Raw genomic sequence first — 63129 nt, 5'->3', positions numbered from 1 at the left:
CCTATGTGGGAAACCCTGCTGTTTTTTTTTTTTTAAGAATCTTCTATTTTATTTCTGTTTGATTAACAGTGCCGCATGGACTCCTAGGTCCTGGTCCAGTAGCCAATGGCTTCCCACCAGGAGGCCCCGGGGGCCCCAAGGGCATGCAGCACTTCCCCCCTGGGCCTGGAGGACCCATGCCAGGTAAGTGAGAGGGATTTGGTGGACTTACTCCATTTCAGCCTGGCAGCATCTGGGAGGAACAGAAAGTGGGCCGGGGTCAGGTTGGGAGGTGGCTGTGCTAGACTCTAGACAGGCAACTGATGCTGTTACTGTTTTCTTCTAATAGGTCCCCATGGAGGCCCTGGTGGACCAGTAGGTCCACGTCTCCTGGGTCCCCCACCCCCTCCTCGAGGGGGTGGTGATCCCTTCTGGGATGGCCCAGGTGACCCCATGAGGAGTGGCCCAATGCGAGGGGGTCCGGGCCCTGGACCTGGACCATATCACAGAGGCCGAGGTGGTCGGGGAGGAAATGAGCCACCACCCCCTCCATTCCGAGGAGCCAGAGGAGGTCGCTCTGGAGGAGGGCCCCCAAATGGACGAGGGGGCCCTGGTGGAGGCATGGTTGGAGGTGGTGGGCATCGCCCTCATGATGGACCTGGTGGAGGCATGGGCAGCGGCAGTGGACATCGCCCCCACGAAGGTCCTGGTGGAGGGATGGGCAGTGGACATCGCCCTCATGAAGGCCCAGGAGGAGGAATGGGCTCTGGTGGTGGACATCGTCCCCATGAAGGTCCCGGTGGGGGAATGGGCAGTGGACATCGCCCCCATGAAGGCCCTGGTGGAAGTGGTGGACATCGTTCCCATGAAGGCCCTGGACATGGGGGACCCCATGGCCACCGACCACATGATGGCCCCAGTCATCGAGGCCATGATCACCGCGGACCGCCACCTCACGAGCACCGTGGCCATGATGGCCATGGGGGAGGGGGCCACCGAGGGCACGATGGAGGCCATAGTCATGGAGGAGGTGAGGACGCCCCCTGCCCCACACCAGCTTTTGGGGAGCGGAGCAGAGGAGGAGAGAGGGAGCGCTGAGGCTCACGTCTCCTTGGCTTCTCTGGCAGTTACTGCCCTCCTGTCTTTACCACAAACCCAAGACACTGTCTCTGAGAATACTCAGATGCCCCAGGGTGGTGGGGGCCAGTGCTCTCAGCCCCCCTCTCACCATTCTGCCTTCCTCCCACAGACATGTCAAAACGCCCTGTCTGCCGACATTTCATGATGAAGGGCAACTGCCGCTATGAGAACAACTGTGCCTTCTACCACCCGGGGGTCAACGGGCCTCCGCTGCCCTAGGGACCGCCCGCCTGCTCGCCTGCACCCTTGGGCTTGCAGCCTTCCTCCTTCCACTTATGGCTTCTGTGAGGCCCGTTTCCCCTTTTCCCCAGCTGATGAGGAGTTCGGCCCCCTTAGACCCACCTGGTTGGGTCCCTGGGGGTTTCTGATCACTGGTGCGCATTGATGTACATACTTCCCTCCAGTCTGGGGAGGAGACTGGACACACTCTACAGTGCTGGACTGCTGAGGAGATGCTGGCTTCACTTTGTGAGGAGATTTGCCCTGTGCCCCCAACCCCTTCAGTATTAGCCCTGGTGCCTGAGAACCTAAAGCTGTCACCTGGGGACCTTGCTCTCCATATGCACAGGGGTCAGACTGGGTCAGCTGCACTTTGGAAACCGTCCAAGCCAAGTTCCTTAACCCCACGGGGTAAGGGGTGGTGAGGGATACTGCATATCCCACTGCACTGAGAGGGCTCAAGCTGGCTGGAATTGAGTTCTGGAACACACCACCCCCGCTCCTACCCCACTCAAGAAGACTGAAGCTGTTAGCACCCAGTCACTGTGGGCCTGCTAGGTTCAGTGACAGTACATTGTGTCTGTAACCAGAGGAAGTTTAGCTGGCAGACATGAGGCCTGTAGTGTTAGTCCACCGTGGTCTACAGCCATTCTAGACACTTCATTAAACACTTCAGTGAGACCAGCTTTTCATCAACTTAAGCCCAGTGCACAGGGCCCAACATCACACTACATGCACTGCCTTTGGGAGTTGGCTTGCCCCTTCCCGCACATGGAACCCTGTCAGTGTGAGGCTTCCGGCCACTCACCCTGTCAGCCTCTTGGACCCACCTCCCTGCTTCCTGGGCAGACTGAGCAGGATGCCCTTTCCCAGTCTGCTCCCTCACCTGTCTTGGCATCAGTTGTTTTCTATGAAAACAGTGGGTTGGTTTTGTGCAGGGTCTTGGGTTAGAACCACAATGGATTTGAGGATGAGTTTTTTTCTTTTGGTTTTGTATATTTTGTACATTAATAATAAACAGTGGAGAGAGAAGCAGCTTATTTAAGCCCCTTGTGTTTTGACTTTTTTTTTCCTTTTTTTGTGAATTTCATACAATATATTTTTATCATATTGAGAGCCTTTCCTTGTCTATCCTCAATGTGTGTGTGTGTGTATATATATGTATAAATCATATAGGCCTGTAGGGTCAGATTTATCTTCCCAAATGCCTTTGGCTTTGGTGTGGTTCTTCCCCTGGAGCCTGGTCAACCTACCAAGAATCTTGAGTTTGTGGTGTCTTAGACCACTGGGCCATCTTAACACCCTCTACTCTTGCTTTTAAAGAAAGAAAAGCTAGCCCGGTGTGATGGCGCATGCCTTTAATCCCAGCACTCTGGAGGCAGAGACAGGTGGATCTCTTGAATTCGAGGCCAGCCTGGTCTACAGAGTGAGTTCCAGGTCAGCTGAGGCTACAGGGAGACCCTGTCTCAAAAAGACCAAAAGAAAAAAAAAAAAGAAAAGGTGGGGATCTAGAGAGATGGCTCCGTGGTCAAGAACACTGCTCTAGCAGAAGAACTGGGTTCAGTTCCCAGGACCCACATAGCAGCTGACAACTGAAACTCCAGTCCCAGGGGATCCAATGCACACTTCTGACCTCTGCAAACATTGCATGTATATGGTGCATACATACAAGCAAAACACATTAAAAATAGATAAAAATGGGGGCTGGAGAGATGGCTCAGTGGTAAAGAGCATTGGCTGCTCTTGCAGAGGACCCAGGGTCAGTTCCCAGCACCCACATGGCAGCACTCCAGTTCCAGGGGATCTGATGCCCTCTTCTGACCTCCTCAGGCATTTCGTAACACGGATACACTTACACACATGTAGGCAATACACTCTACAGCACAAAGGGCACCGTGTTGGGAAGGAGGGTGCTGGGGTTCCCTGAAGCGTGGGAATGATGATCCTGTCCACTGCCATGAGAATCATCTGAGGCCCACAGAAACCCTAGGCCTGCATTCCCAGCAGGTTTGCAGGCACCGCAGCTGCTGCTCTGCATGCAAGCACTCTATTATTTATTTATTTACACTCTATTATTTATTCATTCATTCATTCATTCATTCATTTTGGTCTTTTTGAGACAGGGTCTCCCTGTAGCCCCAGGTTCCTGGAACTCACTCTGTAGACCAGGCTGGCCTTGAACTCACAGAGATCCACCTGCCTCTGCCTCCCGAGTGCTGGGATTAAAGGCGTGCACCACCATGCCTGGCTTTTTTTTTTTTTTTATGTGTATGAGTGTATTGCCTGCATGTATGTGAGTGCACCCGTGTTGTACAATGCCTGCAGAGGTCAGAGAAGGGCTTCGGATTCCCCTAGAACTGTAGTTATGGACAGTTGTTAACTGTCATGTTATGTGGGTTCTTGGATTCAAACCCAGGTCTTCTGCAAGAACCAGTGTTCTTAACCACTGAGCCATCTCTCCAGCCCCAGCAACACGCCTTTAATCCCAGCTGGGGCTACAGCAGGGAGACCCTGTCTTAAAAAGACCCCCCACCCCAAAAAAAAGCTGCATGTGGCCAGGTGAGCACTTGTGCAGTTTAGTGCTGGAGCTCGGGAGGTGGTACATGCTGCTTCCAGCCTAGCTCCAGTTTCAGTGAGAGACTGTCTAAAGGGATGAAGGCAGACAGTGACAAAACAGTACACCTGTGTTCTTCTCAGACTGACGCATGCACAGAGGACCACTGATGTCCACCTTCCCCGACACAAAGGAGTACATTAATATTTTTTCTTTTTACCTCTCAAGAATGGGCTACACACATGTAGGAGCCCCCCCCACACCCACCGACACCAGGGTGGTTTCTCCACAAAGCCCTGCAAGCATCTCTCTGCTCGTCTGTTTTTTCCTCATAGCTGCTTCTACCGGACCCCAGGCCCTGGAACACACCCTTTTCATGTGTGATGGTTAGTGTGGTCAACTAGACAAAAGTTACAGTCACCTGGGAGAGCACCTGCCTACCTGTGGTCTGTGGGGGATTATCTTGATTATGCTGACATAGGAACAGCTGAGCCTTGCAGGTGGGAGCATCCTCTAGGCCGGGGACTCTGCACCATGTAGGCGCTGAAAGCCAGCTGAGCACTGGTGTGTGTGCCCCTTTCCACCTTGTTCTGTGTAGTTAATATGACCAACTGCCCCAAGCTCCTGAAACTTTGATTCCCCTACCGGGATGGACTGTAACCTGGAACTGTGACCTAAGATAAATCCCCATTCTCCTCGTTTCTGTCGGGGTATTTTACCACAGGAACAGGAAAGAAACTAGACCCTGCTTTCTTCTGAACTATCCCCCAGGTGCCCAGGGCACAGATCCAGTTCTGAGTCTCCATCATTCTACACCTCCCCTTCCTGCTCCTAGCCAGAGGATCTAAGGCCAGAAAATCAAGTCCTACCATCTTGGCCCAGTACAACTAGCATTAGCTCGACACTTACAAAAGCTCAGCAAACAGCTATTTTCAGGTATCAAAGCTTCCAGGAGAGAGACAATGAATCCTACCCCCTGCCCCCAATTTATTTTCACTTGAAAACCAAATCAACACTGTTATATTGTTGTTTTTGAAACAGGGTCTCCCTGTAGCCCCAGCTGACCTTGAATTGAGTATGTAGACCAGGCTGGCCTTGAACTCACAGAGATCCACCCTGTCTCTGCCTCCAGAGTGCTGGGATTAAAGGTGTGCGCCACCACGTCTGGCTACCCCTTAAATTAAAAAAAAAAAAGACAAAAACTAAAAACCTGAAATCACTGGGCTGGTGGCAAAAGCCATAACTCCAGGAGTTGGGAGATGGAGGCAGGAGGTTCAGGAATTCAAGGTCATACCTGTCCCCCTCCAAGCCACATGGTGAGTTCCAGCTCTGCCCAGGCTTTGTGAGACTGTTCAAAAAGCGAAACACACCTTCAAATATAAATTTCTGGTATTCACTAAATAATGATCATATACATATGATCAATACATATGCATGTACTGCCTGCACATAGGTAAGTGCACCCATGTCGTGCAATGCCCATGGAGGACAGAAGAGGCTATTGGATCCCCTGGAACTAGTTACGGACAGTTGTCAGCTGCCATGTGATGTGGGTGCTAGGATTTGAACCCGGGTCTTCTGCAAGAAGAGTCATGTTCTTAACTGCTGAGCCATCTCTCTAGCCCCAATCCTGTGTGTGTGTATTTTTTTTTTAGTATTTTAATTTTATGTGTATGAGTATATTGCCTGCATGTATGTGAGTGCAATGCCTCAGACGTCAGAAGAGGGCTTTGGATTCCCCTGGAACTGGAGTTAAGGACAGTTTGTAGCCGCCATGTGGGTGCTGGGAATCGAACCTGGGTCCTCTGCAAGAGCAGTCAGTGCTCTTAACCACTAAGCCATCTCTCCAGCCCTCAGATCGATCCCGTATATTTTATGCACTGTTTCACTAAACTAATGAAGTGAAAATTTAAAATGTGAAGTGTAACGTGAAATACATACTACACTGGCCAGTTGTGTAACGATCCTGAGGTGGACACCTGATGGCCACCAAGGAGCTGGCAGTAAATGGACTTGACACCAGTTCTCAGTCCCTGATGTATGTACTTAAGGAGTGCAGCACCAATCTTGACATCCCTCTCAGATTCCTTCAGAGGGATGCACCTCAAGTCCCTAACTGAAACTGTCTCCACACTGAACCCTTGGACTTGTACCCAAGGCCCAGTTACTTAGTTCATTTGATTGGAAAAATAATTTCTCCAAACTGGATGTCGAATTCTTTAAGACTCAATGGAACTGGATGCACGTTACCACCAGCCTCTGCCCAGCACCCTCATCTAGCCCACCTATATTTTTGTTTCTGTCCGAACAGCTGAAGACCCAGTTACCTCAACCCCAGGACAAAACAGGGTCCCCCTGCCCACCAGGCCTGGTCCACCTTCCACTCAAGACTCCACACTGCAACTAAGAAAAGTGTCCCAACAGCCGCTCATGCTCACGGGCTCCCAGTTCCTCCCAGGCATGGGGCTCTTCCTGCTGAAACATCCTCACTGTGAAGGCTCTCACTGCCAAACAACATAGCTCTGGACGATTGTCCTCTTTCAGCATGTGGCAATATTTTTACCCAAAAATATTTTGTATCTGGCAATTGATGGTATTATTTTGTAAAAGTTTGTGCCTTATTTTTCAAGTTCCCTCTGACCATTCGTGAAAATCAATCTTGTCTTTTCCCTATGTCCTCCACAGCCCTGTGGTTGGTTTTATTTTTAGGCAGGGGCTCGTGCAGCCCAGCCTTGGCTACTCACCAAGTAACCAACAATAACCTTGAACTCCTGACCCTTCCTCTGCCTCCTGAGTTCTGGGATTACAGGTGTACCCCAGTACCCCCATCACAGCTTGGCTGGATGATCTGTAGAGGGTTGGTGTTCTGGGTCCCTAACCGCCTCACTGACGGCCATGGTTGGTTGGTGTCCAAGATGAAAGGACCAATCCCTTGTCCTTGTCTGAGGCCTAGGGGAGGGCAAGCACCAGTCAACTGCAGAAGCCAGGGAGCTGGACCATCTGTGCTAGGGGAGGAGGGAACACACCAAAAGGCGAGGAAACCATAAAACCATCTAAACTGACAGCAGCTCCAATTCCCAGGACTCTGGACAGGTACAGGGTGGCAACAACTCTTTTATTTCCTCCCTCGTGAAGGAGATTCAAGTTCAGCAGCTTCCCTTTCCTGTCCTCAAGTCCCTGCCAGACAAGTGACCATGGATACCAGCCATTGGGCTGTTAACAGCACGGGCCTCAGACACTGGCCTTCAGCTCTGAGGTCAGTGTAGGTTTGTGTCAGTAACTCAGCACTTAGTCCACCAGGAATAGCACCCCTCCAAGAGAGAGCAGGGAGAGGGGCCTGAAGCCTTAGGGCAGACCACATCAGTTCTAAGTGATGAGTCTCGAGACAAGAGGTCCCCTTAACTTGGCTGGAGAGGATCCCACCACAGCAAGGGTCAGCTTAGTCAGGTGAAAAGAGAACACAGTCCTTCAGGGGAAGGACACAATCCACACAGGTCCTGTCACACACACGAAGGCAATGCTCCTTCTCCGAGGCCATGTGGCTGGTCAGCGGCAGACACAGGCAGGCTTCCAGATGGAGATGGGGACGGCAGGACGGCTGGCAGCAGGACTCTCACTCTCGAGGTCGGTTGACCATGACTTCACCCAGGGCCTCCAATACTTCCCGCTTGTAGTCCTCAAAGTCACCATCGATTTGGCTGATACTCTGCTCCTCCACCACCCACAGCTGGCAGTTGGTTTCTGTGATGAGTCGGGCATCGTGGCTGACAACGATCACAGCTTTGGAGAAAGATGGTGAAAATCAGGCAGGACAAAGAGGAACTGGAGCAGGAAAGAGCAGCCCAGGGAACTGTGGCTGTGCCGTGTCTGAGCTGACTTACCTCCCTTGTACTCATTGACAGCCTCCCCCAGGGCATCGATAGACTCTATGTCCAAGTTATTGGTTGGCTCATCCTATGCGGGAGAAAGAGTTCTAGGCAGAGCAGGACGACCCCATTCCCAGCTCTTACCTTGCGCCCTCTGCATGTTCAGCACACTCACCAAGATGAGGACATCAGGCTCCCGACAGGCCAGCTCTGCAAACACGACTCGGGCTTTCTGCCCACCTGCAGCAAAAGGAAAAGGTTCGCTATTACCTGGTCCTCCTGTGAAAAGCAGAGCCCACAGATGTGCCCAGGCACAGGAAGGCTGCCCATGCCTGCTTCCTCCTCCTTCCAGTCTCTAGAAAAGCATACAGGAATGACGATGGGGGGTCAGCCCCTTATACCGGAGAGTTTGCAGATCTGGATGGTGTGGGCGTGACTCTCCAGGCCGAAGCGGCCCAGGCACTTTCGGGCATCCTGGTAAGGCAGGTTGAAGCCGCGCTGCAGGTACTCGGTGGGCGTCTCCTCCATGTGCAGCTGCTCGGCATACTGCTGGTTGAAGAAGCCAATTTTCTGCCCAAGAGAGGAAGGTTGGGTCAGTCCAGATCTCACTTCCTGTCAGATTCCCACCCTTCAATCTGCAACTCACCAGCCGGTGGTTCTTCCTCATTTCCCCACTGGTCTGCAAGGAATGAGCACACATGATTAAGAGGATGGGTGGGCACCACCACCCGGCTTCTCACTTTTCTTCTGAGAGGGGTCTCACTATTAGCCTTGGTTGAACAGGATCTCACTATATAGACCAGGATGATCTTGAGATCTGCCTGCCTCTGCCTCCCAAGTGCTGGCATTAAAGTTGTGCATTACCATGCCCGGTCCTCTATAAAGTTTTCTTAAGGGAAACAAATACCAGAATTGGGCTGGAACAAGTCAGCATATGAAGGAGAGTATGGACATTCTCTAACTGGACCGAGGTACACCCAGGAGGAAGAGGGAAGGGGATGAGAGAGGAGACTAAGGGGGGTGGGGAGGCTGACATCTAACTTCTCATACAGCACCACGTGCAGTTCCACACCAGATGGGGGCCAAGCTGTGCTGTGGAGCTGGGTCTGGTGACACAGGCCTGTAACCCCAGCTACTTAAGAGGCCGAGGATGGCAAGTTCAATGGCCACCTGGGCAGTTTAGCAAGGTCCTGTCTCAAAATAAGAAGTAAAACATGGCAGGGGACAGGGCATAACAGGGCCCTGGTCTAGTCCCCGCAGTACAAACAACAAATCTATTGTGGTGTGAGGACAAGCTCTCTCTGCTCCACAGGAGGACAGTGGCTAAAGAGCAGCTCCTGATGGTCCACGCTGTAGGAAAACAATGTGCACCTGCAGGTACGAGCTGAAAGCCACCCACAAACACTGGGTGTGATCTCTGCATTTTCTGCAAGAGGCCTATCTCTTGTGTAAAGAAAACGTGTGTGTGTGTGTGTGTGTGTGCGCGCGCGTGCGCGCGCGTGCGTGCGTGCAGGTGGTTAGCCCAAATGCCTGTCATCGTCACCCCTCCCTCAACCGCCTCGGAATGCTGGGCCTCTCCCTTCTGGTAGACTCACTGGTGTCAGCTTGCCGGTCAGCAGCAGGAGAAGTGTGCTCTTCCCTACACCATTGGGGCCCACAATGCAGACTGCAAGAAGACAGACAGGTGATCAGACAAGTAGCCACAATTATGTGACTCCTGTCCATGACCCTAGTCACCCAGAACCAACTCACTCCGTGAGTCCATGTCGATGCCAAAATCCAGGTTCCTAAAGAGTGGCTTCTGTCCCTCGTAGCCAAAGGTCACACCTGAGAAAAATCAGCAGCTTACAGTTTTCCCAGTCACCCGAGATGCCTGGCCCTGGGCTCCCGCTGAGCCCTCGGCGGTGCACAGGGCTCTGCGTCCCTTACCATGCAGCCCCAGCACAGGCGGGCTGAGGGGTGGTGGGTCTGGGAAGGTGAAGCGCACAGTGTATTCCCTGGGCCGCTTCAGGAGCTCGGGGGCCTCCTGTGACTCCTCGTCCTGGTTCTTCCGCCGGCATTTCTGCTGCTTTCGAGTCAGGGCTTCCTTCGTTTGCTTTTCCTGGAAACGAAGACGGGCACAATCTGCACGCTGCTGGGAAAGCCCTTGGAGATGGACAGGCGCTCAGCCCCTCCTTGGGAGATGCCCTTGGTGCCCCTGGCCTCACCGCCTGCTTGGTGGACTTGCCCCCAGCCTTCAGCCCCTTCAGCCTCTTCTCCTGCTTCTCGTACTGCTTCAGCAGCTCCTTCTGCTTCTGCTGGTACATCTTCTTGAAGGTCACTGGGTGCAACAGTGGACAGGCTTCAAGGTTGCCCCTCTCTCCCGGAGGGACAACCAGGGGCAGGGGGCATGGGGGAGGGCAGCCAGGTATGAAATCCAGGAGACACAGCTTATCAGTGTGTCAGCGCCTGTGTTTGGGCTCCTCTGGGGTCTGCCTGCTCCCATCCCCGCAGTCTTACTGTAATTGCCCCTGTAGTAATGGAGCCTCTGGGCGTCCAGGTGGATGATATCGGTGCAGACATCGTCCAAGAAGCCCTGGTCGTGAGAGACGATCAGCAGTGTCTTCCGCCAGCCCTGAAGGTAGCTGAGGTTAGAGAAGAATGCGGAGCGTCAGGATGGTGAAAGCTGAGTCGGGGGACGTAGACCAGGGGTGGGGAGGGCAGGGAAGGAGACTAGGAGCCAATGACAGAAAGGCCGAGGCTACAGGCCGCACTTGTTGAGCCAGATGACAGCGTTGAGGTCCAGGTGGTTGGTGGGCTCATCCAGCATCAACAGTGTGGGCTCCATGAACAGTGCCCTAGCGGGGGGGGGAGAGTGCAAGTCAGACAGGAGGAGCCTGCTCGGCAGAGCCGCAGCCTCTGGGGGACAGAGCTCAACGGACTCATTCTATTAGATGGAAGAAAGATGGAGAGAGAGCCACCCGAGTTCTCCCCAAGCACACAGTGAGGAAGAGGAAAGTCAGCTTGGAAAGGTGGAAGACAGAAAGGACGCTGCCGGCCAGGAGGAGTGAGGTAGGGCCCACCTGGCCAAGGAGACTCGCATGCGCCAGCCCCCTGAGAACTTCTGTGTGGGCCGATTCTGCATCTCGGGGTCAAAGCCCAACCCAGCCAGGATTCGCCGGGCCTTGGCCTCTGCAGCTGCCGCACCAGTTGCTCGTAATTCCTCATATACCTGGGAGGGGGGAGAAGAGGACACATGTCTGAGGGCCCAGGGATCCCCAGGTCATAGCCTATGTCCCCTGCATCATCTCCTCTACCTTTTCTAGTCTCTCAGCAGCCGTGTCATCCCCCTGCTCCAGCTGTCCCTGAAGCCGCCGCTCCTCCTCCAGCAGCTTTAGGCGCTTAGTGTCAGCACGAAGCACAGCCTGCACAGCTGGGGTCTCATCGGCCACCACCTCTGGGGGAGGGTCAGGATGCTGAGGGCCCAGAGACCGACCGAGTCCCTTTCCACATCAGAACCAGACATGCTTGCCTGGCCTCCCGGCGCTTTGCGGTCAGCTCATTTATCCCCTGCTCCCCAAGCTCTGCCCCCGCCTCACCCTGCTCGCACAGCAGCACATCAATGTTGGGGGGGATGCTCAGGGCACGGATGGCAATGTGCTTCAGAAGTGTGGTCTTGCCCTTGCTGGAGAAGAGAGCTGTGAGGACCTGGCCACCCAGGGCCATCCTTCTTTCCCATCCTGCCCATCTCCTCACCCGTTGGGCCCCACCAGCCCGTAGCGGCGGCCGGCTACGATGTATAGGTCAGCATTGACAAACAGCTCCTTGCCGTGGGCAGAGATGCTGAACTTTTCCAGCTGCAGCCAAGAGGGCACATGGACACAGAGAGACACACAGACACGTGTGAGAAGTCTCTCTCTAGGACAGGAGCTGTGACTAAGCCCATTGCATCCCCACCAGGGCCAGACTGTCTGTCCTGCTTCCCGTTTCTACTGCTCTTTCTGTCTCCTTGCTCAAGCTAGTAGAACTTTCTTCCTAGTGAACTTGCCCCTTTATCTGCCTTCCTGGGTTGGCACTCAGGGAGGATGTGGGGATCTCAGACTTAACCTTGATATCAGATGCATTTTCTAACATGGCCTGGCGGGAGGACACCTCTGCCTGGGACACGGAGAAGTCATTTTCCGCAGCATTAGCTGCTTTCAGTGAAGCCACCTGGCGCTCATAGTCCATCTGAGAAGGAAGAGGTTTGATGTTAGGACACAGCTCTGTGTTGTCAGTAGCCTCCGTCTTCTAGGTGCTCTACTTCAAGTGTCCCCCAAAGCTCTCCTGTTCCCAATTCTCAAGGCCAGTACTGGAACATGAAACCAAATCTCCGACCCGAGCCACCGAGACTAAGGCTAACCTGCTTCTTCAGCTTTTTCTTCTCCTTTTTGCTCAGGTTAGCATAGGGGTCATCTGCCTTCGACTCTCCCTCCTCCTCCTCTTCCTCTGAACCCTATAAGAACCAGGGATGATGAAAAAGCACACGGCAACACCAAAGACTCCTGGAGACGCACTTCAGTGCCCCAGGCACCCACTTCTCCACCCAGTCTGGAGAGGGCTTGTGTTCTTCTCACACTCAGCCCAGGGTCTCCACGAAGCCCTTTAGCAGTCAGTCTCTGCCACCTGGATCCGAGAATATGAACGTGTGGTATGAAAGCACCCATGTACCTAACCTAAAGACACAACTTCAAGACCGAGGTTGAGTGCACAAGACTCTCAGGAGCCTTGTCGACTCAAGTGGGCTCTGTGGTTGACGTACTAACAGCAAAGCAAAGATCGGGCAGCCCTCACGTGCAGCCACTGAGGAACCCAGTAAGAGCTGCGAATACAAAGGACTTAAGTACAGCATCCAGGGGCTCATCAGGGCCCCTGCACTGCATAGGTGGGGTAGGTGTTCACCACCACACTGGTAGAGAATGGCAGAGCAAAACCACGGTCAGCCATGCCCTTCAGGGCCCTTTCCTCTCCCATCAGGCTAGGATTCCAGCCTGTGGGTCAAACCTGATTGATGTCTGATTTCACATGGCCCATGAGATAAAAATGTTTTTACATTTTCCAAGAATTACAAAACTATGAAACAGATTGTACATAGACTGCAAAGGCAAAACCACCTGGCAAGCCGGGCATGGTGGAGCATGCCTTTAATCCCAGGACTCAGAAGGCAGAGGCAGGCGGATCAGCCTAGTCCATGAGTTCCAGGTCAGCTAGGACTATAGGGGGACCCTGACTCAAAAAGACCAAAAAAAAACCCCACTTGGCAGCACCCTTTGTGGAAAGTCTGTGGGCTCCTGTTGTAAACAGAAACAGCCATCACCCAGCCCCAGCCCAGGCAATCCCTCCCCTATGCAAAGCACACACCTGCCCGGCCTTCTTGTCCTTCTCCTTCCCTGGTCTGGGAGCCCCCTTTTCTTTAGTAATTTCTTCTTCCTTCTCTTCATCGTCCAGAGCAGCAAATTTATTTTGAGGCTAACAAAGAAAAGATGGGCCTGATGATGCACCCGAATGTCTGAGAGCAACCCTTCCCTGCCCCACTCCCCGCCACTCCCCACAGCCTTTCCTCTGGGCTTCTCCTCCTTTCCCTTTTTGCTCCTGAGCCTGGGCTGCTGTTCCTCAGACCCAGCCTGCAGGAAACACACACAGATGACCTGGCTACTCCGCCGCTTCCAGGTATGTGTGGAGTGTCTGCCATGGGCCAGGAGGCTGTTGGGAAGACACGAGAACCAGAAACCCACAGCCAAGCCAGGGGACTCAGCCAGACAAATGGACAGTGCGGTGGAGGCCAGTGCCGCAGGCCTGCCTGCAGAAGGCAGTCTGCAGATGAGGCACTGGATCTGGGCTCAGAAGGCCTCCAGGGAAGGGGTGCAGCAGCACGGCCCACAGAGGACGTGGCCACACTCTACACCGAGATGTGCTGGTACAGTGTCCCAGGAAGAGCAGCCAGATCGTCGGCTTAGATCTGAGTTTACCTCTCTGAAGAGTATAATCAGCAGTGTTTTGGATGACTTCTGACAGCATGAGAGGCAAATCCGGGATCAAGTTTACACACTGAGCCTGGCATGCCTGCCACGAAGCTCACCTTATTGACATGGTTCTTCTCGGGCCTGGCGGGCCTAGGAGCAGGTTTCTGTTCCTCCTCCTCCTCTTCACTCTGGTCCTGAATCAGGGCTGCGAAAGCATTTCCACCCTAGAAAAGGCCATAGACGTCAGTGGATAGTCACAGCTGCCCTTAGGGGTCTCTGCTTACCAACAGACAGCTCACCTTTGTTTTCCTCCCTCCTCGGGGTATGGGGGCGGGTGCTGAAACAAGAGGACAGGAGGAGATGACCAACAGAATGCCAGCGTCTGCCTCCTCCACATCACCAACTTAAAGACCTGCAAGGTATGAGGCCTGACTGCCCCGACCCCAGGACTGTGGTCACTCACCCTCACCCTCCTCGTCACTGGCCGGCACAGACAACTTCTTGAGCCGCTCCATGAGCTCTCTCTCCTCACCATCATCGTCCACATCCTTCTTCCGCCGGCCCTTTTTCGGATCTCGCTTCTTTTTCTGTTGCTGAAAGCAAGTGTGAGCATGAAGCTGAGGCTCCCCGGAGACCTGCCCCATGCAGAGCCCCGCCCCCGCATCAGGCGAGGAGGCGCCCAGGACTCCAGGCTCCCCGGAGACCTGCCCCATGCAGAGCTCCGCCCCCGCATCAGGCGAGGAGGCGCCCAGGACTCCAGGCTCCCCGGAGACCTGCCCCATGCAGAGCTCCGCCCCCGCATCAGGCGAGGAGGCGCCCAGGACTCCAGGCTCCCCGGAGACCTGCCCCATGCAGAGCTCCGCCCCCGCATCAGGCGAGGAGGCGCCCAGGACTCCAGGCTCCCCGGAGACCTGCCCCATGCAGAGCTCCGCCCCCGCATCAGGCGAGGAGGCGCCCAGGACTCCAGGCTCCCCGGAGACCTGCCCCATGCAGAGCTCCGCCCCCGCATCAGGCGAGGAGGCGCCCAGGACTCCAGGCTCCCCGGAGACCTGCCCCATGCAGAGCTCCGCCCCCGCATCAGGCGAGGAGGCGCCCAGGACTCCAGGCTCCCCGGAGACCTGCCCCATGCAGAGCTCCGCCCCCGCATCAGGCGAGGAGGCGCCCAGGACTCCAGGCTCCCCGGAGACCTGCCCCATGCAGAGCTCCGCCCCCGCATCAGGCGAGGAGGCGCCCAGGACTCCAGGCTCCCCGGAGACCTGCCCCATGCAGAGCTCCGCCCCCGCATCAGGCGAGGAGGCGCCCAGGACTCCAGGCTCCCCGGAGACCTGCCCCATGCAGAGCTCCGCCCCCGCATCAGGCGAGGAGGCGCCCAGGACTCCAGGCTCCCCGGAGACCTGCCCCATGCAGAGCTCCGCCCCCGCATCAGGCGAGGAGGCGCCCAGGACTCCAGGCTCCCCGGAGACCTGCCCCATGCAGAGCCCCGGCCCCCATCAGCCGAGGAGGCGCCCAGGACTCCAGGCTCCATACCTGCTGCTGCTGCTGCTGCTGCTGCTGCTCCCCCCTCAGGGCTTTCTCCTTCTCCCCAGCCTGCTTATCCTCCACTGCCAGCTCCTCAAAGAACTGTGATGGGTGACACAGCAAGAAAGGCTCTGACGCCTGCACACCGGCCTCCTCACCCCGCCCCTCCTTTCACACCTATAGGCAGACATTTTGTCCCCTCAAGCCTATCAATAGATGTTTTGTGCCCCCTCTCTCAAACCTATTGGGTGACATTCTGGTTCCACTTTCATTCACCAGGCCTGGCTTTTACTCATTTCCTGCCTCCTGGAACCTTTGGTTTCCTTCCACTTGCCTCTAAAGGATGGCACAGTAGTCAGCCAACAGGGCACGTCCCAACTCTACAACTATTTAAAAACTTAGATTTAAAAAAAATTTTTTGGGTTTTCTCAGACAGGGTCTCCCTGCAGCTCCAGCCAGCCTGAACTTACTATGTAGTGCTAGCCTCAAACCCACAGAGATCTTCCTACCTCTGCCTCCTGAGTACATACACCACCAAGCCTGGTTTCTTCTTTTTTTCAATCTTAAAAATGTTTTGGGGCTGGAGAGACGGCTCAGTGGTTAAGAGCACTGACTGCTCTTGCAGAGGACCTGGGTTCAATCCCCAGCACCCACATGGAGGCTATGAATCGTCCTCAACTCCAGTTCCAGGGGAATCCGAAGCCCTCTTTGACCGCTGCGGCATTGCACGACATGGGTGCACTCACATACATATAGCCGATACACTCATACACACAAAATAAAAACAATAGAAATATATATATATATATATATATAAAATATTTTTATAGAGCTGGGTGTGGTGGTGCACCCCTCCCCCTCCTTCCCAGGTCCACTCCATCTCCCCTAGCCCACTTCAAGTATTTGTTGTTTATAAACAGCAATCTTGGGGTTTCTGTCAGAGTAGCAGAATATAGGCTAAGACAAAGGTGGCCTCAAGATCATGACCTCCCCCAAACGTTCCTGGGTGATAGGAGCACCCCCACACAGCCCCGCTTCTCCCAGCACGGCCCTCCACCCCACTCTCACAAGGCCAATTATTCGCCTGGTGACACCCAGTCGTTCCTAGGCCTCATTTCCTCACCGTCTTCTTCGTCTTTCTGTCCTTCTTTCCTTTCTTCAGCACCTTGTCTGGAAGGTTAAACAGACGTGAACAGTGACTACCAATGCCCAGCAGCCTGAACTGTTCTTAGTAATCACTTACAGAAACAATCACTTCCCCACCCGTCCGTCCATCCATCCACAAATACCTATTCACTGCATACCCACTAGATGTCAGAAACTGCTAGCATTCGAAATACGAACAGCAAGTGAGACAACCATGGTTTCCTCTGACATGCAAGGGCCCTGAGTTCCCCAAAGGGAAGAGGAGGCAAATGTGGGGCTCTCTGTGGAGGTGTCATCTGGTGGAGAAGCTGTGAGACCTAGGGCAGGGTCAGGCCAGGGAGGGCTTTGCGATCAGCTTGAGGAGCAGGGAGTTTACGGGTTGGATCTCTTGTGCTGTCAAGTCTTGCACTTCTTTGAAGTGGAGCAAGGATGGGACAATAATGGAGAACCAGTTGGGAGACCATCACAGAGTTCCAGAAACAGTCTGTGGCCTGTGCTGCTGATGGGGAAAGAGGGAGAGCACCAGAATCCACAGGGCAGAGAGAGTACTCAGAGATACGCTGTTTTTAGCTATCAAATTAAGCTGGCTAGTGGTTACATTCAGTACACTTCAGAAAACAGTGGAGAGAAAGTCCTTTCCCCACCCTGCCCTCTGCGGAGACAAGAGGATCTCAGAAATCCAGTGTGGGATGTGTTATGTGAAACCTGCAGGCCACGAAAATGGTTTTCTGTGAACAAGTACCTGGGCCTATGCCCCCGTTGTGCCCAAACATCACAGCACAAGGGTCAGCAGGTCACATTTATTCTGTGCTAGTCTTTCAGCCTAGAAAGTGACCTGGGAGACTATTTGTGCTGCCAGGGAGCAAAGAGGGAAGCCAAGAAAGCTGGCTGGACTGCTTTGGCTCCTTGCTTCTGTCCACTGGTGTCCCTCAAGGCAGGGGACTCTGTGTAACCTCCACCCTCCCATTCATGGTGGCAGAAGCATTCTCACGACTTCCCTTCATACCCAGGCCTACTACCCACATCATCTAAACCACCTCAGTTACTCAAAGCAGACCTGGAGTCAGGTAACTTTAGAACTCAGAATAGAGAGTGCTTGCCACCCACTACATTAAGTACTCAGACAAGAATTCCAGGTATGCCACAGTAATCATTCTTCAGAAAAGTTTTACTAAATATCTACTTTGCCAAAAATCTTGAGATTATGCAGGACAATCTGCATCTCAGTTACAGGGTCTGCAGGACCCATCCACCCTTCTTGACTCTCCTAAGCTGTGGACTTGGCTCCTCCTATATTCCTCTGTAAATCCAGGCATGCTTATGTCTGTGCTTAATCGGTCCTCCAGAAATCCTTTCAAATCTGAATGGCAGCACTTATTGGGTGACTGGCCGGAAGACTGTGCAGGGTTCATGGAAGGCTTATCATGCCAGTCCATGGAGTCCAGCCCTCACAACAGAAGGGAAGGAGCCACCGAGGGACACAATCACTCACCTTCCAACACCGAGTGACTTGCTCCCTGTGCTCTTTCCAAGGCCAAACCACACTTCTTTTTGACTACAGGCTGAATCTAGGGCCTCACACGTGCTGGCTTAAGTGCCTACAACTAAATTACATCCTTGGTCCTTAATTTTACCTTCTGAGGCAGAGTCTCACTAAGTTGCATAGGATAACCTTGAACTTGAGATCCTCCTGCTCAGCCTCCCAAGGAGTTGGATTACAGGCCTGGGCCACAAGGTCTGGTTCCCTCCTCCATCCTTTAAATCCCTTCAGTCTGTTAAACTTCACTCTGACCCACATGGCCCTGAGAGAAAACCCTGGGAACAGATACCTGTGGGGCTCTACTCTCACCATAGGACAACAGCTGGTGACCACAGCTCTGCTGCTCCTCCACTTAAAGCTTCCCTCAGCTTCAAAGCAAAGGAAAACATTTTAACTTTATCACTCTTGGTTCACACTTGTAACTCAGCTAATAGGGAGGTCAAGGCAAGAGGACTGAGGCAGAGGCAGGCAGATCTCTGAGATTCAGGGTTAGCCTGGTCTACACAGTGAGTTCTGGCCCAACTGGGACTACAGGAAAACTCTGCCTCAAAAACAAACAGGAGTGGGAAGTCAGCCTAGGCAACTTAATGAGACCTATCTCAAAATAGGTAACAGCTGCGGATGTAACCCAGCGGTGGCGTGCCAGTCCAGCACACTCAAGGCCCTGGGTCTGATCCCCTGAAAGTGCTGAAAAACAAACACCAACAATTGGCAAGCACTGCACTTCCGCACTAACCCCAGCCTCCTACTCCTTTGTTTGAGACAGGGTATCACTATGCTGCCTCGGCTAGCTGGGAACTTGATATTAGACCAGCCTGGGTCCAGAGATCCACCTGCCACTACCCTGGGGGTTAAAGGCATGCCCCATCACTTGGGGCCTTGGGTACCACTTAATGAACATGGTTTCTCAGCACTCAGCCGCTGCTGGCTGGGCTTCCTGCTGGTCCTCATTCGGCCCTCCTTTCTTTGGTGGTCCTTACCCCCACAGCCTCCCTGACACCACTTCCCTGGCCGGTAAGGTTCTCCTGGGGTCCTCCTGTCTCTCCAGGACTCCTTCACTCCCAGCTCTTCTCATCCCCGTCTCCTTCCAGAGCTAGTTACCCAAGAGCCCTTGCCATCCTTCTCAGAGACCTCCAACTCAGCACTCAGAATCTGACACTGGGCCAGCAAGATGGCTCAGCAGGTAAAGGCGCTTACCACACAAGCCTGGAGGCCTGAGTTTGATCCTTGAACCCAGGTGGAAAGAGAGCCTGGTCCACAAAGTTGTCCCCTGACTGCCACACTTGCACCAAGCCCTGCCCCTCCAAACCCTGACATTATGTTTGCCCTTTCCCACCCTGCCGCTCAGTACTACTCTAAAAAACTTTTCCTGGCCGGGCTTGGTGTCCCACGCCTTTAGTACCAGCACTTGGGAGACAGAGGCAGGCAGAGCTGCCTGGTCTAAATAGCCAGCCTGGTCTAAATAGCAAGTTCTAGGCCAGCTGGGACTACATGGAGACCCTATTGCAAACAAGAGCGACCACCCCACATTTTCCCAGTATCACTATGAACTGCTCTGATGCCTGCTCCTTTACCCACCCTGGTTACTAAATAAGTGCATCCCACAGTCTTCACCCTCTTCATGTCAGTTTCTGGTTCAGGCCTCTTGAAAGAACACTTAGTCTCCACAGCCTTAACCTATACTCTTGACATTCTCACAGAAACGGCTGCCAGAGCCTCCCAGTGGTGTTCCTGCTCTATCCCAACCCACTCAAGGCCACTCCATCCACGGCTGGCTCCCTTATCCCAATAAGCTGGTCATAGGAGTTCAAAGCCAGCCTCAGCTGTGTAAGACTTTGTCTCAACTACAAGCAAAGCAAGGCATGGTGGTCCATGCTTGTAAGCTCGGCAGTCGGGAGGATGAGGCCCAAGAATCAAGAGTTTAAGGCCAGCCTTGACTACCTAGTAAGTTCAAGGCCAGCCTAGGTTACACAAGACCCTACCTCAAACACACACAGCATCATTCCTTATGCTGTTCAGTGGGCCCTTCCTCTTAATGCCTTAGGACCAAACTTCTTGGGCTAGCAGGAGGCCTTAGGCTCTGACCCCTGTACATCTTTCCCATCTCACTAGTCACCAGGCTCACCTCCACACCATCTCCGCAAACTGCTGTGCTTAGAATGCTCTTCGCCAACTCACACTGACACCTTAACAATTAAGCCTGCTGGGAGGCTGTGCTGACACCTGTCTGAACAGGCGTCCCTCTTCTCCTCGGAAGTCACCCTCATCCGTCACAAGGACAGGGCACCTCCTCAGGAAAAGCCTTTGCTTGTCTGTTTCCTGTTCTTTTTCTTTGAGGCAGTGTCTTGCTGTGGAGCCCAGGCAAGCCTCCAGCTCTCCATCCTCCTGCCTCAGTCTCAAGAGCACAGAAATTACAGGTGGTATGCATCGCGATGCCTCCTGCCTTTTCTTTTTCCAAGGATGTCAGCCAGGCTGGTCTCCAAACCACTCAACTCCAGTAATCCTCCTGCCTCAAACTCCCAGCAGCCAGGACCCCAGACACCTCAACCACTTCTTTCAGGGAAGGATCATTTTTCTCACACCACCGACATACGCTGGTAAAGCTACTGTACTCTTTGTGTCCATTTTAAGTGACTTCAAGTCTGTTTCTTTCCACTCCCACAGCCCAACATACAAAGTATTCCTTCTAAAAGAAAACTTTAACCCTGCGTTCTAACATTCAGTCTACACTTGCTGCAGCTGAGTCAATGGGGTGTCGCTATTAACAAGTAGGATCGGGGCGCCCCGGAAAGGGGGCGATCGAGGCAGGGCTCACGGCACAGTCGCACCCGGTGGAAGGGAAGAAGGCCGAGATGCTTGGGTCGTCCGGTCCCTGCTTGGCTGCCACATGCCCTCCCCGTCTCCCGCCCCAGGCTCCTGGGCGGCCTCCTCCCCCGTGCACATGCGCAGTGTCCGCGCTGCCCTCCGCCTTCTCCCCGCTCACCCGCGGGGTTCGTGCTCTCGCCGTCCCCGATCCACTCCGGCTCCGGCGGCTGCTGCTTGGGACCCTTCGGCATCGCGGTGGCAATTGTGGGTGCTCCGGCGGCGGCGCCCGATGCTGTTTCCGCTTCCGGCGGCATGGGGCCACCAATGGGCGGGCTCTCCATGCGGCGCCCGCCCCGCCCTCGCGCGGCCCTAGTGCGCCCGCCGGGTCCAGGGGCGTGGCTCGAGGCGTCACGTGGTCGTTTGGGTGCGCGTCCTGACGGTCCTCCAGCCTGAGCAGGTGACGCAGCGCCGCGGTGATAATTTCAGGGTAGGGTGACGTTCCCCGGCGTCTTTATTCTTTAAGACATTTATTTTTATTTTATGTGTCTGAGTGTTTTGTCTGACGTCGGTATGTGCACAGTGTGCATGAAAAGCCGGGTGGGCCGGAAGGGGGCGTGGGATCCCCTGGAGTTCGAGTTACAGGTGGTTGTGAGCTGTCGTGGAGATGCTGGGAACCGAACCTGGGTCCTCTGCAAGAGCCCTGGCTGGCCTGAAACTTGCTATGTAGACCAGCCTTTCTGCCTGCGCCTCCTGTGCTGGGATTAAAGGTACACATCCACACCCAGCCCCATCCTTTTTAAGAAACAGGCATCACAATCTATCAGCGAATGGAGAAGGCGCCCTACCAGGCCTCGGTTGACAGGTGTTATGAAATCCTGAGGTGCACAGTTGTAAGCAAGGAGCTCGAGCCCAACAAGCGAAGATCATGGTGTCACGGAGCCTCGGGTCTTTTTTCTTTTTCTGGTGATAATTTTGCTGTTGTGTAATTCACCTACAGTAAATTGCACGTGCAAGTAAATGACACGCGATGAACTGAGGAGCTAGGAAGTGGATACCTGGTAAGTTTCCACATGCGCACACCCTTTAAACCACAGTCAAGTTATGACTCCCAACCAATGAATGACAGGCATGGCAACGTGAGCTAGGTGTTCCCACAGCCAGATCCGCTCCTCTTCTCACACACAATCGTGCCTTTTTCATTCTCCTTTGGAGAGGGTCTCCTGTAGCCCAGGCTTGCCTCAAGTCCACTCTGTAGCCAAGGATGACCTTGAATTGTTGGGCTTCCTGCCTCCACATCCCTCCAGAATATTGGGATTACAGGCCCGTGCTGCTGTGCCTGGTTTTACGTTTTTACATGGCCCAAGACCTGAAGTCAGAGCTTCATGTGTGCAAGGCACTCTACCAACCTAGCCACATCCGTAGCCCACCAGGGATATTCCAATTCACTCTTTCCAAAAATCAGATCATAGGCCTGTGCTCTGACCTCATCCTACTCTTCCTGGAACATCTGATGTGGTTGGTCACTCCCCTCCCCTCATTTTCCTAGTGGACTGATCTCTACTTCCTTTGCTGGCCTCCACCCTTGAGGTGTAATGGTACTATGTGATGTCACATTGCAGTGATGCCTGAATAAAGGCAGCCGGACTCCTAGCATCCATTTTAGCCAACAGAGGACCCTGCATGCTCTGAGAATCTGTTTCTTCAGCTTTCTCTCAGAATTGAGTGCCCAAAGGCCTTCCTTCATCTCTCATTGAAAATTGTGCTACCAGCATGAATGGGGAAGAAAAGTAGACTTACCAGAGGATTTTGTCCCTTTGACCCCTGCCGACTAGGACAGTGAACATAACCACAGATTTTACCAATTTAATTGCACCTATTGTTTGCAACACAAATGGTATAATTATCTCTGTTGCTTGATATGGGAAACACATTTGTACATTATTGTGGGTTAAGGGCAAGGAAGGGTCATGAGGGATTAAGGCTGTATGTTTTAGGTTACAAGAGGAGCTCAAGGCTTAGTACATGGCTTTAAATTATGAGCAAGCTGAGATGTTAAATCTCAAAACATAAGATTAAGTCTGGTGTGGTGGCCCACGCCTTTAATCTCAGCACTGTGAGTTGGAGGCCAGCCTGGTCTACATAGCAAGTTCCAGGCCAGCTGGGGCTACAGGGAGACCCAGTCTCAAAAAGAGCAAAGTAATAAATAAATAAACAGGCAGAAACAGAAAGCAAATTAGTACAAAAGATATAGGTAATGATAGAGATAAATGATACATAGAAATGGGTGACACAGATCAATAGATGGATGATAGATAGATGCTAGATGATGGGTGGGTGGGTGGATGGTAGATAGTAGATGCAAAAATACCCTGAAGACAGTTTTTAGGGCTTAACTGCTCCTGCAGCCTCAATATGGTGAAATTCAAGCCAACTCCCAAAGGTGTTTCGTTGACTTGGATTTCTAGAAGAGGATTTCTAGCAGAAGCCACAATGCCCAACAGCAGGGCTATTGGTGCACTTGAGAGACGGCAAGCAGGGGTGGATCAAGGCTTGTACGAGTGATAAAAGAACAAGAGAAGTGAGAAAGGTCTTCTAGGCCAACCTGGGGGTTTCTGAGCGGTGACATGGCCCAACACCATAGTTCACTAGGATGATGTGGGCAGTGCGGAGAGGGGACAGGATGAGAAGTGGACAGCAAAGGCAGAAGCAGGGAGACCACTGACAGCGTGCTGGTGACAGGGAGCAAGAAGAGGGGGCAGAGAAGAGGACCAGTTTCTGGGTACATTTTGAGGAAAAAGTCAACAGGGTTTGTGACTGGAGGTCAGATACAACAGGAAGAATTAAGGCAGTTTCCAGCCCAAGCAACTAGAAAGATTGACTTGATACCAATGGGGGATGCTATTTTTTTGATGATGCTGGGGATCCCCAGGGTCCTGACTTTTTTTTTTGGTCTTTTTGAGACAGGGTCTCCCTGTAGCCCCAGCTGTCCTGGAACTCACTATGTAGAGCAGGCTGGCCTTGAACTCACAGAGATCTGCCTGCTTCTGCCCCCAAATTTTGGATTTAAAGTTGTATGCCCCATGCCTGGCTGTCCTCTCCTTTGTATCCCAACTTTTAGCAGTGAGAGTGCTGGGATTAAAGGCGTGCACCACCACACCGGGCGGGTCCTGCATATTTTAAAATGCATTGTCCAGAGCAGCAGATTTAAACATCCCTCAAGTTTGGCCACTTCTCTCCACCCTACCCTAGAGAAAGCTACCAGCTGTCCTCCCCTGGCCCACTGCGCTGGCCTGCCACAGAGATTCACACTGCTGTCTTCATCTTCTGGGCTGTCCTTTTTAAATTTTTTTAAATTTATTTTTTTATTTTGTGTGTATTCGTATATTGCCTGCATGTAGGTAAGTGCACCCGTGTCGTGCAGTGCCTGTGGAGATCAGAAGAGGCTGGCGGATCCCCTGGAACTGGAGTTAGGGACAGTTGTTAGCTGCCATGTGGGTGCTGGGATTCGAGCCCAGGTCTTCTGCAAGAACCAGTGCTCTTAACCGCTGGACCATCTCTCCTTTGTATCTACTGACACCTATAGCTTTAAAATAGAAATCATTTGCATAAAACATTCAGAGTAAATCAAATACCTTACAGCACATATGGCTCTGTGTTTTTTTTTTTTTTTTTTTTTTTTTTTTTCTTTTTTGAGACTACCAGTCTGGACCAGGCTCTGCCTGCCTCTGCCTTCCAAGTGCTGGGATTAAAGGTGTGCACTACCATGCCCCAGCTCCATGTATTTTCCTTTTTCGAAAACAGCCCCTGACATCTGGGAACTGGCCCTGTACAGATAGCTCCCTGGGCTGTGGTGTTGTAGGCGCTGGTCTGACACAGCTGGGTTGTGGTACCCTAATGAACAGTCTCACCATCATTTGTGATTGTTGTGAAGACAGACTTCATAATCTTGTCTAAGAAACAATTGTGCAAAGCATGAAAACTGCCAGTGTGTCCCTCTCAGGAGAATGCTGGCTCCTTCATCAGTAGACCCAGCTTCGCTCCATTTTCTGGTCTGTAAGGTTTGTGAGATGGCTCAGGGGTAAAGGCACCTGCTGTCAAGCTTGATGACTGAGTTCAGTCCTGGAGACCCAGACTGCGAAGGAGAAAACTGTCTTCTGGCCTCCACACGGATGCCTTGGCACATGCACCCCACCCCCTACACAAAATAAAATGTAATTAAAAATTGGTTGGGGCTGGAAGAGATGGTTCAGCGGTCATGAGCACTGGCTGCTCTTGCAAAAGATCCAAGTTCGGTTCCTAGAACCCACATGGCAGCTAACTCCAGTTCCCTGGAATCCAACATGCTTCCTCGGGCATATGGTACATACACTTAACATATATGCAGGGAAACCATTCATACCCATAAAAATATTAAAAAGCTATGCACTCAAAATCGCCCTGCTTCTCTGCAGCACCCAACACAGAACTGTACCCCAATCTGCTTTTTGAAACCTCAGAACAGGCTGGAGAGATAGCTTAGCAGTTAAGAGCACTGGCTGCTCTTGCAGAGGACCTGAGTTTGGTTCCCAGCACCCACATGGGTTACAGGGCAATCTGACATCTTTTGACTTCTTCAGGCATTGCACGACACACACAAAGCAGGCAATACACTCATAAATAAAAATATTAAAATCTCAGAACACAAACCTATCCTTGTTGTTCCTCCTTTTTTTCTGATAGGGTCTCACTGTATAACCCTACTCTGGAAGTATGTAGAGTAGGCTAGCCCTGAACTCAGAGCTCTGCCTGCCTCTGCCTCCCAAATTTTGGTTTAAAGTTGTATGCCCCATGCCTGGCTGTCCTCTCCTTTGTATCCCAACTTTTAGCAGTGAGTAGCTGGCAGTGTCTGTTCATATACTTGAATATTTTACCAACTCAAAGCCAAATACTCTTGTGGCCTGAACAAAAACCACCTTCCCAAACATCTAGGTATTGGCCACATATCTGTTACCAAGCCAGTGGGGCATAAATTTAACAGCTGCACACCACTTTGGCTTGTGAGAGAAATAAATTTAAGGCAGGATCTCAGTATGTACCCTTGCTTGACCTGAAACCTGCTATGTAGACCAGGCTGGACTTGAACTTGGGGAGATCTGCCTGCTTCTGCCTCAGAGTGCTGGGATTAAAGGTACCACCAAGCCTGGTTTTTAAAAATCAACTTTAGGGCCAGGCATGGTGGCACATACCTTTAATCCCAGCACTCGGGAGGCAGAGGCAGGCGGATCTCTGTGAGTTCAAGGCCAGCCTGGTCTACATAGTGAGTTCCAGGACAGCTGGGGCTATAGGGAGACCCTGTCTCAAAAAGACCAAAAACAAACAAACAAACAAAAAAACCTTTGGTGCACACTTTTAACTTTTAATTCCAGCACTCAGCAGGCAGAAGTTGGTGGATCTCTTGAGTTCCAGGCCAGCCAGGGCTACATAGTGAGCCTCTGCCTCAAAAGCAAAAACAACAAAAAAGACCAACTTTGGGTTTCTGTTAACAACTGTATTTAAACCCGATAAATTGGGGCTGATGAGATGGTTCTGTCGGTAAAGGCACTTGCTACACAAGCTGGAGATCTGAGTTCAATCCCTGGAACCCATGTTAAAGTGAAAGAACTGACTTGAGCCATTCTCTGACCTCCACAACGTGCACTGTGAACCCACACCCCACATCATGCATTCACACACACACATCCTGGCCATTTGGGACGGGGCAGGTGCTTAGTCCTCATAGAATGAGTGTGCATACACATAGCTTCACCCATCACCTGTGCTCAGAGAACTTGGGTTCATGCGTAGGTTGTGGCTTTTTTTTAAATAGGCCAGAGCCCAGGCTCTGCACAGCCCTAGCTGGTCTCAAGCTTAATTCCTGCCTCAGCCTCCTGAATGCCAGTGTCACTAGTGCATCGCCATGTCTGTTTTTGTCTTTAATATCTATTTTATTCAAGATTATTTTTGTATTTGTGGTCTGCCATGTGCATCCAGGTAGAGGCCAGAAGAGTCAGATTCTGTGGAGCTTGAGTTACAGGCAGTTGTGAGCTGCCCAACATGGGTACTGGGATCCAAACTCAGGTCCCCTGCAGGAGCAGCAAGCACTCTTAACCACTGAGCCATCTCCTCAGCCCCTTGTGTCTCTAATTTTAATCTGAATACCAGATCCAAGTGCCCAATTATAGAAATGGTTGGCAATGTAAAGGTAGCTCCTGGCTGGAGCCATGAGGGGGCTGGGTGGGAAGGCAGTCTCACAGAGGATGTCCACTGACGCTCAGGTGGTAGAAGGTACAGTCTTTATATCAACAGTGGCCCTTCTTGGAAGTGTCGGCAGACAGGGCGGTCGATTAGAATTATAGAAATGGTTGGCAATGTAAAGGTAGCTCCTGGCTGGAGCCGCAGCTCAGTGGTTACAGTGCTTGCTGCTTTTGCAGAAGACCTGGGTTTAGTCCCTAGCAGCCATTCAGGCAGCTCACAACTGCCTCTCACTCCAGTTCCAGGGGATCCCATGTCCTCCACTCCAGTTCCAGGGGATCCCATGTCCTCCTCTGGCCTCTGCAGACACTTTGTGCATGTCATGCACATACATGCATTCTGGCACACACATGCACACAATTTTTTTAAAGGCAGGTATTCAACTATCTTCAAAGCAAGCTGGTAGCTGTTTTCTCCCAATAATCATCTCTTAAATGGCAGTTAGTTGGGAAAGTCAGAAATCTAATGTTGGGACTGGAGAGATGGCTCAGCGATTAAGAGCACTGGCTGCTCTTGCAGAGGACTTGGGATCGATTCCCAGCACCCACATGGCTGCTATGAACGGTCCTTCATTGCAGTTCCAGGGGAACCCGAAGCCCTCTTCTGACCTCCACGGCATTGCATGACACGGGTGCACTCACATACACGCAGGCAACACATTTGTACACATAAAAAAAAAATAAAAAGTTTTCCTGTGGTCTTTCCAACTCCCTCACTCACCTGAACCACTGACATAACCTAACCTTTTGTTCTAAGCCGATCCCCAATGGAGCAGTCAGTCATGCCCAAGCTTTTCGCACAGAGCCATGCTTTTTGGATTATTATTATTATTATTTTTGGTCTTTTTGAGACAAAGTCTCCCTGTAGCACCATCTGGCCTGGAACTCACTATGTAGATCAGACCTGCCTCTACCTCCTGAATGCTGGGACTACAGGTGTGACATGTTATGTATAAAGTTTGGTATCAGTTCACCTTGGAACTACTGACTGACTGAAGAGGATGGGCCAGTCTGACTTCCTCTAGCACCATGTTCTTGTCCCTCCCGTTCCTTAAGACACCTTGCCACTTCCCTACAGCCTGAGGGGTGCAGCTGCAGCGACCCTGTAACCTGAACACGGATGCACTGGGCTCAGCTGTCTCCAGCACCTCGTACATTCCTTGACATACAGAATGCCTAAAAGTGGCTCCCTGAACACAATCCAGCTTGGTCTGGGTGATGACTGTACTGACCACTTTCTGTGGAAAGGGGATACCCACCTGCACTCTCAGAGATGACTGGACACGGGGCTGAGAGAAAATGCTGGTTTCCACTGTTTATTACTAATATAAGAAAACATTAAAAAGAAAAAAATTCATTCTCAGTTCTCCAACGGCTCTCACTCCTCTAACCCACACAACTCCTGACCCACTTCCTTGGGGCCAACTCAAAACCCAACCTGTTTACTGCCGTTTTCACAGAAAACAACCAGTGCCAGGAATGTGAGGGAGGAGGTTTGGAGAGGGCAGCAGCACTGCCCAGGTCCTACCCACGACGGCCGAGTGGAGAGTCACGAACTCAAGGGAAAGGGCTGGCAGCCGCACATGACAGGGCCTAACTAAGGTGGCCAGTGGGAGCTCAGAAGGGAGGCCCGCCTGAGGCTTCACAAGACATTGCTGGCCTGTGTCAGACCCAGAATGACCGACACCAGGGGAGGACAGGAGGCAGTCTGAGGAAGTTTCACCATTCTCCCATGTTGGGAGGTAGGCGACATCTAGAGGGCACCAAGAGCCTCACTCGATTTGGCAGAAAAATGTACTCTTGGTGTTGGGGAGTCACAAAAATGCCACGGACACTGAGGAGTGCTACAAGGAGATGCACAGTTTCACAAAGCACAGCGACCACAGGCCTTAGCGGGGATAATGCTACGGACAGAAACTACGACGTCCAGAAGCAGGGGGCCGTTCAGGGAGCAGCTCTACACCAGCCACCCAAACTGGACCCCAAGCCAGAAAACCTGGTGCGTTTCCTAGGCAGCTGAAAACATGGGCTTCACATAAAAAAGGACTTAAAACAAGCAGCTGGAGGGTAGGGGACTGCTCCAGGGCTCTCGGGAATCGAGGGCAATACCGGGGGACAGGTGGACAGATGCACAAGAAACAGCACCAAAGGTTCCTGTTCAGCAGTCATTTGGTGGAGGGGAAGATCCAGGAGGCAGATGAAGGGAGCAAGATGGGGTCCCAAAGGTCTCTGAGCCTGGATCAGAAGATGGCGGTGCACCTCACACCAGTGACGAATCACAACTCTGAACCCCGAACGGGGGTGGAGGATGGGATGGACGTGTCACTGACTGAGGGTGGCGGAAGAGCCTCGTAGTGGCCGTAGGGGGACCACAGGAGTGATGGCCGCTAGGTCGAGAACTCCTTCCAGCCTGGGTGGGAAGGCACAGTCTCACAGAGGAGGTCCATTAACGCCTGGGTGGTAGAAGGCACAGAGGTCTTCATATCGACAGTGGCCCTTCTTGGAAAAGTGTCGGCAGACAGGGCGGTCAGATTTGTCTGTGAATAAGTGCAAACTGAAGTTTTGAAAACATTTCAAAATGTTTGAAGCTTAAAATCTTAAAAACTATTTTATGTGTATGAGTGTCTGATGAGTGTGCAATGCCTGAGGTCAGAAGAGGGTGTCAGATCCCCTGGAACTGGGGTTATGGATGGTTGTTACCCTCCATGCTGGGAACCAAACCTCAGTTCTGTGTAAGAGCAGCTGGTGCTCTTAACCACTGAGCCATCTCTCCTGAGGCACCCTGAGGACTTGGAATTTAGCTCAGTGGTAGAGGCTTGCCTAAAGGGCAACCCTGGATTAATCTCTGGAGTTATTCCCCACCCCTCAAACAGATCAGAGAAGAGTACTGGGCATGCTGGCACCCAGGCCACCTTATGACACTGGATGTCAAATGTGCACAGGCAGAACCAAGCCAGCCTTACCTTCCATCACCTGGGTGCTAGCCTTCGGCGGGCAGGTGTTCTTGATAAGAGACCAGCTTTTGAGCCTTCTTGGGTTTCTCTGCTCTTTGTGAAAGCTTTCCCTAGAGGGACCCCCATGGCCTGGCCCAGGAAAAGGAGGTTCAGCATTGACCCCCCACCAACCACGACCATATGGACTGGACCTTGGGCCAAGGCCTCCCCGAATTGGGCCTCTACCCCGGGGAGGAGGTGGGAGACTCAGCAGTGGTGGAATCACTGGTGTCCTTGATCCTGAAGGACCTCTGTGAAGAGCTGGAGAGAGACAGGGAGGGTAACTGACGGGCGGCTCAGTCCTGAGAAGCCCCTCCTGCTGCTTACTGGAGGAGAGCAGACACCACTCCAGAGCACAGGTGAACTACAAGATGAACATGCCCGTGTTTCCATCACCCAGGTAAAGACAGAGTCTGCTCAGCACTCCCAAAGATCCCATCTATGTGCCCTGTCTCTCCCACTGTCCAGACTTCCTACACCATGGGTTGTGAGCCTTTGCCTGCTTCTGAGCTCTGGCTCCCTTCCTGAGTTCACTCAGGGGCTGCAGCAGCTGTTTGTTCATTCTCACTGCGGCGTCGTATCCCATCGCATGCACTCTACTAGTGATGGACACAGGGGTTTCCACTCAGGGGCTATAATAAAAAAATGCTATCAATGGGGTAGGCGAAGTCTGACGGTCCCGCTGTTTGTTCATTCTCACTGCGGCGTCGTATCCCATCGCATGCACTCTACTGGTGATGGACACAGGGGTTTCCACTCAGGGGCTATAATAAAAATGCTATCAATGGGGTAGGCGAAGTCTGACGGTCCTCAGCTGTGCTTCAGTGTCAGCCGCCCCTCAGCAGCTGTTCCACGACCTCTGCAGCACTGCTAAGGTCAGCCTTTTCAGTTATACATTTTGTGAGAATGGATTTCTAAAATATTCCCTCTTGGGGCTGGAGAGATGGCTCAAGTGATTAAGAGCACTAGCTGCTCTTATAGGGTTCCCAGCACCCACCTGGTGGCTGACAACTGTTCTTAACTCCAGTCTCAAGGGACCTGATGCCCCCTCCTGGCCTCTATGGGTATTACAACACATGGTGCACTTACATACAGGGAAAACACTCATACACATAAAAATAAAAACGTTACTTTTTTGGTGTGTGTGTCATTTTCATGTCATGGTGACTATGTGGACATGTCAGGGGAAAACTTGTAGGTGTCAGTCTTCTACCTTGTTGGGCCCAGGAATCAAACTCAGGGTGTTAAGTGGCAAGCACCTTTACCTGCTGAACCATCTTGCCTGTCTGTTCATCTTCAGTTTTTTTTTGAGACAGAATGTCTCACTATGTACTTCTGGCCAGTCTAGAACTCATGTAGACCTAGACCAGGCTGGCCTCAAACTCACAGAGATCTGCCTGCCTCTGCCTCCTGAGTGCTAGGATTAAAGGCGTGTACTGGACTTAAGCTATTTTTTTTTTTTTGAAAGACCTATCTTTTCACGTGCATGTGTGTTTGCCTGCTTGAGGTTGGAGGGCGTAAGACTCCCTGGTATTGGAGTTACAGGTAGTTGTGAATGGTGGAGGCAGGGAACCAAACCCAGGTCCTCTGCAAGAGCAAGTGCTCTCAACCACTGAGCTATCTCTCCAGCCCCTCATCGTATTTTTAAGTGGACAGTTCAGTCCTATGTATGTTCAGATGCTGTGAAACAGAACCCCAGAACTTTATCTTGTAAACAGAAATGAAGACTAAAGCAGCCAGCATCCTTTGAACACCCTTTTCCTGTATGCCTCCCCACACAGCCCTGGGAATCAACATTCCGCCCATACTTTCAGTTTGTGTGTACATGCTCAGAAGTGGGACTGCTGGTCACACGGTGGTTCTGCTGCACTGACTTTTTTTTTTGGTCTTTTTGAGACAGGGTCTCCCTGTAGCCCCAGCTGTCCTGGATCTCACTTTGTAGACCAGGCTGGCCTTGAACTCTCAGAGATCCACCTGCCTCTGCCTCCCGAGTGCCGGGACTAAAGGCGTGCACCACCATGCCCAGCCTACAATTTATCCTTTTTTCCTTTATGTTTGGCACATATGTGTGCTTTTCTGTTTTTTATGCGTACGGGTGTTTTGCATGCAAGTACACTGGTGTTGTGCAATGTCTGTGAAGGCCACAAGAGGGTGTCAGATCTCCTAGAACTGGAGTTCTAGACAGCTGTTGGATGCCATATAGGTGTTGGGAACTGAACTAGATCCTCTGGAAGAACAGCAGGAGCTCTTAACCACTGAGCCATCTCTCCTGCCCATGTGTTTCTTAAGAAAGCTTAGCTATGCCAAGACCATGAGAATACATTTACTGTCTAGAAGAATTCTTTTACTGTTTAAATTTAGGTCTATAATCTGCTTAGAAATGATGTTTCTACCCAATATGTCCTCCAGGTCAAAGGTCCTATTTTCACAAAAATGTCTAATCAAAGTAGCATCATTTGCCGGGATCACTTCCTTTTATTTTTATTTTTGTCTTTTTGAAGCAGGGTCTCCCTGTAGCCCCAGGTGTTCTGGAACTCATTATGTAGACCAGGCTGGCCTTGAACTCAGAGATCCACCTGCCTCTGCCTCCCAAGTGCTGGGACTAGAGGTGTGCACCACCACGCCCGGCTCACTTCCTTTTGAGACAGGGTCTCACCATGTAGACCAAGTTGGCCTGGAACTCAAGAGATCCGCCTACCTCTGCCTCCTGAGTGCTGGGATTGAGGTGCTCGTACTACACCAGAAACTGCCACCTTCTTTAGTTCCACCTCACGTCGCTGTGTCCATCCAGTCACATGCCTGATTCCACTCTCCCTCTCTCTGCCTTTTAGTTTGTTCAGACAGGGTTTCATGTAGCCCAGGCTAGCTGGCCTCAAACTAGCCATGCAGCTGAGGCAGGCCATGAACTCCTGATCTTCTGGCTTTGGCCTCTCAAGTGTTGGGATTTGACTTATGTTGACTATTGTGTGGAAACTACAGTTAGTCACTGTAGCTTCACACCAAATCCTGATGTTCAGAACAAGCCCTCCTCCTGGTCTGGGCTGTCTTGGTAGCGAACCATTCAGAGCCTCTGCATGACCATATAATGGAGACTGCTTACTTCCACACAAGCAATAGAGACTGGAAATGCCCTGGGCCTACAGATCAATTTGAAAAGTAACACTTTGACAACACTCACTGCAGTTTTCAAAGTGTGAATGTGCAACATCTCAGGTACATAACCTGACCTTTTCTTTCCTTCCTCCCTCCCTCCCTCCTCTGGGACCCAAAGCAAGTACCAAGGGTCCTTCTCACCTGACTTGGGGTCACCAGGCTTTCCATTGGCCATAGGGGGAGGGCCCAGAAGGCTGGGAGGTCCTAGGAGCAGACACGAAAATATGGTCATGAAACTGGAGCCAAGAGCTGACGGTCCCCCTCTGCTCATTTTTAATCCTCAATTCTTAGTTTAACCAGTAGTCAGATATACACACTTAGCAGTGTTGCAAGTTCTCGACCCATCTATCGGCCCTTCCCTCTGCAGGGCTGTAACTTAACAAAACAGTAGAGATCCATCAAGGGGTAATACAGGTCATTGAAAGCTTTCTCTTTTGGACAGTGTTGTATCCATAACATCCCCAGGGAGTCCAAAAAACCCAATCCCTCACCTTAACTGCTGGCCCATCACATAGTTTTTTCTCCTCTCCTTCCCTCGGGGGAGTAGTTCACAGAAGGCTGCACTTTCACCTAACCAGTGGAAGTGTGGTCACAAATTGTCTTTCCAGCCATCGCCATCTGCAAAATCGCTGCCGCCCCTCTCCCCTGCCACTCTGCGGCTGCGCACACGAGCTCTTTAGCCTCACCTCCCCCACCGTCTCCAGAAAGGCTGAGGGACCCGACGGAGGTGGAGGGTTCGAGCCAGCCAACTCCTCATTCCAGGTTCCACCAACAGCCCTCCCCCCCCCCGCCCCCACGCGTGCGCCCTTCCTCCTTCCGTTAGCGCCCCCTCCCCCGTACTGCATCCGCGCCCAACCCCGGGCCTGCTGACCAGGCTGTGCACACCCTGCCGGGCCCCTCACCGCTGGGACTCTCCTCCTCCTCCTCCTCCGGCTCGTCCCGCTCGGACAGCGGGACCTGTTGTGGCGGCGGCTGCTGCGGATTCTGCTTCTTTCGCTTCGGCATCGTGGCTGCGGCAATGGCTGCAGCGGGATTTGGAGGGCAGTGAGGAAGGGGCACACTGGGTTTGTTTCCGCTTCCGGGAGGGGCGGTGGGCCGGAAGACTGAGGCTCCCGCCATCGCACTTCCGGAGGCTGCGGACGCCCGGCCGGCTCCCGCCCGCGTCCTCGATCGGCCTACCGGGCGCGGCTCTTCTCCGAGGTCGGGAGGCGCTCTGCTCCACTTCTCGCGGACTGGGGCCGCCACCGCCTGCGACAGCCCACCCACTTTGGGCCTGTGGCCGGCCGCGTCGCACCTTAATCATTTCACTTCCGGTCCGGTTACCATGGTACGGGGGCCAGGCACAACTCTGTGCCCTTTGACCTCCCTCCAAAAGTCCCTGTTTCGCCTGCGGTTAGGTGTCGGCTTGCCAGCGCTGGCACGTGTGACCCGTAGTCCTGTCTCGGCATGGTCTCCACCCGAGTCCGCCTGGCGTTTCCCCGCGGGCGCTCAGCCTCGGCTCCGCACTCGGGCGTCTCCCCCAACCCGGGGGGGGGGGAACAGTGCGCCCTCCCGCCCGCGTCAGGTAAGCGCCGGGCGGCGATGACACGCGTCCCCCCGCCTGCGGCCGCCACTTGGTATCGCCTGTGACGCTGTCTCCCCAGGCCGCCCACTCGCTATTCCCGCAGTCCCGGGCCTCACGTGCCGGCCGCCCCGCGTCCCCGCCCGCCCCTCCGCCGCTGACGTCACCGCGGCCCCGCCTAGCCAGGCCCCCGGCGGGCGGCTGGGGCTGCCCCGGGGGAGGCAGTTGCGGCGGTGGCGGCGGCTTGGCGCTAGGTGGGCCGGGCGCCGGGCGCCGGGGCCATGCCGAGGAAGAAGCCCTTCAGTGTGAAGCAGAAGAAGAAGCAGCTGCAGGACAAGCGGGAGCGGAAGCGAGGTCAGGGCGGGAGGGGGCGGGGCCGCTGCGCATCTCTGGAGGAGGGCCGCGGAGGGTGGGCTCGCGGGTACCCGCGTGGGCGGCCTGCTCAGGGATTCCCCAGACCCCGCGGCGCGGTGGCTCCGGACCGGGACCAGGGCTGCCGGGGCTCTGCTACGCGTATCGGGGCTCCCCGGAGGGACGACCCCGGGCCCACCTGGGGAGGGGCCTGCGGCTCGCGGCGGGGCGGGTGGAGCCCCGGAGAAGTTAGGTGGGCTGCCGGCCTGCGGGCGCAGGGTTCTCTGGGTCCACGGGCGCCTGCCGGCACCGGCGTCACCGGCCCCTCCCCGTAGGGCTCCAAGATGGGCTTCGCTCCAGTTCCAACAGCCGCAGCGGGAGCCGGGAGCGGCGGGAGGAGCAGACTGACACCTCGGACGGGGAGTCCGTGACCCACCACATCCGCAGACTCAACCAGCAGCCTGCCCAGGGGCTGGGGCCCCGAGGTTACGACCCCAACCGGTGCGTGGGGGCGAGGGCCCGGGCCTGCGCGGGCTGCTTCCCCGCCGCCCTGCGCCTGGGGGAAAGATGTTGATGGAGGCTTGGGAGCTGACCTGGGTGGGCCGGAAGCTACAGCTTTCTCCGCCCTAGCCCTCTCTTCCAGAGTTTGTTTTCGGGGAAATTTGAACAGCTCCGAAGATGAGGCTTTGCAAAGTTGTTTGTCCAGGCGGGGAGCAGACGACACCGTGGTCCCAGGACCCCCTGGATATGTGGTCCCTCTTCCATTTCAGATACCGGTTGCATTTTGAACGGGATAGTCGGGAGGAGGTGGAGAGGAGAAAGAGAGCGGCCAGGGAACAAGTGCTGCAGCCGGTCAGTGGGGAAGTGCTGGAGCTGGACGTCCGGGAAGTCTACCAGCCTGGCTCAGGTGAGTGAGCGCGAGTGCTCCCCGTCGGCTTGGGACAGTGCTGGCAGCAAGAAAAGCAGCATTGTGGGGCGCATGAATGCGTCCCAGAGTCGGCATGCTTTGCTGTGTTTCCTCTTCTCCCAGTCCTGGACTTTCCCCGCCGTCCTCCTTGGAGCTATGAGATGTCCAAGGAACAGCTGATGAGCCAGGAGGAGCGCAGCTTCCAGGAATACCTAGGGAAGATACACGGGGCTTACACTTCGGAGAAGCTCAGCTACTTTGAGCACAATCTGGAGGTGACTGTGGAGTGGGGACGGGAGTGGCATGCCGTGAGCCTAGATAAAGGGACCTGGGGTCATCGGGAGAGGGACTCTGGGTCATGTTCTGCTGATCTTGTCTTCAGACGTGGAGGCAGCTGTGGCGTGTGTTAGAGATGTCCGACATTGTCCTGCTTATCACTGACATCCGACATCCGGTGAGTCTGTGGGAAAGATTTGCTAGGGGAAAGAGGGAGGAAGGTTCTTGTGTGAGAGGGTCAGAGGCAGGAGTTGGAGGGGGGAAAGAGTATTTTCAGTGTGTGCATGTGTGTGCGTTTCCGCTCCTGGAATATGTGGTTGTGCGGAGCCCAGAGGTCAATTTCAGAGATGTTGCTTAGGTGGCATCTACCTTGCTTTTTGATCAGAGATGTTGCTTAGGTGGCATCTACCTTGCTTTTTGATCAGAGATGTTGCTTAGGTGGCATCTACCTTGCTTTTTGAGAAAGGGTCTCATGCCCCAAGGTCACGTGGCCTCGAGGAGCCTCTTGCCTCTGGCTCTCCGGTGCTGGATGAAGGGCAGTCTTCCTTTCAAAACTTCCCGCTTCTAGCACCTTCTACTTTGAGTCAGAAACTTGGTGTTTTTCTCTTTTTTCCCCCTTTGCTGTGCTGAGGATAGGACACAGCCTTGCACATGCTAAACTTCATTGCTTAGCTGACCCCAGCCTGAGGAACTCAGTTTTATATTCATTTCCCCCTCACCAGCTTGACCCTTCTCTGTAGTTAACCCTCATGAAAACTGCATGTCTTGTTTCCCAGACCCCCAGAACTAGACCAGTAGAGAGTCCCAGTGTGGAGCTCCTGGGGTTTGAAGGCAGGTGGGGGCTTTCCGGCTGAGCCCAAAGGAGTCTTTCTTCCTTATTTCATCTCTAGCCCGACATCATCGCCACAGCCCCCACCTGGAGTGCTAGGGTAGTGGGTGTGGCTGTGGACTGCTCCTGGACTGCCCTGTGAATCCTGACTTCTGACTTCAGTGGAGAAAGGGAGGTCTGTGGGGGGCATTTAGGTTGGAGGTCCTGGATGAATGCGCACACACAGATACACGTGTGCATGTGTATGCTCATACAATCATATGCGTAACACATGTGCATATACTTGTATGCATGCTTCTGTGCATGTGTATACACTTACACAATTATGTGCACATGGAAACAGGTATTTCTTCCTCTCCAGTCCTGTCCTGTTGCTGACCCGGCCACCACCTCAGTGGTGTCACCGTGTCCTGTATTTTTCTGTTCATTTCTCTCTCATGACCTGCAGGAAGGCCCTGAGACTTGTCCAGTATCACAAACACCTGCTTTGCCTTCCTTGTTCTGTTTGGGTAACTGTTTTCACCCTAGAATCTACATCTGCCAGGGCCTTGTCTCTTTGCTATGCCTGGTGATGGGGAGCTACAGCCAGAGAACTCTGGGTTCATGTCTCATTGCTCCATCTCCTTCTTCCCAACTCTGTTGCAGGTTGTGAATTTCCCCCCTGCACTTTATGAGTATGTGACTGGAGAACTCGGGCTGGCCCTGGTGTTGGTCTTGAACAAGGTGGATCTGGCCCCGCCTGCTCTCGTGGTTGCCTGGAAACATTATTTTCACCAGTACTACCCCCAGCTCCATATCGTCCTCTTCACCTCTTTCCCTCGGGATCCCCGAACACCACAGGAGCCTGGTAGTGGTGAGTGGGTGACAGAGGGTATCATGAGTGAGGTGGGTGGCATGGACAAGGGGAGATGAGAGCAGCTGTTGGCCAGGGATCCTGATGTTGGGCCCCTGGGTGGCAGGAGATGAAGCTCATAAGCCATGTGCTTACCTTTCTCCACCTCAGTCTTGAAGAAGAGTCGGAGGCGGGGGAGAGGATGGACTCGGGCGCTGGGGCCAGAGCAGTTGCTGAGAGCCTGTGATGCCATCACAGCAGGGAAAGGTGTGTGGTCCTTGAGGGAGCATGGGCATGTTTCAGGCCTTGCCTTTCTAGAGGGCAGCCCTTTGTGGCATGGAGGAGGGTTGTGGCGTGCGGAGCAGCCTGTGAGGTTTTGGAGCCTCTATGGCTTGCTGCCTTGGGTCTTCTCAGAAACGTGGATGGAGAGATGTGTGGGACTTCAGAGTGGGGTCTAGTGAAGGATGGGGAGATTCTCTGGTCTACATTTGTACAGGTTGGCACTTTATGCTCCTTGGGGGATGCTGGTGGCATCAGCTGTACAGGGTTCAGTTGGTGCTGTCATCCACTACGGCCCTGGAGGGATCACTTTGATTTTCTCCTTCTGAGCAGTGGACTTGAGCAGCTGGCGGGAGAAGATTGCTAGGGATGTGGCCGGGGCCTCCTGGGGCAATGGCTCCGGAGAGGAGGAAGAGGAGGAGGATGGACAGGCAGTCGTGGTGGAGCAGCAGACTGACTCAGCAATGGAGCCCATGGGTCCCTCCGAGGAGCGCTACAAGGACGGGGTGGTGACCATCGGCTGTGTGGGTAAGGAACTAGCAACCTGCCCGTGGCCTCCCATAGGCACTGCATTTGCAGAGGAGGAAAGAGACAGACTTGTTTGGATGTGGGTCTCCCAGGGGTGGCCTCTGCTGTTAGTCCTGGGTGAGCAGAGGAGAACTGCTGGAGTGGAGTTCTTCCCCATCTTGAGCAAGTCACTGGACTAAGGAGGATGTTGATGCTCAGTTCTAAGCCCAGAGGGAGGGAGCAGTGCCGAGACCTCAGCTCACGGTACCCGGCAGATTGTGATGGCAAGAGCAATGATTGGTACTCCAGCTTCGAATGGTGCCCCTGCTGTCCTGAGTAACCTACACACGGTCAGCTTTTTGTGGTCATCAGACCAATTATAGGGGTCACTAAATTATAGCAGGAGAGTGGCCACGTGTCAGCTTCCTCTGGGCCTTAACGCTCTTGAGTCTGTTTAGGGAGCGTCTCCCTGGTCAAGAGCTTTGTCTCAACTTCCAGTCCAGGGAAAAGAATGTGTGATTAGGCTCTAGGCTTCCTTTTCACTTTGGGTGCAGGAGGCGAGGTGAGACCTTGGCAATGGTCTGTTTTAGATGTTAATGAATCCAAAAATGAATTTACCAGACACCATCTAGGGCCCTGGAATAGGGAGTTGGGCTCCTTGGAAGTGTCTCTGACTTAATGCTCAGCGTCTTCTGTGTCTTGTAGAAGACCTACCTGCCTGCTGAGTGGGTGATGTCTACTCTGTCCAGTCATTTCACCCTGGTTTTTCTCTCCCGACATGGACCCTCCTCTCAGGGTTCTCTGATCCCCTTCTCTGTGGCCTCTGAACTAATGTGTTTGGGATGGTGTCGCAGGGAGAGTGTGTTTTGAGTGCCTGCCAGGGGTGCTGGGTACTGCTGGGAATGGGACATGTCACTGTGAAGGTCTGTCCACTCAAGCTCATTTCTTGTGAGTGCATAACATTGTGCTCTGCAGTCCTGTTATCTAGTCAGTGAAGGAAGTGAAAAGCCAGGAGCAGAGATGGAGTGGCTAAGGGTGGGTCCTCAGGGAGAGACTTGGGTGAAGAGATGAGGGAGCTATTTGGAGCTCCAGGGGAAAGGTCTTGGGAGCCCCAGGGCTCAGTGACTAAGAGTCTCTTGAACTGGAAATGAGCTTGGTGATTCTGGAAGGTTGACATGGGCCACATCACATGGGGTCTCAGCTGTGACTGGTAGTTTGGATCTTATTCTTGATTTCATCAGAAGCCAGTACTGGGCTTTGGGCAGAAATGATGGGACCTGGTTTCCTTTTTTGGAAGGTGGTTTTACCTACTGAGTTTAGAGTGAATGGTGGAGATTGGCGAGAAGGGAAGTGAGAACAGCCAGGGGCTTGTGCTGGCCTTGAGGAGTAGGAACCAGAGCATGGGGGTGTGGAGGCTCAGATGCAGTCCCAGCACTCAGGAGGCTAGGGCAGCAGGGCTCCTGAGAGTTCCAGGCCAGCCTGAGCTACAGGGTGAGACCCTGTCCAAAAAAAGAAAAAACACCCACAAAAAGTTGCTCAGAGGAGGTGGTAGAGACGGGGTGTGGGGGTTGGGGGTGTCACAACAGAAGTGATGTATTTTTAAAGGTGGAGAAGTTGGCATCTCCTGGCACAGAAGAGAAGCTGGGCATGGGAGGGTTTTTACCCCGAGCAGTTGGGCTTGGCTGGGGACACTGGAAGAGGAGCAGGTTTGGAGGACTGGGGGAGCAGGGAGGAAGGAGAAATGAGGGATTGCTGCTAAATCAAGTGGAGAAGTTGACTGGGTTAGGTCAGGGCCTGGAGCTTAGAGAAGAGGACTGGAGATTGCGGGTTGGGAGGGAGTTCAATTCCGGGAGCCTCTGAGGACGCTGCGGGGTACTTGGAGCTGTGGGTCGGCTGAGGTTCATGGGAGAAGGCAGGCGAACAGAAGGCTGAGGACTGGAGCAGAAAAGTGTTTAATTTGGGCAAAGGAGAGAAGAAAACTGAGGCCTGAAGTGGTGAATACAGTGCTTAAAGGAGAAAGCTCAGTGGCTGTGACATGTAGACATTAGCGTTTTGGGTTTTGTTGGAGAAGAGAGAGCCAGACAGGGCTGGCCGGAGAAAAGGTGTCACAGCGTGGAGCCTCACGTGACTCCTTGATGGGCAGGCAGCAGCAGCATGCTGCATGTGTCCTCCACTCAAAAGAAGCAGGAGTCAAAGCTCCTAAAGTTGGGATGAGGCCCCGTGTGTCAGGAGAGGGGCAGATGGGGCCTCTGAGGACTGTCTAGGGCCCCTACTCTGCACAGTCATGTTCTGTGCTTTTATGTCTGTATGGTAATTTATAGTTACAAGAGATCTTATGAAATGGTGCCAAAAGATGATGAGCCTTTAAGGACCGTTTACTATTTATTTATACTTCCGAAACAGGTTCTCTGTAGTTGAGGGTGGCCTTGAACTCACAGCAGTCCTCTGCTTTCGGCATGCTGGACTCATGGGCATGTGCCGTACACTGAGCTGGGAGCTACTATGGAGAGGGCAGAGAATTGCTCCCTGTGTGCCCCCCTCCCACCTCTGGACAGCTCTCTGAATGTTGGAAGGTAGCACAGCCAGCTGTGCGTCTTTCTCGGGTAACCCCCCACACACACACACACCCACAAGGCCTGGGCTTTGTCAGGTGAGTGAGATGCAGGGAAGAGGCTGGACCAGGGTTCAAGGTCTGTATGTGGGACTGGCTGGTCAGCTGCATCCCAGGCTGAGGGAGTAGAGGAGAAGGTGTTGCATAGCAGATCGCCATGCTGGGGTCTGGTGCCAGTACTAGAATGTGGGAATAGGAGCCTGAAGGATGGCTCTCAGGCCAGAGTGGTTGGATTGAGAAGTGAGGGTGTGACCAAGGCAATGGAGATGGAGAGGAGGGGAAATCTTTGAGGGTGACGTACAGGCACCAAGGGTCAGAGCACAGCAGATGTCTGCAGGTTCAGCACTGACCAAGAGGTGGTTTTGGTCATGAGACAGGGACGGGGATCCCAAAGGCCTCTCCCTGGACAGGTCATGATGGTTCTTAGAAGATGCAGTTGTAGATGGCACTTCACTTAATCCTGACCAGTGGATGGGAAGCATCTGTCCTATAAGATGAGGAACAGGCTCTAAGAGGCCAGGGAATTGCCTAGAGCGGAGCTGTAGGTGGAGAGACCAGAGTCTGATGTCTGGTGCGGTACTTATTCTGGCCCGGGAGATCAGAGTCTGGCACAGTACTCTGGTGCTCCCTTAGCTTCACCTGTGGCTTCCCTAACATTTACAGCCCCAGCTGAGCCCTTCTGGCCTAGACGGAGGGACTAATCAATAATTTTGCTTTCCTAGGTTTCCCCAATGTGGGGAAGTCATCACTGATCAATGGGCTGGTAGGGCGGAAGGTTGTGAGTGTCTCCAGAACGCCGGGCCACACCCGGTACTTTCAGACCTACTTTCTTACCCCCTCTGTGAAGCTCTGTGACTGTCCGGGCCTCATCTTCCCCTCTCTGCTACCCAGGCAGCTGCAGGTATGTGAGAAGAGGGGGCAGGGAGGAGCGGAGGTTGGTGCCGAGGAAGGTGCTGAGTGCTGTTCCCACAGGTTCTGGCTGGGATCTACCCCATCGCCCAGATCCAGGAGCCTTACACTGCAGTGGGCTACCTGGCCTCCCGGATCCCCGTGCAGGCCCTTTTGCACCTGCGCCACCCAGAGGCGGAGGACCCTTCAGCTGAGCACTCCTGGTGTGCCTGGGACATCTGCGAAGGTGGGCACATGGCCTCTGTCTTTGGTGTCCTGTCTGCTCTGCCTTCCCTCCTCACTCCAATTCTGGCTTTGGGGAAGCAGCTGTCCACTTAATCCCCTAGATCTCTGCCACAGGTGGCCCTCGGCCTGGAGTGTGTGAGAAACCAGAAGACTGTGCTGTGGGAGTGGGGCTGACACGCTGGAGCCTGGTTCACAGGTGTCCCTTCTGTCACTGTCTTCTCCTTCCAGCTTGGGCAGAGAAACGTGGTTACAAGACAGCCAAGGCAGCTCGCAACGATGTGTACAGAGCAGCCAACAGCCTCCTGCGTCTGGCAGTGGACGGCCGCCTCAGCCTGTGTTTCCATCCTCCTGGCTACAGTAAGCAGAAAGGTGAGAGTCCACATGTTCTTCCCAGCCCCTGCTGTGGATCCAAAGGTTGGGCTGTGGTGTCCTGGTTCTCACACATGGGTGATAGCAGCCCCAGCAAAGTGGCATACAGCCCGAGAGTGCACAGGCTTCATCCCAGTGTGCGTGTGGACTGTTGCATGAGTGAGCGTATACCAGAAGGACCGGGCTCTGGGCTTGACCATGACCCCATGTTTGAGGCTTTGCTCTCTTGCTCTGGTTCCTCAGGCACCTGGGAATCTCATCCAGAGACCTCAGAGCTGGTGGTATTGCAGGGCAGGATGGGACCAGGAAGTGAGGAGGAAGAGGAGGAAGAGGAAGAGCTGAGCAGCTCCTGTGAAGAGGAGGGAGAGGAGGACCGGGATGCGGATGAGGAGGGAGAAGGGGATGAGGACACCCCAACCTCAGCTCCAGGGTCCTGCCTGGCTGCCCGAAACCCCTATGCCCTGCTGGGTGAGGACGAGTGCTGAGCCCCACACAGTGCCATCTTCCTTCTCTGTCTCTGCTTTTGGACTGACCTGGAGGCCTCTCCTCCCCTTGGCCACTCTGATTGTGAATAAAGATTGTCTGCTTTGTAGCCCTTCCCCCCGGGCATGAGCTGAGCGGCTCTTTATGGTTGGCAGTTGGAGGAGGCTTTTCCCTTCTTTCCTCTCATTCTCGGTGCGGCAGAGTTCTCTTGGGAGTCAGTTCCGGGGTTCTGAGGCCTGGTGGCCACTCTCTCATACCACCCCACACCTTAGGAATCCCATGGGGACCTGAGGTCCAATTAGGCCTGCCCAGAGTTGGCCATCCTGCCTTTCAAAGCAACACACTGTGCTCCCTGTGGCCAGGCCTGGGTGACATCAGGAGCTTCTGGGTGAGGAAGCAGCCAGAGGACCTGCCCAATTGAGGTCTCCAAGGGAGGTTTATAGGGATTTTTCAAATTCAGCAAACATTTACGAAGAGTGTGTCTGAACCTGTGCTGAGCACGGAACACTTCAAGGTGCTCAAGCTGGAGCTGGTATAAATTTGCAGCCTGGCCATGGAGACCCTGTGGAGCACAGGGGTTAAGATGGGTGTGTCCCTGATGGAGACCTATGGAGCTCAGGGGTTAAGATGGGTGTGTCCCTGATGGAGACCTATGGAGCTCAGGGGTTAAGATGGGTGTGTCCCTGATGGAGACCCATGGAGTTCAGGGTTCTGGATTAAGATGGATGTGTCCCTGATGGAGACCCATGGAGTTCAGGGTTCTGGATTAAGATGGGTGTGTTCAAGGGCTAGGGGCTTGTGCAGTATAGTTCTAGACTTCTGTTAAGATGAACTTTTAGATAGAACCAAATGCTTGTGAAGGTGTTGCCGCTTAAGAGCACCATTGGAGGCTTAGTTACTAGCAAGCAGCTTGTACACATTCACAGTTTGAGCGGAACAGCCCTTGAAGTGCAGTGTTAAGTTTTATGAAGGGCCTGGGAGCGTTTGTCCAAGGGTGAGGGGACAGCTCAGAACCAGCTCCAGGTCCCATTTATTCTGGTTTGGAGGTGGAGCAAATGGCTTTGAGTAGTTTCTGAGCTGGAAGCTGGTGGGTGACTGGAGCCATCCTTAGGAGTTAACTGTTCAGCAGAGGTCCACTGTGCTGGAAGTCCGCTCCGTAGGTCTGCACTTCCTACAAAGCAAGGTTGAATTGGGGAAAGGGGAGAGTGGATTTTGTTTTGTGGACTGCTCCACTGTTACCTGGGTAGGGAAGGTAGCAAGACTTGTAGCTTGACAGTGGCCGTGGTGTAGGATGAGGACTGGGTTCTTTAGAGGCCCGCTGGGGTTGCCAGACCACTTGGCAGGTACTGCCACTAAGCCTGGGTCAAGTTCAACCCCTGGGACCCACATGGCTCCTCCAAGTTGTCCTCTGATCCCCATGCAAGCACTGTGGCATTGCCCTTTGATCCCGTTTGAATGCTGTGGCATTGTCCTTTGATCTCCACAGGAGTGCTGTGGCACATGCAGCTATCGTACCCCCAGTAATAAGTTTAATTTTTAAAAAGGAGTCTCCCATTCAGCTTCTGGTTCAGTGACGTTTAAGTGCTCATACTGACCTGTCAAGGGCTGAGGCCTTGACCACTTACTCCTTCAAGCTCACCTATGTCCCTCTGGGGACTTAAAAATGTCAACTTACCTGAAGGTTACCCAGAATGAACTGGAAAAGGGGAAAAGTCCGCTGTCTCCTATCAGGGACTCTTTGTCATGGATAAGCCTTGGATGGAGGCAGGGGAGCCCAGCTCAGCTTCCTGCCCTGAGATCCCCTGGGGACTTCTCTGATGGAGGAGGTGTACTTGGGGAGGGGTTGAATTTATTTCTGCATAAAGGGGGGAATCTAAATTCTGTTTGTGCCCTGCCTCTCTGTTCACCGGCTTCATCTGTTGACTCCTGAGATTTATCAGGGGCATCTGGGAAAGTCAAGCTCAGAGTGGAGTTGAGACCAGGAACTGGATAGACTGGAGCTGAAGCCCCAGCAGGAGGCCACTCTTAACCCCGGGGTGGGGGGGCTGTTGGATATGGCCCCCACCTTGTCATCAACCTGCTCTCTTCATAGGAAATTGACCAGGCAAAGAGTTGTCTAGGAAGGAGCAGGTCAGGGAGAGGGAAAGGACTGCCCTAACAGCAGTGCCTGCCGTGGGGGAACAAAGTCTGGAGGAAATCAGGGTTCAGTGTCCCTCCCGTGCTCAGGTGCCAGAACCTTCTCCACTAAGTGGATACCTGGCTGTGTTGTCGATGCAAGAACGTAGTGTACACATCAACTCCTTCACAGACTGTCCAGTCTGAGACAAGTAACTGTGCAGTCCAGGTGAGGTCAGTCATCTGGGCCTGTTTCCTACAGTCATGGATAAAACCAACAGGAGTTGGTTAAAATCAGCATTTGCCAGACATGCTGAGTTCTGAGACAATTTTTTTGAACAAAAAATTTTAAAGAATAGATCCCTCAAGGAATAGGATTGCCTCTAACACAACCGCAGAATTATTCACATGTAGTCATTGAGCCGTTGACTAAGGTGAATCGTACCCCAAGGATTCATTTACCATGAATATTTGTTGAGCAATTACTGCCTGCCAATCACGTGGGTGTGGGCGTGGGTGTGGGTGTGGGTGTGGGGACGTTCTGAGACAGGGTCCCTGTAGCCCTAGTTGGCCTGGAACTTAACTTCATAGACCAGGCTGACCTTGATTTCACAGACCCACGTGCCTCTGCCTCCCGACTGCTGGGATTAAAGGTGTGCGCCACCACGCGGGGCTAAATGGACAATGTTTTAAAAGTGGGAAAGTGCTGGGAGAAGGTGGCAGACGACCCTGGGACAGTGGTGGCTCCATACAGGAGGGTCCTAGGGATGCTGATAAGGAAGCGATGGGGGACGGCTGGAAGCTGGTGTGTGGGTGTTATGTATGTATACAGGTGTGTGCATTCATGGAGGCCGGAAGTCGATGTCCAGGCCTTAGGCAGTTGCCCTATACCTACTCTTTGGGGACGGGCGCTCACTGAACCTGGAGCTTACTGATTGGCTAGACTGGTAGAACAGTGAGCGCCAGGAATTCTTAGCTCCGCCCCCAGCCCTAGCGTTACAGGTGTCCTGTGGCACAGTCGGCTTCTTACATAGGTTCCTGGACCCGAACTCGGGTCCTCATGCTTGTGCAGCGGGCACGTGATCGATGGGGCCATCTCTGCAGCCTGGAGACCATGCAAGACTGAGAATTGCCATTTGCCCACGACAAAGAATGGACACCTGAGGGGAGGGGGGAGATGAGTCAGCCTCCATGAGTCAGATGAAGCCGCTTAGAGGATCAGAGGTCCAAGCTGAGACTCCATGGAAAACTTGGCAGGAGTTGGCCTGATGTAGATGAGGAAGAACATCCCAGGCCCAGGGGACATGGGAACCACAGGAGGGAGGAGAGCAACAGCTGTAGTGTAGTATGAACAGCAAACCCAACTAGGGAGGGAAGTAGAGAGCTTCTGGAAGAGCAGGCAGGAAGAGGGGAGCGGTGGGCAGGAAAAGACTAGAAAGTGGAGAGAGAACGGCCACAGGGATCAGGATGGGTGGCACTGTGTGGTGAAAGACCCACAGGTTCAGCAGGCCTGGGGCTACAGCGCAAGGGAGGCTGGGAAGGTGAGCAGGGGAGGTGGGCTCAGCTCAGCTCTTGTGAGGCCTTAGCTGCATTAAAGAGGCTCAAGAACTTTAACCCTAAGATTAGAAAGCAGAGAACTAGCCATAGATCACTGTGGTGCAGTATGGGCACTGACTTGGAAGGGGACAGCAATCAGGCTTTGCAGCCATTCCAGGGGAGACTGAAACCAGAACCAAGGCAGGGCAGGGAAGGAAGGCAGTCGTGAGCTTAGGTAGACTGGCAGGTCGGAGTCTTTAACTGTTTTGCTGGTGAGTAGTACGCTTAGGTAGATTGACAGGTTGGCGTCTTTGTGTTTTGCTGGAGTAGGGTTAAGTGACGAGTGCATGTCAACTGGGGTTTTGAGGGCTGTTTCTTGAGACAAGGTTTGTGCAAGTGGGGTCCTGGCTGGAGACATTAGCAGGCCTGGGGCTACAGCGCAAGGGAGGCTGGGAAGGTGAGCAGGGGAGGTGGGCTCAGCTCAGCTCTTGTGAGGCCTTAGCTGCATTAAAGAGGCTCAAGAACTTTAACCCTAAGATTAGAAAGCAGAGAACTAGCCATAGATCACTGTGGTGCAGTATGGGCACTGACTTGGAAGGGGACAGCAATCAGGCTTTGCAGCCATTCCAGGGGAGACTGAAACCAGAACCAAGGTAGGGCAGGGAAGGAAGGCAGTCGTGAGCTTAGGTAGACTGGCAGGTCGGAGTCTTTAACTGTTTTGCTGGTGAGTACGCTTAGGTAGATTGACAGGTTGGCGTCTTTGTGTTTTGCTGGAGTAGGGTTAAGTGACGAGTGCATGTCAACTGGGGTTTTGAGGGCTGTTTCTTGAGACAAGGTTTGTGCAAGTGGGGTCCTGGCTGGAGACATTGGGCACCATCAGCATACAGACTGGGGGAATAGTAGGTCATCAGAGTGTGGTGTGAGCCAAGAACCTGGCTGGGGAGAAGCCGGAGAACTTACAGAAAGGGAGGCCAGGGAGAGGACCCAGAGAATCAGGGAAAGCCTTTTAGTATTGGGGGTGAAGGAGGAAGGGAGAATGATGTGGGATGTTAAAGGTGAGTCACCAGCACAAGGTTTTGTCCATCTTGGTGTGATCCACTCCATTGGAGAGGTGAGCTCTGAGGCCTCGGGTGTCCAGCTCGCCTTGTGGGCTTGGCTCAGCCAGGCATTGGAACATTTTTTATTTATTATATTTTATTTTTATTTTATGTATATGAGTGTACTAACTGCACGTATGCATGTACATCCGTGTCCTGCAATGTTTTCGGACATCAGAAGAAAGCATCAAATCCCTGAAACTGGAGTTAGGACAGGTTCCCCGCCAACTGTGGGGGCTGGGATTCGAACCTGGGTCCTCTGCAAGAGCAGTCAATGCTCTTAACTGCTGAGCCATCTCTCCAGTCTATTTTATTTTTAGAAGTATTTTATTTTTATTTTATGTGTATGAGTATAGTATTGCCTGCATGTATGTAAGTGCACCTGTGTCATGCAATGCCTGAGGAGGTCAGAAGAGGGTGTAGGATTCCCCTGGAACTGGAGTTACAGACAGTTGTCAGCTGCCATGCGGGTGCTGGGAACTGAACCTGGGTCAGTGCTCTTAACCTCAGCCATCTCTCCAGCTTTGCGTTTAAACATTTATAAACCAGTGGTAAGTGCAAAATTAATCACAACAGTCAGAAAACCAAGTTCTAATACGAACTCACCCTTCAATCACACCTATATCCCAGCAGGCTTTGGTCACGTGGGCTTCCTGTTGAGAAGCTCTGCAGCGCCACCTGCTGGAGCGGCGGCGTTGCCTCGGAGAGGAAACTGAAGTGTTAAGAGCAGGGTGTTGGGTCCTCCCCTGTAATCCCAGTACTCCAGGCTGGGGCAGGAGGATTGCCACCAATTGGTAGGCCAGTCTGGGTGAAATAAGACCTTGTCTGAGAAACAAGCAAACATGATTTTGGAACTGTGGAGTTGCTACTGTGTAGCTTTAAAACCTTTTAGTTGCATTCTTTTGAAGTTGTTGGCCAGCAGGGTCCCATAGACTCCAAACATCACAGGCTTTTGCAGTCATTCTTGGTTACCCTTCAGAGCTTAAAGGTAAGACCCTATTGCTAAATACCCACATACTTGAGTCATAGACCATGGAGAAGTCAAGCTGGTACTGACCCATGGTGGCCAGCTTTCATAGTGCTGGAGGTACGCCGCATGCTGCCAGAGGAGAGAAGTCATCAGCCTCACCCAGCTGTGAACCCTGTGAGCGGCCGTAATGACCTGCCTGTGAAGACATGTCCACTGGTGCAGTTGTGGCACAAATGTCATGTGTTGCCAACAGCTTTGATTGGATTTGAGGCCTGCTCCACAAGATGGAGCCCATACCTGAACTGTAAATGGGGCCAAGAACTTGTGGCTAGACAGGTTGTAGGCCCTGGAGAGAACCTACTTCTATTGTTATGTTAAATGGGTACAGTACTAAACTGACTCCCAGTGACTCACTGTTAGACCCACAGACTAGTGTGTCTGTCAGCCCCTTCAGAGAAACTTCTGCAGTAGATGGTGGTTAACGCAGTGACCCACCCCTGGTCAAAATGCAGAAAACAAGACTGTGGAATTATTTCTTTATGTACCTTTAAAATTTTTTATTTTATGTGTGAGTGTTTTGCCTGCATATACGTGTGTAACTGTGCATGCAATACTGGTGGAGGTCAGAAGAGGGCCTTGGATCCCCTGGAACTGGAGTTACAGATGCCAGGTGGCTCACAACTGTCTAATTCCAGGTCCCAGGAGAGCTAATGCTTCTGGCCTCCTGGGTTACCTGCACTCATGCACACATATGCACACAGACAAAGCCCATATAATTAAAAATTAAAAAAAATTTTTTTTGGTCTTTTTGAGACTGGGTCTCCTTGTAGCCCCAGCTGATTTGGAATTTGCTTTGTAGACCAGGCTGGCCTTGAACTCACAGAGATCTACCTGTATCTGCCTCCCAAGTGCTGGGATTAAAGGTGTGCACCACCATGCCTGGCAGTAACAATAAAAAAGTCTTTTTTAAAGGCACATTAAGGGGCTGGAGAGGTGGCTCAGCAGTTAAAAACTGGCTTTTTCAGAGGCCTGGGGTTTGGTTCCCAACACCTAGGACAGGCAGCTCACAACCACCAGTAACTCCAGCTCCAGGGAATCCTATGCTCTCTTCTGGACTCCATGGCCACCTGCACTCATGTGCACATACCTGTGAGAGCATGTATGCATGCACATACACAATTAAAAACAAAAAATTAATACAGCAAGAAAAATTAATGACAAATCTCTCTGGGCTAGAGAGATGGCTCTGTGTTCGGAGCTGCTCTTGTAGAGGATGGGGTTTGGTTCCCAGCATACAGCAGCTCACAACTGTAACTAGTTCTTCAAGGGACTCCAACACATGACCTTAATATCCTCAGATATCCAACATAAAGCTCTAACTCTGCTGCTGTGCTCTGTTGTATCTGTCTCCCTGGGGTCTGCTTGTCCTAACCTGCTCACTTGTGCACTTACCCCTCACCCCATGCTATGGCAAGTGCTCCACCAGCGAGCTGCATGCCAGCCCTGTCTACTTTTAACAGTTCGTAAGCCCGTTGCAGATCCCTAAATGCTGCATAGTCACATTTTACAGAGCCACCATAGAACGTCCATATTTAATGAGTTCATTCCTAATACCACCTAACAGTCTATCCCTGTGGTTCGGATATGACCTGTCCCCAGCCCCCTAGATTCATGTGTTTGAACACGATGCCCAGCTGCTGAGTTTTTTTCGGAAGGCTGTGGAACCTTTAAGAGAAGGCGTAGCCTTGCTGGAGGGAGTAGGTCCCTGGGGGCAGGGGAGGGGGCCAAGTTAAGCTGTCTTGCATCTTCACTTCCTGTCTGCTGCACCTTGCGGCTGGTCTCCATGATGGACTCGTAAACTGTAAGTCTAAAGAAACCCTTCCCTAAGGTCCTCGTCAGGTATATCGGTTACAGCCACAGGAAAAATAAAGCAACTCTCTATACTCTGTTTCTCTGCAGGTCGCAGGACTCTTTCCCCTTCTCTGTGGAGAGGAGCCACGCTGAGCCTTAACTCAATTTTCTGAGGCTTGAAGATAGCGGGGCTAGTAAAAAAAACAAACCTCTCAAACTTTTCTGACTTTAGATACCTCTTTTTAAAAATATTTATTTATGGGGCTGGAGAGCGGGCTCAGGGGTTAAGAGCACTGACTGCTCTTGCAGAGGACCCGGGTTCAATTCCCAGCACCCATATGGTGGCTAGAACCGTCCTTAACTCCAGTTCCAGAGGATCCGGAGGAAAAACATTATTTTTATTTTATGTGTAGGAGTGTATTTCCTGCATGTAGGTAAGTGCACCTGTGTTGTACAATGCCCATGGAGGACGGAAGAGGCTATCGGATCCCCTGGAACTGGAGTTACAGACAGTTGTTAGCTGCCATGTGTGTGCTGGGATTTGAACCTGGGTCTTCTGTAAGAACAACCAGTGTTCTTACCCGCTGAGCCACCTCTCCAGCCCCCAGATGCCTCTTACAGTAGTTTGTGTCTTTTCCTCAGCTTCATAAAGTTTACCTATTTGGTTTTAATTTTCCCAGCTTTAGGTATAATTGACAAAATTGTGTATGTTTGAAGCATAATTGATATTTTTTAGTATATTGTTTAGGTCAGGGGAGAGGCTCAGTCAGTGAAGTACTTGACTTGCAGCTTGAGGGTCCGAGGTGGACCGCTAGGGCCTAAGTAAGAAAGCTGGGTGGTGCGCTGCTTGTGTTTGTAAACCCAGCTGGGAGGCAGACAGCCAGTGTAGTGTAAGCCGGTAAGTTCCAGGCCAATGAGAGAGGGAGACCTTGTTTCAAGGAAAAGATGGGCAGCTTGAGGGAGCTCACTGAAGTTGTCCAACCCCAGCGCGTGCACACACATTTTTTTTTTAAAGTACAGTATTTAAAAAACTATTTTGCAAAAAAGAAAACAAAAGTATTTTGGAGGCCGGGTGTGGTGGTGCATGCCTTTAGTCCTGGCATGGGTTTAGTCCCAGCACTCGGGAGGCAGAACCAGGCGGATCTCTGTGAGTTCAAGGCCAGCCTGGTCCACATAGTGAGTTCCAGGCCAGCTGGGGCTACGGGGACACCCTGTCTCAAAAAGACCCCCCACCACACACAAAATACCCTACTATTTTGGAAGAAGGAAATGAGTGGGATGGGGGCAAGAGAGAGTACTGTGCAGGTGATGACGGTGACGCTCTGTACGTGGGTGGAACCGGCCTCGTGAGCCCATTGTTATGCATAATTAATGTTAATTAAAAGTCCATGTTGCATTTAAAAAATGCTCACCCCACCCATTTTTAGTCTAGAATGTTCTTTCTTCTTGTTGCAAATGACTTTGAAGAAATTACATCCATCGTCTTAGAGAAGTCTCCATGTTCTCGACTGACCCCTTCCCCCCTTTCTGAGATAGGGTCTCACGGTCCAGCCTAGGCTGGTCGGGAGCTCAGTATGTAGCTGCAGCCTTGTTTTTCCCAGAATCCCGCGGGGCCTTATCTATTTTTAGTTTCTTTTAACTCTGTTCACAGGATTGTAAACGGCCTTCATTTCATTGGGTTCTCTTTGATACTGTAACAGACACAGTTTTTTAAAATTAAAAATTAATTTGTGTTTGTGAGTGTGTGTGTGTGTGTGTGTGTGTGTGTGTACACGCGGACTGGGAGCACATGAGCCTGTGAAGGTTGGTTGGTCTCTCCCTCCATCATGTAGGGCTCAGGAATTGAATTCAGGTGGTCTGGATTGGAGGCATGTGCCTTGAACCTACTGAGTCACCTCATCAGCCCCTGAATTTTAAAAATTACAATTATTTATAGCCGGGCCTAGTGGCGCACGCCTTTAATCCCAGCATTTGAGAGGCAGAGGCAGGCGGATCTCTGTGAGTTCAAGGCCAGCCTGGTCTCCGTGGTGAATCCAGGACAGCTGGGGCTACAGGGAGACCCTGCTTCAAAAAGAGCAAAAAAAAAAAAAAAAGAATTATTCATTTGTGTGTGTCCATGCACGCATGCGTGAGTGCTATGCAGCCCGTGTGGAGGTCAGAGGAAAACCCGGGCTCGCTATGTTCGTGGGGACAACACACATTTTGTGCCACTTGGGGGCGATGGTGGCCTGGGATGAGACCAGGTTAGGGGGACAGTCGATGTTCTCTGGCGCCACCTGGTGGCGGCTGCTCTACAGGTCCCCTGTTTTGTTTTGTTTTGTTTTGTTTTTTGGTCTTTTTGAGACAGGGTCTCCCTCTAGCCCCAGCTGGCCTGGAACTCTCTATGTAGACCAGGCTGGCCTTGAACTCACAGAGATCCACCTGCCTCTGCCTCCAGAATGCTGGGATTAAAGGCGTTAGCCACCACGCCTGGCTTGGTCCCCTGTCCTTGACATTCAGGCCCAGTAGGCCCTGGACATGACCTGGTAGCTGCCTCCAGGGTGCTGGCATGGCTCTGAAGCCTGTTTGTAGGAAGCTGAATAGCCAGAGTCCAGGATGCATGCGTGGGAGCCATGTCAGAGTGTATTAAGGACAATACACGACCAGGTCACGGCGAGTTTGCCAACATGGTGCCCCTCTCAGATAAGGGGTGCGGTGTGCTACTTTGAACACCTGTCAACTGGAGCTGCCCATGGCCACAGTGTGAAATGCAGAACTTCGGCAGCAAAGCACCTGAGGTCTCAGAGTACTCATCCTGAGCACCCTGCTGTCCTCCGTGTTTATTATGTTTATTTATTCATGTGTTTATGAGTGTGCATGTATATGGGCACCTGAGTGGAAGTCAGAGGACATCTTGTCAGTTCTCCCCTTCCACTATGTGGGTCCCAGAGATAGAATTCAATTACTCAGGCTTGGTGGTAAATGTCTTTACCCACGGAGCTGTCTTTCCCTGCCCTTCTCTGTTCATAAGGCCAGGAAAGCTGAGTCCATGTTCTTTGCCAAGGTATGAAGAAATAAACCAAGTTCCCTATGCTTTTAAAAACTGAAACAGAGTCTCATGTCGCTTCAAGCTGTGTAGCTGGAGATGACACTGAACTCCTGATCTGCCTGCTTGAACTCCCAAGTGCAGCTGGATTCCCTAGCGTGGGCAAACTAATGGTAGAAGCCAGGGGTCAGCACTTACCTATCAGTGAAAAAAGGATGTAATCACTGTGACAAGCTCTGGTCTGAGGTGATGGTCATGTGGGGTTCTGTGAAGAGACTCACCATGGGGGAGCAGGAAATGAGGGAGACGGACAGTTTGCTCATATGTTCCTTGATATGCTGGTGGGCATTCCAGGCTTGACAGGTGTAAACCAGGCTCGATTCACTCTGTCAAAGATTCTTTCTAAATTTTTCTTACATTTTTTGCTTGTTTTTTAATATTTTATTTAATCATTTTTTTATTTTATGTGTATAAATGTATCACTTGCATGTAGGTAGGTGCAACCATGTCATGCAATGTCCACAGAGGTCAGAAGAGGGCATCCAATCTTCTGGAACTGGAGTTACAGGCAGTTGTTAGCTGCCATGTGGGTGCTGGGAACTGAACCTGGGTCTTCTGCAAGAGCAGCCAGTGCTCTTAAGCACTGAGCCGTCTCTCCAGACCTTTTATTATGGTCTATTTATTTATTTAGTGTGCGTATGTGTATGTGTTGGGGGGGTGCACACATGCTTTGGCATGCATATGGAGGTCAGGCACAACTTGCGGGAGTCGGTTCTCTCCTACCATGTGGGTCCCGGGGATTGAACTCAGGTCGTCAGACTGGGCAGGAATTGCCTTTACCCACTGAGCCATCTCACTGGCTCCATATAGAGGATTCTTAGCATCTTATCCAATTCCCGAATTCAGCTGAGTTTATAACCAGAGCTCCTGCACAGACATGGAAGCTTGAGTGGGTAGAACTTGTGGCAATCCATCTGGGTGTCCTCGTCAGATGGAAGTAGAGACGGCCGAATACAGAGGTGCACTGACTGGGTTACAGCCATGAAAGTGTTGTTGGGAGGTCAGGGGAAAGGGCAAGATTGTAAAATAGGTGACAAAGTTGGAGGGACTGAACTTTCAGGGAGGGATCGTCACGATTCACCCAAATGGCCAGTAGAGGGAAGCCTCTGACAGGTTGAGGAACCAGCTGGAACAGCCATAAGCCAGATTCCCTACCTGCAGCTCAGGGCTGGGTCTAGGCATCTCCTGGAAGGAACCCAGGCTGCCTGAGCACAGACCGCTCCTCATCAAGGGACGGTAGGCTCCGTCACTGTTCAGTACCCAGCCTTCCAGGAGTGAAGGACGAATTTGGCCAGAATTCTGAGAAGGACCGATCAGTCTTGTGGAGATGGCAGCTTCGTTACTTTAGACTTGCTCCCTCTTTGAATTTATCTACACAGAACAAATACATTTTGGGGGTACAGACATGTCTTTCTATCTAAATGGTTGTTTTTCCAGAATGATCACTCATTCACCATTGGCCTGGGATAGTCTGGAACTCTCCATCATCCTGCCTCAGTCTCTAGGGAGCTGAGGCTTTAGAGAGAGGCCACTGCACAGGCTGGTTTCTGTGTCTTGACTAGACCCAGGATGGCACACTAATAAACACTGAAAACTTACTGCTTTGATGTTATTTTACCACATCTTGCTGTCATCTGTGCTTGTGGGTACTTTTGCCTATTACATTTGTATTACATCTGTATCACTCTGTATTACATCTGTATTACATCTGTATCACTGTATTACATCTGTATTACATCTGTATCACTTTGTATTACGTCTGAATTACATCTGTATCACTCTGTATTACATCTGTATTACATCTGTATCACTTTGTATTACATCTGTATTACATCTGTATCACTCTGCGTTACATCTGTATTACATCTGTATCACTCTGTATTACATCTGTATCACTGTATATTACGTCCATATTACATCTGTATTACATCTGTATTACGTCTGTATTACATCTGTATCACTTTGTATGATAGGAACACTTATTTCTTTGCAAGTCATATTCTGTCATGTTACTTTGCAGTATTTACATAATAGAAGTTGGTAAACTTGGGGCTCAGGAGATGGCTCAGTCAGTAAAGTGTTTGTTGTACAAGCATGAGGATCTGAATTCAAATCCTCAGCATCCTCATAAAAGACAGGCCATGGCTGTGTGTGCCTGTAATCCCAGCATGCAGAGGATCCCTGGGGCTTGAAGGCCAGTCAGCCTAGATGAATCAGCTCCAGGGGCCTACCCCCCAAAATAAGATGAAGCCTGATTGAGGAAGTGTCAGCCTCTGGCTTCCACGTGTACACATATGCACTGGCATCTGCACACACTTGTGCATTCACATACATATGTGATCCTAGTACTGGGGAGGTGAAGCTCTAGCCTAACTGGTGAGCTCCAGACCAGTAGAAGACCATGTCTCAAAGGAGGACCTCAAAGGAGGTGGACAGAGTTCCTGAGGGTGACACATACACATGCACACGTGCACGTTTCCCCCACATGATTGTATACACACACACACACACACACACACACACACACACAAAGAAATTAGCAGACACCTTGTGGGAGATTTTTTTTTTCAATGTGTATGAGTATATTGCCTGCATGTATGTGAGTGTACCTGTGCCATGCAATGCCTTGGAGGTCAGAAGAGGGCTTCAGATTCCCTGGAACTGGAGTTAAGGATGGTTCATAGCCCCCATGTGGGTGCTGGGAATTGAACCTGGGTCCTTTGCAAGAAAAGTCAGTGCTCTTAACTGCTGAACCATCTCTCCAGCCTCAGGTGATGTTTTTTTTAAACATTTACCATCAGGTCAGTCCTGCTTGTCAGCTTGAGGGGATTTAGTATCTCCTAGGAGACACACCTCTGGGTGTGTCTGTGAAGGTGTTTCCAGGGAGGTTTAAGGGAGGAGGGAAGACCGTGCTGCCCTTAGTTTGGGCAGCATTATCCGGTGGGCTGGTGTCCAGACTGAATGAAAAGCTGAGCATTCATCTTTCTCTGCTTCCTGACTGTGGGTACAGTGTGACCAGCCACTGCTATGCCTTCCTCCCATGATGGACTGTATCCTTGAATAGTGAACCAAAATAAACCCTTCCTTCCTTGTGTTTTTAAAGTATTTTGTTACAGTAATGAGAAAAGTAATTAGATATAAATACCTAATAGATATTTATTAATATGTAATTCACTCATCAAACCCACATGAGCCATCACTCAGAAAGACTTGACTTAAGAGGTTCACTGAGAGGTCTCAGCGTTCTTTTTCCCAATAGTATTGGTCAGTGGAAAACTTTGAGGGGGGGAGAGAAAGAGGGGGAAGGAGTGGATAGAAGGAGAGGGAAGGGGAAGGGAGGAGAGGGAGGGAGGCTTGGATTGTACAGGAATCAGATCTGTGTCATCTTGTCAAAAGATCCCTGTTCAGGTGGGAGACCCGCAGGAACAGAGGGGTGTGGGGTGTGTGGCAACCAGAAGGACACTGAGTGGCACAAGACTTGAACACCTGTGAAGGGGACGGGACAGCTGTGTTCCATGTTACCTCCCCTCCTCCTCCTCTTTCCATACTAAGTAGATTTCCTTAAATGGCCACATTATTACATTGCACTGTCACATTATTTACTTGTCCCCTGCTGTACTGTGACTGGTCCATTTACTTAAATGGAAATTAGGAAAAGACAACACTTAAATACTGGCAAAATTTGGCTGGTGAGGTGTTTCAGTAGGCAAAGGTGCCTGCCACTAAACCTGACAACCTGCGTTCAATTACCAGGACCCACAATGCAGGAGAGAACAAACTCACACAGGTTGTACACTATGGCACGTGTGTGCCTCTCTGCCCAAATAAGTGTAATAAACTTCAGAAAATACTGGAAAAGTAAAACATCTCAGGTGGCTTTATATATTGTAACTATTGAATTAAGCCTGCTTTTTAGTGCTTTAAATAATTAAATTGACCACTTTAAAATGTACAGTTCAGTGACATTAAGTGTGTCCACATCATTGTATGACCATCTGTCCCCACCACCTGTCCGCAGATATTTTTGTCTTGCAAAGCTGAAACTCTGTGCCCAGTAAACAAAAACTTCTCATTTCCCCCTTCTCTGAGCACCTGTCAATATCAGGTAATCAGTCCTCCTGCCTTAGGATGCTGGGATTGCAGACGTGAGCCCCGAACTGCCTACTCCATTCATTGTTAAGGCTGAGTAACAATAGTCCATGGTTTCCCCAGTGGCCTGTGGGATAACTGGATTGCTGCCCCTTTTGTGTGGTGCTGTGAGTGAGCTGCACAGCTGTCTTTGGGTCTCTCTTGCTTGTCTACTTCTTTTCTTGTGGCAAAAGCAGCTAAGGAAGAAAGGGTACGTTTGGGGCTCCACCGTTTGAGGGTGTGGTCTGTCATGACAGGAAAAGTTGGTGTCAGGAGTGTGAGGCAGCTGCTCACATTGTATCCACAGTCAGGAAATAGAGGGAGGCGAATGCTGGGGCTCAGTGCACTCTCCTTTTTATTCAGTCAAACTAGGACCTTGGCTTATGGGACGGAACTGTCCATATTCGGACACATCCAGAAGTGTGCCTCAAGGGGGCTGGAGAGATGCTCAGCAGTTAAGAGCACTGGCTGCTCTTGCAGAGGACCTGGGTTCAGTTCCCAGCACCCACATGGCGGCTAAAAATTGCCCATGACTCCAGTTCCAAGTGATCCAACACCATTTTCTGGCCTCCATGGGCACTGCATGCTGGCAATCCATATGCATAAATTTATATTTATTTGAAGTGTATGACTATATTGCCTGCATGTGTGTAAGTGCACCCATGTCATGCAATGCCTGTGGAGGCCAGAAGAGGGTTTTGGATCCTCTGAAACTGGAGTTACAGACAGTTGTTAGCTGCCATTTGGGTGCTGGGATTCTAACCCAGGTCCTCTGCAAGAGCAGCCAGTGCTCTTAACTGCCAAGCCATCTCTCCAGCCCTAGTGTTTATTTCTTAAAGTCTTTTGAAAAGATTATATATTAACGTATGTGTGCCTACTTGCCTGTGTGTGCACCACATGTATGCAGTGCCTGCAGAGGCCATAAAAGGGTGTCCTCCTGGAACTGGAGTTGCATCTAATTTTTGGCCATGTGGATGCTGGGAAACAAATCTGGGTCCTCTGTAAGAGCAGTAAGTACTCTTAACCACTATGCCATCTTTCCAACCCCCTAGGTGTTAATCATCTGGTAATTGGGTAATCTGCCACCACATGGGTTACTACCACACAGTTTTCCATAGCTTTCCTCCCATGTTTTCTTCTAAAAACGTTACAGTTTTATTTTTTAGGTTTAGGTCTTTGATTCATTTTCAGTTAGTTTTAAAAAATATGATGTAAGCGTTCAACTTTGTCTGTGTCATCTGCTGGGAGGATGACTGATCTGAGCAGTCATGTACATCTGAATTTATATTTGTTTTCTGTGTGTATGTGTGGATATGCTCCTGTGTATGTTTCCGTGAATATGCCCACTCCAGTGGGCACATGTGGAGACCAGAGTTTGATGTCAATATGTCTTTCTCTATTGTTTTTCGACCTTATTATTTTGAGACAGAGTCTCTACTAAACCTTTCCCTTTCAGCTAGGCTGACTAGTCAGCGAGCCCCTGAGAGCCACCCTTCTCTGCCCCCCATGACCCCGGCACTGGACCATGCCTAATTTGTTTTTTTTTTAATATTTTATTTATTTTTATTTTATATGTATGTGTGTATTCCCTGCATGTATGTAAGTGCACCCGTGTTGTGAAATGCCTGCAGAGGACAGAAGAGGGTGTTGGATCCTCTGGAACTGGAGTTACAGACAGCCATTAGCTGCCATGTGGGTGCTAGGATTCGAACTTGGGTCTTCTGCAAGAACAGTTCTTAACTGCTGAGCCATCTCTCCAGCCCCAAATATTTCTTATTTTTATTTTATGTGTATGAGTGTATTGCTGGCATGTATGTGCGTGGACCCATGTCACTCAATGCTCAAGGAGGTGAGAAGAGGGTGTCAGATCCCCTGGAACTGGAGTTATGGACAGTTGTTAGCCACCATGTGGGTGCTAGGATTTGAACCTAGGTTCTCTACAAGAGCAGCCAGTGCTCTTAACCACTGGGCCATCTCTCCAGGTCCGTTCACCATAGTTTTATAACAAGTCCTCAACTTTGTTCCTCCTTTTCAAAATTGTTTAGACTTTTTTTTTTAGTATGTTGGGGATTGAAGCCAGGACTTGTATATGCAAGGTGTCTTAATTCCTTTTCTTACCAAACTTCACACTTCTTGGTTTAGTTTTATTTATTATGTGCGTGTGTGTGTGTTTGAAGTAGAGGGGGTGTGCATGCCCATGCCACGTGGGTGGGGGTCAGAGGACAACTTTGTGGTGTCGGTTTACATGGGGTCGCACTGAAGCTCAGCTTGCCTGGCCAGGGCTTCTGCCACTGAGCCATCTCACCAGCCCCAAGCTTGACGTTTTAAATTCCCTTTGGTCTAGTTACTCTGGCTAGAACTCCAACACTGTGCCAAACAGAAGTGGCGAAAGTGATTCCCGTTTCTTTTCTGATGCTGTGATAGAACCAAAGCAACTTGGGGAGGAAAGGATTCATTTCAGCTTATATTTCCTGTGCTTACATTGCACAGGTAGAAGTTCATCCTTGAGGGAAGACAGGACAGGAACTCAAGGCAGAGCCTGAAGCAAAAATCATGGAGGATTGGTGCTCACTGGTTCACTCCTGTCCCATGCTTAGCTAGCTTTCTTATATAGCCCAGGCCCACTGGCCTAGGGATAGTGCTGTCCACAGTGGACTGGGCCCGCCCATATCAATCATCAATCAACACAGTCTTTCTCAGACATGGCTACAGGGGAAATTCTCCAATTGAGGTTCCCTCTTCCCTGGTGACTCTAGGTTGTAGTAAATTGACAGAAAAAACTGTGTCCAGCTGGGCGTGGTGGCGCACGCCTTTAATCCCAGCACTTGGGAGGCAGAGGCAGGTGGATCTCTGTGAGTTCTCCAGCCTGGTCTACATGGTGAGTTCCAGGACAGCTGGGGCTACAGGGAGACCCTGTCACAAAAAGACCAAAAAAAAAAAAAAAAAAAAACTAACCAGAGCCATGCCCAAAGTGCGGTGGGTCTCGCCTGTCATCCCAGCACCCAGGAGGCAGAGGCAGGCAGATCTCTGGGTTCAAAGCCAGCCTGGTCTACGTAGCAAGTTCCAGGTCATCCAGAGCTATACAGTGAGACCCCATCTAACACCAGGACAGCAGTCTTCCCAGACCCTCTGTGGCAAGCTTACCGTCTGCCATTATCTGCCAGTATTTAACACAAGATTGGAGTGTTCTTCTCTCCCGAGTGCTTTTAATTTTTAAACTGTTTTTTTTTTCCTGTCTTTTTTTGAGACAGGGTCTCCTTGTAGCCCCAGCTGTCCTGGAACTCACTATGTAGACTAGGCTGCCTCTGCCTCCCAAGTGCTGGGATTAAACGTGTGCGCCATCATGCCTGGCTTAAACTGTTTTTAAATTTTGTAAAATATTTATTTATTGGGGTGTGTGTGTGAGAATGTACATGCACATGTGTGTGGAGGCTGGCGGTGAACTTTAGGTGTTATTCATTAGGGGCCATACATCTTGTTTTTGAGACAAGTGTCTTTCAGTAGGACCAGGAGCTTGCTGGCTGGCTCTCGAATCCCAGGGATCCACCTGTCTCTGCCTCCCCAGTGCTAGGATTTCAAGATGCATCACCACACCTGGCACTACTATACTTTGCTGTTCACATGGTGAGGAGGATCAAACTCAGGTCCTCATGCTTGTGTGGCAAGCACTTTATCCACTAAGATATCTCCCCAGCCCCTACCCCTGGTGACTTGGGTGGGATTTATTCATTTATTTGTTTTTTGGTCTCTCCGTACACCCCACTGGCCTGGAACTCACTATGTAAACCAGGCTGTCCTCGATCTCACAGAGATCCACTTGTTTCTGCCTCCTCAGTGTGGGGATTAAAGGCTGGCCATACCAGCCCATGTTGACAACTTTTGTATGGCTTTCCCGTGCTAACTGCTTCTTGGTTGTTGTATTGTGTGGTGGTGGGAGGGGGTGGTAGAGGGCAGTTCACACAATGAGGAACTTGAGATATCCACCCACCTCTGACCTTCAAAGGCCCACCCCTAGGCACTTGTGATGAGAACCAGCCTTATCACACTGACACATCTAGTGCTTAGTGGATGGAGCCCTCATAGCCTGGTTGTGGAAAATTGGCACAAAAAGAAAATATGAAGTTTTAAAACATTAAAAAGTCCCTAGGAACCCAGGCCAGGTCCCACGACCTAAAGGACCCACAGGTACTCAAAATGGTGCCACCATCTGGGGAACAGGCCACATACCTATCATCCCAGCACCTAAAGGCAAAGGCAGGCAGATCAGGAGTTCAAAGTCATCCTTGGCTACAACTACGAGTTTGAGGTCAGCTTAGCTTGGGCTATGTGAGCCCCTGTCTTAGAAAAGCCAAAAACATATGGAGGACACTTTAAATTCAATCTGTAAGAGTCATGGCATGTAAATCTTTTACTATTCTACTGAATTCAATTTGCTGATGTTTTGTTGAGAGGTTTTTGTTGTTTTGGAGACAGGGACTCCCTGTAGCTCCAGCTGGCCTGGAACTCACTAAGTACACCAGGCCAGCCTAGATCTCAAAGGTCTGCTGCCTCTGCCTCCTGAGTACTGGGATTAAATGTGTGTGCCACCATGCCCAGCTCTGTTGAGAGTTTTTGTTATAGATTTTAGTGTTCATACATCATGTAGGTCTGTAACTTTTCTAAAAAAAGATTTATGTGCGTGTGCGTGTGTGTGTGTGTGTGTGTGTGTGTGTGTGTGTACAACTTGTAGGAGTTGGTTTTTTCCTTTCACCGTATGGATCCTGGGATCAAACTGAGGTTGTTAGGCTTGGTGACCAGTGCTTTTACCTGCTGACCTATCTCACCAGCCCATCCTGTACCTTTTAACAATACTGACTTTGAATTTTTTCTTTTCTCACATATTTGATATTTTACATGAATTTTCTAATTTTGTTAAATTACATAAAAGAAAGTACATATATTGTGATTTTGATCAGAGTTATGTTAAGCTCATAGATTAATTTGTAGATAAGTCACATCATTTGCAATATTGTCTTTTCATTAGGAATGTGAAATAATCTTTAATT

General features: G+C 51.6%; 4 protein-coding genes across 7 annotated transcripts in view; 2 read left to right on the top strand and 2 right to left on the bottom strand.

The window, feature by feature from the left end:
- The window catches only part of Ppp1r10 (protein phosphatase 1 regulatory subunit 10), a 16956-nt gene extending 14573 nt beyond the window's left edge, over positions 1 to 2383 (top strand). Inside the window, exons 18-20 of one of the 2 annotated variants that reach the window (XM_029567406.1) lie at positions 88 to 183; positions 329 to 1009; positions 1229 to 2383. In XM_029567406.1, the coding sequence (XP_029423266.1) occupies positions 88 to 183; positions 329 to 1009; positions 1229 to 1338 (887 nt within the window). In that variant the 3' untranslated portion in view covers positions 1339 to 2383. Of the gene's footprint in view, positions 1 to 69; positions 184 to 328; positions 1010 to 1228 lie in introns of both variants that reach the window. The other variant, XM_008841222.3, reaches the window with a different exon arrangement.
- A 4605-nt stretch (positions 2384 to 6988) lies between these two features.
- On the bottom strand, positions 6989 to 21084 carry Abcf1 (ATP binding cassette subfamily F member 1). Of its 2 annotated transcripts, XM_008841221.3 has the most exons (25): positions 20927 to 21084; positions 16381 to 16427; positions 15267 to 15359; positions 14203 to 14332; positions 14039 to 14076; positions 13856 to 13963; positions 13329 to 13400; positions 13138 to 13245; positions 12140 to 12232; positions 11845 to 11967; positions 11494 to 11594; positions 11337 to 11422; positions 11055 to 11194; positions 10821 to 10969; positions 10512 to 10595; positions 10258 to 10382; positions 9966 to 10078; positions 9688 to 9859; positions 9511 to 9585; positions 9354 to 9424; positions 8405 to 8437; positions 8160 to 8328; positions 7934 to 7998; positions 7774 to 7846; positions 6989 to 7672 (listed from the first exon to the last, which is right to left on the bottom strand). In XM_008841221.3, the coding sequence occupies exons 1-25, from the start codon at positions 21060 to 21062 to the stop codon at positions 7506 to 7508; spliced, it is 2571 nt and encodes an 856-aa protein (XP_008839443.2). In that variant the 5' UTR covers positions 21063 to 21084; the 3' UTR covers positions 6989 to 7505. The 2 variants fall into 2 exon arrangements, with proteins under 2 accessions (XP_008839443.2, XP_008839442.2); XM_008841220.3 differs by lacking the exon at positions 13329 to 13400 and having other exon boundaries at positions 20927 to 21083.
- Positions 21085 to 28307: 7223 nt separating this feature from the next.
- On the bottom strand, positions 28308 to 34497 carry Prr3 (proline rich 3). Its single transcript, XM_008841218.3, has 5 exons — positions 34343 to 34497; positions 34066 to 34185; positions 33305 to 33367; positions 29981 to 30271; positions 28308 to 29554 (listed from the first exon to the last, which is right to left on the bottom strand). The coding sequence occupies exons 1-5, from the start codon at positions 34464 to 34466 to the stop codon at positions 29448 to 29450; spliced, it is 705 nt and encodes a 234-aa protein (XP_008839440.1). The 5' UTR covers positions 34467 to 34497; the 3' UTR covers positions 28308 to 29447.
- Positions 34498 to 34788: 291 nt separating this feature from the next.
- Gnl1 (G protein nucleolar 1 (putative)) lies at positions 34789 to 43436 on the top strand. Of its 2 annotated transcripts, none has more exons than XM_008841217.3 (12): positions 34789 to 35078; positions 35411 to 35576; positions 35846 to 35982; positions 36106 to 36257; positions 36365 to 36436; positions 37733 to 37940; positions 38091 to 38186; positions 38532 to 38726; positions 42039 to 42217; positions 42289 to 42451; positions 42679 to 42819; positions 43063 to 43419. In XM_008841217.3, the coding sequence occupies exons 1-12, from the start codon at positions 35006 to 35008 to the stop codon at positions 43302 to 43304; spliced, it is 1824 nt and encodes a 607-aa protein (XP_008839439.1). In that variant the 5' UTR covers positions 34789 to 35005; the 3' UTR covers positions 43305 to 43419. The 2 variants fall into 2 exon arrangements, with proteins under 2 accessions (XP_008839439.1, XP_029423270.1); XM_029567410.1 differs by lacking the exon at positions 34789 to 35078 and adding an exon at positions 35135 to 35328 and having other exon boundaries at positions 43063 to 43436.
- Positions 43437 to 63129: the final 19693 nt, after the last annotated feature.

The sequence above is a fragment of the Nannospalax galili genome, unplaced genomic scaffold (assembly GCF_000622305.1).
Source record: "Nannospalax galili isolate Female #2095 unplaced genomic scaffold, S.galili_v1.0 scaffold721, whole genome shotgun sequence".
NCBI classification, from domain to species: domain Eukaryota; kingdom Metazoa; phylum Chordata; class Mammalia; order Rodentia; family Spalacidae; genus Nannospalax; species Nannospalax galili.
The sequence above is the reverse complement of the archived record's forward strand: the minus strand, read 5'-3'. Positions and strand labels throughout refer to the sequence as shown.

Excerpts from the sequence above, each read along its gene's own strand:
- Abcf1 (XM_008841221.3), bottom strand. The coding sequence starts at position 21,062 with ATGCCGCCGGAAGCGGAAACAGCATCGGGCGCCGCCGCCGGAGCACCC. Across the intron at positions 14,077-14,202 it reads CAGTGACGAGGAGGGTGAGG|CACCCGCCCCCATACCCCGA; the intron begins GTGAGTGACCAC and ends CTCTTGTTTCAG. Across the intron at positions 9,860-9,965 it reads GCAAGTCCACCAAGCAGGCG|GAAAAGCAAACGAAGGAAGC; the intron begins GTGAGGCCAGGG and ends CTTCGTTTCCAG.
- Prr3 (XM_008841218.3), bottom strand. The coding sequence starts at position 34,466 with ATGATTAAGGTGCGACGCGGCCGGCCACAGGCCCAAAGTGGGTGGGCT. Across the intron at positions 33,368-34,065 it reads GGAGGAGGAGAGTCCCAGCG|GACCTCCCAGCCTTCTGGGC; the intron begins GTGAGGGGCCCG and ends GTCTGCTCCTAG. Across the intron at positions 29,555-29,980 it reads TAGCACCCAGGTGATGGAAG|ACAAATCTGACCGCCCTGTC; the intron begins GTAAGGCTGGCT and ends ACTTATTCACAG.
- Gnl1 (XM_008841217.3), top strand. The coding sequence starts at position 35,006 with ATGCCGAGGAAGAAGCCCTTCAGTGTGAAGCAGAAGAAGAAGCAGCTG. Across the intron at positions 35,577-35,845 it reads CGAGGTTACGACCCCAACCG|ATACCGGTTGCATTTTGAAC; the intron begins GTGCGTGGGGGC and ends CTTCCATTTCAG. Across the intron at positions 35,983-36,105 it reads AGTCTACCAGCCTGGCTCAG|TCCTGGACTTTCCCCGCCGT; the intron begins GTGAGTGAGCGC and ends CTCTTCTCCCAG.